At 44.0% G+C, this 60,948-nt stretch overlaps 2 protein-coding genes across 2 annotated transcripts; one reads left to right on the forward strand and one right to left on the reverse strand.

Annotated features, from left to right (window-relative positions):
* Positions 1-4,333: 4,333 nt before the first annotated feature.
* On the forward strand, positions 4,334-29,279 carry RCC2 (regulator of chromosome condensation 2). Its single transcript, XM_058161523.1, has 13 exons — positions 4,334-4,596; positions 11,560-11,908; positions 13,088-13,181; positions 17,843-17,986; positions 18,108-18,239; positions 19,218-19,306; positions 20,166-20,280; positions 20,516-20,682; positions 21,584-21,764; positions 22,696-22,801; positions 23,666-23,738; positions 25,923-26,000; positions 27,162-29,279. Exons 2-13 carry the CDS (start codon positions 11,579-11,581, stop codon positions 27,264-27,266), a joined length of 1,614 nt encoding a protein of 537 aa, XP_058017506.1. The 5' UTR covers positions 4,334-4,596; positions 11,560-11,578; the 3' UTR covers positions 27,267-29,279.
* A 1,761-nt stretch (positions 29,280-31,040) lies between these two features.
* On the reverse strand, positions 31,041-59,776 carry LOC131187221 (protein-arginine deiminase type-3-like). The gene is made up of 19 exons (XM_058161461.1): positions 59,685-59,776; positions 57,291-57,483; positions 55,677-55,749; positions 55,333-55,394; positions 53,433-53,550; positions 52,958-53,083; positions 50,417-50,595; positions 50,257-50,270; positions 49,514-49,678; positions 49,278-49,389; positions 45,019-45,126; positions 43,503-43,657; positions 42,163-42,165; positions 40,955-41,131; positions 38,006-38,355; positions 36,764-36,849; positions 34,738-35,058; positions 33,087-33,195; positions 31,041-32,912 (listed from the first exon to the last, which is right to left on the reverse strand). The coding sequence occupies exons 1-19, from the start codon at positions 59,774-59,776 to the stop codon at positions 32,653-32,655; spliced, it is 2,703 nt and encodes a 900-aa protein (XP_058017444.1). The 3' UTR covers positions 31,041-32,652.
* Positions 59,777-60,948: the final 1,172 nt, after the last annotated feature.

Genomic DNA, 60,948 nt, shown 5'->3' on the forward strand with positions numbered 1-60,948 from the left:
GGGTTCCAGACAGGTGAACTGTATTCAAGAATAGGTCTAGCCAATGTTTTGTGTTACAATATTTTGTATTACAGTCATGGCCAAAATTGTGGAAACCTTTTGGGGAAAGTATATTTTTGAGGTTTGATGGCTAATAACACCACTTTTTTTGTGGGGGGGGAGTTTAAAGATAATCCACTTCCACTGCTGGAATGGCTTGGGAATAGCCCAGACCTTCACCCAATTGGAAATCTATGGAGCCGACTCAAGAAACTGGTTAGTAAAACTGATTGGCATGTTTGCCAAAAATAAATTTCCAGCACAGTGTCCAAGGAAAACTCAGTCCTGTGACTGAGTGGGTGTGGCCAACCCTCCCCCCCGTGGCGGCTGGCGGCAAAGAGAGGGGAACGCAAGCCAGAGCTGAGCTGTCGCCGCTGGACTCACCGGCACTGTGTTCCGATGCACCGGCTGCATGGAACACACATTGTTGCCTGCTGCCGCTGCGCCCGAGGGATTTCCCAATGGAGCAGCAGAGCAGACAACGGTATGCGCAGCTGGCGAATGGAACAGGCCGGCAGTGGCAGAAGCAGCGGGCAAGCGAGTGGGGTGGGCAAGGCCAACCAAGGGTGGTTTTTACCAGTTCGGCGCAATTTACCGGTTTAAAAATCGCCGCTACCGGTATATGCGATCCGGTCCGAACGGGTTGAATTTCACCCCTGGTTCTACTGTACTCAGGATGAAGGATGGTTCCATTTTAAGGCCAAAGAGGCTGTCTTGATTCTAAATTTAAGTCGCTCTCATAAAGCAACGGTGGAGGAACCGATGACGTCATGATTTTCTTCTGAATCAAGAACTTCTCCTTCCAGACTTCCTCAGTTCGAAATAGAGCCGCTCTGAAGAAACACGAGGAAGTCTCTTTATCTTGCCAAAAAAAAAAAAAAAATTGTAAAGAGTTTTCAAGGATTTGTTTTCTGTTTTTTTTTTTCTCACACGGCATTCCTGAAAGGTATTTGGGGGTTGGCAAATTTGCTCAACCCGACGTCCCTCTTGCTAGTTTTGGTGCAGGATGGGAGTTGCAGTCCAACCAATTTGGGGATGATTAAGGGTGGGATAGACAAGACTCTAGGGACGCGGTGGCTCAAGGGGCTAGGACGTTGAGCTTGTCGATCAAAATGTCGGCAGCTCAGCGGTTCGAATCCCTCGTGCTGCCGCGTAATGGGGTGAGCTCCCGTTATTTGTCCCAGCTTCTGCCAACCTAGCAGTTTCTAAAGCATGTAAAAAATGCAAGTAGAAAAAATAAGGACCACCTTTGGTGGGAAGGGAACAGTGTTCCATGCGCCTTTGGCGTTGAGTCATGCCGGCCACATGACCACGGAGACGTCTTCGGACAGCGCTGGCTCTTCGGCTTTGAAACGGAGATGAGCACTGCCCCCTAGAGTCGGGAACGACTAGCATGTATGTGCAAGGGGAACCTTTACCTTTACCTTAGACAAGACTCAGGAATGCCCCATTCCAGCCACGTGGCTGGAATTCACACGAACGAGAGCAAAAAAGCAAACGATGACTGGTTTGTAGCCTGGAAATTCCCCCTTGAACGAATTTTAGGGCTCTATGCAAAAAAAGCAAAGCCAGGGGTGCGAAACATCTGTTTTTTGCAAAATACTTATCATTTCCGGCCTGCAAAAGGGGATTTCGGTGAAAAAAACCTTCCCCAAAAAGTTAAATCAACTCAGCACGTCTCGTCTTCTGCCAGCCTGAAATGATGAAATCCTTCCGTTAATGTTTTCAGGATCTTTCATAGAAATATGTCACGCTATTAATAATATTTGGGGAGGGAGGAGTCAAATCTGGTTTCACTTACAGGAAGACCAAGGGCCCGGGTGCCCTCTGCTGGTGGTTGGGAGGCGGTGCAGAAAGGTTCTCCAAGACCAAGAGTCGGCAACCTGCGGCTCTGGAGCCGCATGTGGCTCCTTCATCCCTCTGCTGCGGCTCCCTGTCACTCACCTTTCTGCACCGCTCCCCAACCAGCCTAGCCTGAGGGAGAGGAGGGGGATGGGATAGGAGAGGCTTCTGTGGGCCTAGCCCAGGGGTCGGCAACCTTAAACACTCAAAGAGCCATTTGGACCCGTTTCCCACAGAAAAGAAAACACCGGGAGCCACAAAATCCTTTTGACGTCTAAAACTCCCCCCAGGACTTCGTCAACTTCCAGACCTCCAAACCTTCTGTCGGGAGCTTAAAACACATTTATTCATCTGCGCAGGACTGGATTAGATTTTAAATTTATATTGGTTTTAAATGGGTTTTATTATTTATATTGTTTTTTAATAATTCGGCCTTGTAGAATAAGTTTTTTTAATTGTTATTTTAGTCTGTATTTATATGTGCTTTTTACTTGCCTGTGAACCGCGCTGAGTCCCTTGGGAGATAGGGCGGTATATAAATGTGATTAATAAATAAATAAATAAATAAAATGAAGATAACACTGCATATAGCGGGGTTTTTTTTACCTTTATGCTATGTATAATAAAAAAACTATAATGTTTGCGTTTATGAAATCAATGAACTGCTACAGAGAAAACAAATTTTTATTTCTGCAGGCAACAAAAACATTTTGAACTCTGGAAAAAAAGATGGGTCAGAAAGCTCAATCAATCACATGCCAGCGGAATTAAATCAATCACATGGCAGAGGAATTAAAGGAATTACACTGGCTGCCAGTAGCCTTCCGGGTGCAATTCAAGGTTTTGGTCACCATCTTTAAAGCGCTCCATGGCTTAGGACCGGGATATCTACGAGACCGCCTTCTGCCGCCGATTGCCTCCCAACGACCTGTGCGCTCCCACAGAGCGGGCCTCCTCAGGGTGCCGTCGACCAAGCAATGTAGGTTGGCGACCCCCAGGGGGAGGGCCTTCTCTGTGGCGGCACCGGCCCTTTGGAATGAGCTGCCTCCGGGGTTGCGCCAACTCCCCGACCTCCGGACTTCAAACGTGAACTGAAGACTTTATTATTTCATTGTGCAGGACTAGCCTAAGTATAAAATATTTTAGCTAAATTTTAATGGGCTTTTAATCGGTTTTTACCGTTTTAGTGATTTGGCTGTTATAATATTTTGTTTTAATTGGGTTTTAAATTGGTATTTATTATATTATTGTATTTTAATATGCCTGTGAACCGCCCTGAGTCCTACGGGAGATGGTGCGGTATAAAAGTATGATAAATAAATAAATAAATAAATAAATAAATAAATAAATAAATAAATAAGAGCCGCATACGGCTCCAGAGCCACAGGTTGCCGACTCCTGTCCTAGCCCGGTGATGGCGAACCTACGCGTGCCAGAAGTGGCATGCAGAACAATCTTTCCGGGCATGCGAGCTGTCGCCCAACTCATCTGCAGCTGTCGATGCGTGCCCTCCCCAGCTAGTGTTCGGGCCTCCAGTGTGCATGTGTGCAATTCAGGGGATCAAGCTGGTCTTTAGAGCTCTCCTGTGCATGCATGTGTATTTGTGCATGCGCGCGAGAGTACTGGTGTTACGGCCAAAATTGAGCCCAACCTTTCTGTCACTAAGTGAGACGTTTTTTTTTTTGCCCAATTTTACAACCTTTCTTGAAGAGTTGTTAAGCAAATCAGAGCGGCTGATAAGTTAGTCACCCGGTTGTTAAGTGAATCTGGCTTCCCTTTTGCTTGTCAGGTCGCAAAAGGGGAATCACGTGACCTTGGGATACAGCGACCGTCGTAACTACGAACCAGTGGCCAAGCGGCTGAATTTTTGATCACCTGACCGAGGTGCAAAGGTCGTAACTGTGAAAAACGGTCATAAGTCCCATTTTTCAGTGCTGTTGTTACATTGAATGGTCACTAAATGAACTATTATAAGGCGAGGACGACCTGTTCCCAAGAGTTATATTTTCATTCTACCTCTTAAGTATCTGACGCTATTTTTTAAATCTAACCCGCAAACAGTCCTCGACTTACAACAGTTCATTTAGTGACGGTTCGAAGTTACAGCAGCACGGGAAAAAAGTGACTTATGATCGTTTTTCACACTTACGTCCCGTTGCAGCCTTTAGCCACAGAAAATTCGGGCTCCACTGCGGCCGTAAATTGAGGACCGCCTGCCTACAGAAGGCCAAGCTCAGGACAAGGTGGAGAAATCTGTAAAAATCAGACCAGACTTGATCTGGCGATTATTAAATGCCAGTTTCCCCCCCACGAAAAAGCCAAATTCCACTTCATGCCTGCAGCAAAAAAAAAAAAAAAAAAGGACTCGAGACACACCCAAGAGGCGTCTTTTAAGCAATTAAAGGCAAGTCGAGGCAGCTTCGGTACAACACAAAAATGGATCGTTAATTCTGAACCGAGGTGAAGGAGCACCCGAGGGATTTATACACGACGGAGGCCGAATGCTTATTTGCACATTCTAGCGAACTCACCCGTCTCCTCTTCCCGGCGTCCCTCCTGCAACCGGTTTTAACCGGTTTCTGTGGGAATGCTCACTTAGCACCTGTCTGCGTGGGCCTGACGAAACCTCGATCTCGGGGCCGGGAAGAAATCGACGGACATCCGTCCAGCGGGTTTGTGGCCAGCGGTTGCAGCTCCTGTGATGGAAGAAGAGGGGTAGGATTGAAACTTGACCATATCCCCAATGATTTACTCAATTCAACAGGGTGGGGGAACCTTCCCCGAAAAGAATTCTGCAAAATCCCTGAAGTTTGCAAATTTTCTTTCGCCCTGGACAAAGTTTCTAAGCTTTACCTGTTCCGTCTCCTCTCCTTCCCCCTTTCCCTTTGCGGTGCCCACCGCCAAAAAAGTGTGCACTTTGTCTTTTAATGCTGGGAAAAACAGCCCCCCTCCGACCTGACACACACACACACATGAATTCTGTGTGATCCAGAAGCTGGCTTCATTCCTCTGATAAAAGAACGCTTGTTTTTCCTTTCACTGATTGCAAATAGCCAGTTTTTTAGAATAGAACGGAACAGAATAGAAATAAGAAGAAATAAGAAATAGGAATAGAATAGAGAATAGAACAGAACAGAACAGAACAGAACAGAATAGAAATAAGAAATAGGAATAGAATAGAATAGAATAGAATAGAATAGAATAGAATAGAATAGAATAGAATAGAATTAAGAAATAGGAATAGAATAGAGAATAGTATAGAATAGAACAGAACAGAATAGAAATAAGAAATAGGAATAGAATAGAATAGAATAGAATAGAATAGAATAGAATAGAATAGAATAGAATAGAATAGAATAGAATAGAATAGAATAGAATAGGAATAAGGAATAAGGAATAGGATAGGATAGGATAGGATAGGATAGGATAGGATAAGATAGGATAGGATAGGATTAAGAAACAGGAATAGAATAGAGAATAGAGCAGAACAGAGCAGAATAGAACAGAAATAAGGAATAGGAATAGAATAGAGAATAGAATAGAATTAAGAAATAGGAATAGAATAGAGAATAGAATAGAACAGAACAGAAATAAGAAATAGGAATAGAATAGAATAGAATAGAAATAAGAAATAAGAAATAGGAATGGAATGGAATGGAATGGAATAGAATAGAATAGAATAGAAATAAGGAATAGGAATAGAATAGAGAATAGAATAGAATTAAGAAATAGGAATAGAATAGAGAATAGAATAGAACAGAACAGAAATAAGAAATAGGAATAGAATAGAATAGAATAGAAATAAGAAATAAGAAATAGGAATGGAATGGAATGGAATGGAATAGAATAGAATAGAATAGAAATAAGGAATAGGAATAGGAATAGGATAGGATAGGATAGGATAGGATAGGATAGGATAGGATAGGATTAAGAAACAGGAATAGAATAGATAATAGAATAGAACAGAACAGAATAGAAATAAGAAATAGAAATAGAAATAGAATTGAATAGAATAGAATAGAAATAAGAAATAAGAAATAAGAAATAGGAATGGAATGGAATAGAATAGAATAGAATAGAATAGAATAGAATAGAATAGAATAGAATAGAATAGAATTAAGAAGAAATAAGAAATAGGAATAGAATAGAAATAAGAAATAAGAAATAAGAAATAAGAATAGAGTAGAGTAGAGTAGAGTAGAATAGAATAGAATAGAATAGAATAGAATAGAATAGAATAGAATAGAATAGAATAGAATAGAATAGAATAGAAATAAGAAATAGGAATGGAATGGAATGGAATGGAATGGAATAGGATAGGATAGGATAGGATAGAATTTTTTATTGCAAATAATTATTTGCAAATGAAATGCCATCAATTTGGCCTATATATATATATATATAAATATAAATAAATATTTTTCTCCTTTGCCGGGGTCATCCTGTCCTTCAGGGGGTGCTGTGCGGAGGCGAGCGGGGCCCTTCCGAGACCCACTCCAGCCCCGGATTTCTCTCCTTGCCTGCCCGTCCATGTGTTTTCTGTTTTGCACAGGCGGCGCCTATTTATATTCTTTAAGTCTTATCTGGTGGGTGGGCTCTGCCAAAGACCTGGTTGGTCCCCCCCCCCTTTTCACAGGAAGTCGTGCAAAACATTTTTTTTTAAAAAAAAAAGGTTTCAAAGCTTTGCTCCCCTCCCCTCCAATCCCCTCCCCTCCCCTCCCCATAAGCATCTCTGGGGCTCGACTTTTGCATTTTACAACCCAGCTTTTTTTTTTTTTTTTTTTTGCAATTCGATATCCAGGCTGGCTGCAAAATTGGCAAGAAGGTGAAAGTTTGGCGACGTGGGTTGTTTTTTTTTTTTCTTTTTTCTTTCTTTCTTTTTTCTTTTTTGCAAGAGTGAAGGAAGGAGGGAGGGAGGGGGGCAGAGAGAGAGAAAAAGACTAAAGAGGGGAGGGTGAATTTTTTTTTTAAAATAAAAAAAGGGGGGGCGAAGGAAGGCGGATCCACGTGGTTTAATCGGAGACAGACAGAGGTCCCATTGTTCAAAATCAATAAAAAAAAAAAAGAGGCAGACAGAGGAAACGGGTGTGTGAGAGTGAAGGGACGCTGCAAGGAGGGGGGGGGTCTCCTCCTAATTCTCAACTTGCCTTTTGAGGACTGTAATTTTGCAAAGAAGCCACTTTTTCTTTCTTTCTTTCTCTTTTTTTCTTCTTCCAGAAAGGGGTGGCCAAATAAAGAAGCCCCCCCCCCTTCATAGAAGACGTCTCCAAACCTTGCAAAGTTTGTTTCCATTTTCTTCTTCTTCTTTCTCTCCTCTTCGGGTGTTTTTTTTATTATTATTATTATTATTTTTTTGCAAAAGCAGAAAAAAAGAAGAAGGCAGGTGCAAGGCGGGTTTTTTTCTCCCCTTTTTTTTTTTAAGGCCAGGAAGGCTTGTGTGTGTGTGTGTTTTTTGTTGTTGTTGTTTCTTTTTGGGGGTTGAGAGTGGGGGAAAACAGCCGGAGGAAGAGTAGGAGGAGGTTATATTTGAGAGTCTCGGGGCAAAGGCCCAGCCCGACAACAAAACAAAACCAAAAAGAAAGTCAAAGAAGAAAAGAAGAGGTGGGTTTGAAAAGGAGAAGGAGGGGGGGGGAGAGGAAGAAAGAATGAAAAAAAAAGAGGAAAGAAAGAGAGGGGGGGCAGATAAGAAGGGGAGGGGCGTCTGGTTTGGAGTGGGGGGAGAATTGCTTTTGCATTTGGTGGGGGGGGGGGAAAGTCCCCACCGGGAGGATAACAAAACAAAAAAAAGAAGAAGAAAAAGGTGGGTGGTCGCGTTTTGTGCAAAATTTACCTGCAATTCCTGCTTTTATTTAATTTTTGCAAAGAAGCCACTTTTCTTTCTTTCTTTCTCTTTTTCTTCTTCCAGAAAGGTGGCCAAATAAAGAAGCCCCCCTTCATAGAAGACGTCTCCAAACCTTGCAAAGTTTGTTTCCATTTTCTTCTTCTTCTTTCTCTCCTCTTCGGGTGTTTTTTTATTATTATTATTATTTTTGCAAAAGCAGAAAAAGAAGAAGGCAGGTGCAAGGCGGGTTTTTTCTCCTTTTTTTTAAGGCCAGGAAGGCTTGTGTGTGTGTGTTTTTGTTGTTGTTTCTTTTTGGGGGTTGAGAGTGGGGGAAAACAGCCGGAGGAAGAGTAGGAGGAGGTTATATTTGAGAGTCTCAGGGCAAAGGCCCAGCCCGACAACAAAACAAAACCAAAAGAAAGTCAAAGAAGAAAAGAAGAGGTGGGTTTGAAAAGGAGAAGGAGGGGGAGAGGAAGAAAGAATGAAAAAAAAAGAGGAAAGAAAGAGAGGGGGGGCAGATAAGAAGGGGAGGGGCGTCTGGTTTGGAGTGGGGGGAGAATTGCTTTTGCATTTGGTGGGGGGGGGGGAAAGTCCCCACCGGGAGGATAACAAAACAAAAAAAAGAAGAAGAAGAAAAAAAGGTGGGTGGTCGCGTTTTGTGCAAAATTTACCTGCAATTCCTGCTTTTATTTAATTTTTGCAAAGAGGCCTCCCCATTTGGGGAAGCGACGGTGGGAGGGGGAAACGTTTTAAAAACGCCCCCCCCACCTCCCCAAAATGCGAGTTGGGGCGGCGGAAAGTCTTCTTGCACGCGGGGCTTCCCTTGCAAAAAAAAAAAAAAAAAGCGGGGAGGGGGATTTTGATTGATTGATTGAATGATTGTTTTTGCTGGGGAATCTTGCATTGTTCGAGGTTTGGAGAAAGCGGGGGCGTTGCATTCACACCAAGACGCGTGTCCGGGCCAGGGGGTTGTCGGGATGGGGTGGGGGCAATGCATGGCGAGGCGATTCGGTTCCCCGCGTCTTTGTTCGGCGGCTGGCTTGGTTGAGGTGGGGGGGGGGGGAGAGGGAAGGAAAGAAAGAGGAGGAGTGGGGGGGGGGTCCGGTGCCTAAATCCGCCTTTATTTTTTATTTTTATTTTTTAAAAAAAACTTAAAACAAACCCCCCCAAAAAACTCGCCGTGGCTTCTGCGGGTCCTTCCCCGGCCGAAAAAGTTTGCAATTTTGATTTTTAAGTTTTGCAACAAAAATAAATAAATTCCCTGCCTGTGCATGGAGGGGATGAAGGCAGGAGGGGCAAGTAATTGGGTGGGTGGGGGTTTTTGGGGGAAGAGAAAACTTAGGGAAAGGCAGCAGAAGGGTTTGGAGGGGAGGGGGCTTCAGGGCATAGAGAGAGAGAGAGAGAAAGGAGGAGACCCCCCCTCTTGAGAAAACTGGGGCTGCCTCCAAATCCTCCCTATGTTAAAATGAAAAGGGGGGGTTGGTTTCCTTGGAGAGGGGCAAGGAGAGGAGGGGGTCTCTGGAGGGGTCTATTAGGGTCTCTGGAGGATGAGGGGGTGGGGAGCGGAGGTCTTCCCCCCCCCCAATATCTGCAAACTGCACCCCATTTCCAAGTTTGGAAAGCAACCAGCCGAAGTTTGGCAGTGAATTTTTTAAGGGTCCTCTTTTAAAGTGGGGCAGGGGCTTCCTTTAGGGTCCTCTTGTTTTTAAACCCCCTCCACCCCAAAAAATAGAGAAATCTCCCTCTTTTTTGGCCTGGGTTGCAAAGGGGGATACGCTAGGAGCGGCCTCACCTGGTGGTCTCCTTTCCTCTGGGGCGAGGGAGGGGCTTTGTGGCCCACCACACACACACACACACACACACACACAGCCTAAACTTGGCTAAACCTCCAAGCTAAACCTGGCTTGGAGAAAAATAGACCTGGGGAAGGGTGGGGGGGATCTCAGTTTGTATTATTAAGATTGCTTTCTCCTAAAGATGGGTTTTTTTTTGGGGGGGGGTTAGACTTGCAGGAATATTGTTGCCATAAAAATGCAAATTTTCTGAATTAAATTCCTCATTTTGGTCCATGTTCCTGCCCCCTCTTCCCCCCCCCTTTTTTTTTGTTAATCCATGGGGTTTCTCTCCAGCCCCCCCCCAAAAAAACTGGGTTTCCAACTCTGTGGAGTTCCTTTATGGAGGTCCCTTTAAAAACTAACCACGATTAGTTTATTCCTGTTGACTTTCTCCCAACAGCCTTCCTCAGACCCTCTCTTTTTTTGGGGGGGGGCTTCCCTTCCTTGGGGAGGGGGGGGAACATGACAGTTTAGGGGGGTCAAGCCCACCCAGCTCCTGGCTGAATTGGGTAACTTGAGTTTATCTCTTGGTTCAGCAGAAAGCCAGGATTTTAACCATAGCTAGTTGGGACTTTGGTTGGAAAGTTTCTTCAGCCCAAACCAGCCAGGTTTCTAATCCTGGCTAGTTTCTAGTGTGGTTTCCTTGGAGCAGGAAGAAAAATTGGGGGGGGGTCAGGGTTCCCCCCCCCCGGACCCCCAATTGAGCATTTTGGGCTTGTGAGGCATGCTCAGCCCTCCCCCCCCCCCAAACTAATCTTGGTTTCTACTCATTCTCTCTTGGGCTGCATCTTGGCTTGTTGGGGGGGGGCTGAAGGTGCCTACTTGGGGGGGGCAGCTTTGGGCCTTGTCTGAGGAGGGGCTGAAGACAAGCCTTTGCTCCCCAACTTTAGGGGTTTGGGGAGGGTCTTCCAGAGCCTCAGAAACTTGGAAGGAAGAGCGTGGGAATTTTTTATTTTTTTTAAAAAAAAATCCTTTTTATCTTGTATTTCTTTTTCTTTCCCCCTCTCATCTTCCCCTTTTTTTTCCACTTATTTCTTCTTCCATCCCTGCAAGGGGGGGGGGGAGTCATTTTTAAATATCTTTTTTTTTTTTTCCTGTCAGCTCTGCGAACTTCCTCATTTTTAAAGGGAAATGAGCAATTTATGAGGGGGGGAAAAAGGATCAAATATTGTTTTCTTCCCTTTAGTCTTTACAGCTTGGGTCGCTTCTGCCTTTATATTAGATTTTATTGTCTTTTTATTTTGGGATCGTCGCCCCGCCAGGTAGAGGGGGGAGAAAAAAATCCCCTCATTTGTCAGCTGTAAATTCATTTTTATTTTTTATTTTTTTAGCTGTGGGGAAAGGAGGAACATATCTGAGATGGGGCAAGTTTCGTTTCTACTTTAATTTTCAGCTGGTGTTGTGTTTTTGTGTGTGTAGAAGTGTTTCCATGTTAGGATGAATGAATGCAGGTTTTTTTCAAAACTTAAGCCACTTCAGGATGCGGGGACTTCAACTCCCAGAGTTCCTCAGCCAACATGGCTGACTAGGGAATCTTGGGAGTTGAAGTCCCTACCTGTTAAAAGTGGCCAGGCTTGAAAAATCACAGGTTAATTAGATTAATGCTACTGCTCCTCTGCTCCGCTCCTTAGGAGCCAAATCCCGCTGAATCTAATAGGTTTTTGTGATTTTAGGCACACGCATCCAGGTATTTTCCCACGAAACGCAAGATTGCGCCCTTAAGCAAACTCCCCTGTGTGGAATAATAAAATACCTCTCTCTCCCACACCCGTACGCATCCTTGTAAAAAGCTGTGTAAATGCGAAACCCGCAGCCTTGCAGCAGATACGAGCTTGTGGGAAGACGCAATGATTGTCATCTGTCTTATTTTGAGAAACTTCGGGTGGATTTTCCTCGCCGTTCCTCTGCATTCCTCTTGGTTTTTTCGCACCTTTAGGCGGCTGTTTTTCTGTGTTCTTTCCTTATTAATCTTAATTTCTCTTTCTAATCTTAATTTCTCTCTCTTTTTTTTTTTCTTTGCAGAAGATAGGAGGTTACGAAAATGCCCCGGCGGAAGGCAGATGCAGCCAGTTCAGGGAACGGCACGGGGGCAGCGCGCAAACGAGCAAGCACCGTCCGGGGGGCCCCGCTGGCCGCCAAGAAGAAGAACCGGAGCGGTGGGGGCAGCAGCAGCAGCAGCAGCAGCAACAACGGGGGCGGGGGCAGCAGCGGAGAGGAGCAGGACGGGTTGGTGTTGCCCCTACTCTCGGCCCCCGGAGGAAGCAAGAAGGCGCCCCGAACCGGAGGGCGAGAGCAACAGAACCCCCCCGGCTTGCAGTCACCCCAGGCCGCCGTGGTGGTCAACGAGCCAGAACACACCAAAGAGCGCATTGTAAGGGGAGATCAGTCTTACCTATCTGGGAAATGGGTCTAGGGTTGTGAGTCCGTAATGGGGGATGAACGCAGACTCCGTTTACGGGCTAGACTGGAGGGGTCTTCCAGATGGGGAGGGTCGCCCATCTCTCCTCCTTCCTGCCATGGTGATGCCCTTCTATGCTGGCGGCGTCCCCCCCCCCTTCATTTTTCTGCCTGCAGTTTCTTTTTCAGAGCGCTAAGAAAAGGTAAACTAATTTCATTCGTTCGTTAAAAAAGACCCAAACTCACGAAAGCAAGTTCTTCCACCCTATTGTTCGTCGAGACGTGCACAGAAAAAAATTAAAAGTTCTCCAGAGCCCAGTACAGATTGAAATGCAAGACTAGATAGCTAGCATTTTGTTGGCCAGTTTTAGCTTTCGCTGCAAGCCTTAGCTTTTTTTATTTAATGCAAGAACGCCGCAGTCATTTAATTTTTATCCACAATGCAAATGCATTCAATTCATAAGATTTGGGAACCTCTGTGAACACAGAAATTTTGCACCAGTGTCTTGCCCCCCTCCCTTCCAATTTCTGTGATTCAATAGCAAGTTTTCCACGAGTTAAAAACTCAAAAAATAGCTATCCATGGTTTCCTCTTTTATTATTACTTGGAAACCACTTCTGGGCTTTGTGCTTGAGGTGGGGGGGAAAAAATGAAACTTTGATTTTGGATTTTACCAATTGGATAGATTTGTTGTTATAGAAATGGCTAGTTTCTATTATGAAAAAGTAAAAAGTTGATAGATTTTAATGCCTTATTTTACTACTACAAAAGGAGTCAGAAATCAGTGCCTTTTTTTATCTTTTTCCCTTGTTTTCCCCCATATCCTTTTTAACTTTCCTAATTTCCCTAATATTTGCTTTTGCATTCTTTTTGTATGTCATATTGTAAATTAATAAAACGAGGGGAAAAAACATTTTTGGGAAAAAATAGCTATCTGTTTTTCCTTAAATAAATGCAGGATTCTCTTTATTTTTGTCGTAAGCTAAAAAAATGCATCTTTTCTTTTCTTTTAGGGATGGTTAAAACCCTCGCCGTTTTCCGATAGGGGTTTCAATGTTTTAGCTGTCCGCTTTAATTCTTGATTCTTCTGGCTCCCAGGACTTGACACAGCTCACATTTAAAATCAAAACTTCTGTTTTCCTTCCTTTTCAGAAACTGGAAGGTTCGAAGTGTGCGGGACAGCTTTTGATATTTGGAGCCACCAACTGGGACTTGATAGGCCGGAAGGAAGTCCCAAAACAGCAAGGTAAGTAAAGCTTTAATCATTTCTGGATTAAGTGAACTGAGGATGTGATCTTCCCGCGTGGAAACATACAGTGGTGGAGTTCAATTTTTTTTTTTTTACTAATGGTTCTGTGGGCGTGGCAGAGGAAGGATACTGCAAAATGTCCATTCCCACCCCATTCCAGGGGGAGGATACTGCAAAATGTCCATTCCCTCCTCACTTCTGGGGGAAGGATACTGCAAAACCTCCCATTCCCACCCCACTTGGGGGCCAGCCAGACGTGGTATTTGCCGGTTCTCCGAACTACTCAAAATTTCCGCTACCAGTTCGTCGGAACCTGCTGAATAGCACCCCTGAATCACAATTGAAGAAGGCCACTGTTCCAGCCAGCTGTGGCTGCGGGCGATTGCTCTTATTTCTAAGAGAACATCTGTGACTGAATTCAGACAAGGGCAGCTGTTGTTGGTTTTTTTAGGCTGGGTTTGTTTAATGGGTTCCATTAAGACTTTTATTCCAGAATAAATATAAAGCACCCCTTTTTGGTAAGCTATGGGTGAGCTTGATGATGCTTTTTTCCCCTGGAGCACTGCCTTCTTAAATAAACACACGGCAAGAATGCAAAGGGAGCCACCCAGAAGAGAGACTAAAAATAAGATTAAATTAAAATCATTTTGGCCAGCTTAAATAGTGGAGATCTTGGGAAACCAAAAACAGCAGTTCCTAGTTCAGAATACCCGTATTTTTCGGACTATTAGACGCACCATGTTTTCAAAGAGAAAAACAAAGGAAAAAAATAGTTTTTGCCCTCCCTGGCCCCCAGGAGCACTCTGCAGGCCTCCCAAACCCTCTGCGAGGTCCCGTTTTTAGCAAAAATGGGATGTACAGTGGGTTTGGGAGGCTTGCAGCTCCTGGGGGCTGGGGAGGGTAAAAATGGGATGCACACAGGGTTTGGGAGGCCTGCAAAGTGTTCCTGGGAGCTGGGGAGGGTAAAAATGGGATGCACACAGGGTTTGGGAGGCCTGCAAAGTGCTCCTGGGGGCTGGGGAGGGCAAAAACGGGATGTACACAGGGTTTGGGAGGCCTGAAGAGTGCTGGGGGCTGGGGAGGGCAAAAACGGGATGTACACAGGGTTTGGGAGGCCTGAAGAGTGCTGGGGGCTGAGGAGGGCAAAAACGGGGCACACAGAGGGTTTGGGAGGCCTGCAGAGTGCTCCTGGGGGGGTTGGTAGGGCAAAAATGGCTGTATTCAGTGTATAAGACGCACCAACGTTTTCACCCTCTTTTAGGGTAGGGAAGTGTATCTTACACTCTGAAAAGGTAAATTGTTAGTTTTCTGCACCGATTGAGCGAAAGGAGATGTAGAATTGTGGGGTTTATAATTCTTGGTTAGTGGCTGGATCCGAGGGAGGTGGGAGGTTTAGAAATAAGGAGTCTTCCTTATTATTTAATTCTAAAGTAAGTTTGTCCATTTCTGCACATTCGAAAATTTTCCGGATTATTGCACAGAACTCACTGTAATTTTCAATAAGACGACCTATTTTATTTCTTGGCATGTTCTAATTTCAATAGAATAGAATTAGAATAAGAGTTAGAATCAGAGTTAGAATAAGAACAGAATAATGAATTTTTTTATCGGGCAAGTGCAATCGGGGACACAAGGAATTTCTCTCATATACAGAAGCTCACAGTATACATATAAATAACATTCATAGTTAACAATCATTAATTACAAACAATTGATAAATGATAAGAAACCAAGAGGAGAGGTTAAAAGGAAAGATGAGAAATGAGAGATTGCTGTGGAAATTCAGCGTTCAGTAGAGATGGCACGGGGAAAAACTATGTCTGGTTGTTTTGGCATGCAATGCCGTATAGCCGTGATGGCAAACCTATGGCATGCATTCCGGAAGTGGCACACAGAGCCATCTCTCCAGGCGCACCAGCCATCGCCTGTTGCTCTTGCGGGTTACGGCGCGTGCATGCACACTGATCAACTGGTCTTCGTGGGAGCACCAGAAACTGGAACAGCAGCTCCCTGGCGTTCATCTGTGTGCCGGGAAGCTGAGCTTCCGGTTTCCGGCATGCACATGCGCAGTGGCCAGCTGGTCTTCGTGCGTGCAGGCATGACAGAAACCGGAAGCTCAGCTCCCTGCCGCACGCATGCGCTTTGGGGAACTGCTCTTCCAGTTTCCGGCACCCCCTCTCGTGCGTGCGTTCCCCCGTTTCGGCACTCAGTGCCAGAAAGGTTTGCCAACATTGCCCTATAGCATCGTCTTAAGGGGAGGAGTTGAAACCAGTTTATGTCCAGGATGGGAGGGGTCCGGTGGTGAAATCTGAACCGGTTTACTACCGGTTTGTTGGCTGCGGTGCCAAACGCGCGCTGCGCATCACACACCAAATGCGAGGTGCGTGCGCACGCATGCAGTGTACACCAAAAGGAGCCATGGGATAAGTAGAATAGCGCGTGGGGGTGTGTGATCAGCTGTGGCGCAAGATTTGCCCGAATAGGTTGTAAAAAGTGCTTTTAAAAGTTTTTTTAAAAAGGCTCTGATGATCACGCGGCACAGCTGTGATTGTTGGAGCCTCTTTTTTTTTTTTTTTTTTTAAAGTATTTGCTTAAAATGCTTAAAAAATAGGGGAAAAAAGAGTTCTGACAATCATGTGTTGCTCACCTGATCGTTGGAACATATTTTTTTTACATTTTTTACTACATTTTTTACTCGGCGAACGAGACCGAACCAAGTGCATTTTACTACATTTTTTACTCGGCGAACGAGACCGAACCGGGTGCATTTCACCCTTGGAGGGGTATGTAGATATTATCTCAGTCCTCTTTCTGACCCGTGCAGTATACAGGTCCTCAATGGAAGGCAGGCTGGTTGCCATAGCTTTTTTTTCTGCAGTCCTAACTAACTGTTGAAGTCTGTACCCCGCCCTGTCTAGTTGCTGTGCCAAACAGGACAGTTACTGAGGTACAAATACCGTTATGGGGTTCAGCAGCTCAAGGCTCAGTTTCTAAAATCTCTTTTAGAGTCAAAGGCTCCAAGAACGTCTCCACAAGTCGCTGCTCGCATCCCACAACTTTTCTTATCTCAGGGTTGACGTCGCAGTCTCCAAACCAGACTGAGTCCCTTTTGTTTTGCTGTCTGGCTTAGAAAGACATCTGAGCTCAGCTTGTAATCTTCAGCAAGAGAGACCAGCCGGAGGGGGGGCAGAGCAGGGGTGAAATGCTCCCGGTTTGGACCGGATCGCCCGATTCGGTAGCGATCTTGGCTGGTGGTTCGGAGAACCGGTAGCAATCACAGTGTGAGGCTCCATCCACCGGCTTGGCTGTTGTTACTGCCTGGTTAAAAGTAAAAATGTGTTTTGTACCCTCTGCGCATGTGCAGAAAGGTTTTGCGCATGCACAGAGCATGTGCGCGGGCATGTGACCCAAGCAAGCACACGCACAGGGCGCGTTCACTTCTGAACCAGTAAGGAAATTAAGAGTCTGGCTGGTGCAGGGCAAAGAGGCAGAATAGACGGGCATGTAAAATGCATGAGCCAACTTTAAGGCTTCCAGCATCTGGTATTTTCTTGCTGAGAACCCAGGAAAGTTCATTTCTGGGACCTGGGAAAAAACACAAACTCCGCAGAACTCTGTAATGCGGATGGTGGAAGTTTTAGTCCAAAGCAGGCAGATATTTTTCTACTTTACGAATTTTGCATGTTTGCTTTTTATTGGTTTGTTTCTAATTTTTCCCCTGCTAATTTTTCCCAAGCCACAAAAAGAGAATCTAATTGGCTGACGTTTTGAGTCTTCTTTAAAATAAATTTAAATATAAAGAAGAACGTAAGTCTGAATTATGAACAGCCACCCAGAAAGCACTTTCAGCAACCTCCCAGCAGTCCAGTCTTTCAAAAAAATGCTGCAGGCCACAAAGTGGGGTTCATGCACCAGTTTCCTGATGTTGTTTTATTTTACTTTTTAAAAAAATTTTCCTTTATTTTCCTTATTTTCTGTGTTTGGCAGCAATTCTCTGGGATCGTACAACCCATTCATCTGTGCAAAAAACAAATTGTGGTTAAAACATTCCAGCTTAACAAGTTGCATGAAAGCATCCCAGATTATTTAAAAGGCTGGATTTTTATTTTTATTTTTTTTAAAAAATAATATATTCATATATTGGGGCAGGGGCTGGTACAATTTATCTTGCTTTTCTGATAAACAGTTCAGGCTGTCTGCGCGGTTGTATGTTTTAATCGTTTATATAGATTTTTGGTTGTATAGGCTGCTCGGAGTCCATTAGAATTGGGTGCCTGTACTTGGCTCAGTAGCTAAGATGCTAAGTTTGTCGATCGAAAGATCGGCAGTTCAGCGGTTCGAATCCCTAGTCCGCATAAAGGGGTGAACTCCCGTTACTTGTCCCAGCTTCTGCCAACCTAGCAGTTTGAAAGCACGTAAAAACAAAATGCCAGTAGAAAAATAGGGACCACCTTTGGTGGTAAGGGAACAGCGTTCCATGCGCCTTTGCCGTTGAGTCATGCCGGCCACATGACCACAGAGACATCTTCGGACAGCGCTGGCTCTTCGGCTTTGAAACGGAGATGAGCACTGCCCCCTAGAGTCGGGAATGACTAGCATGTATGCGAGGGGAACCTTTACCTTTACCAAAGTTGAATTAACAATAATAATCTTCGCAGCTGCTTATCGCAACCTTGGCCAGAACCTGTGGGGGCCGCACAGGTACGGATGTCTCTCGGGAATCCAAGTCCGGACGGTAATTTCGGGCCCATGTGCCGCTCATAGCCTCTTCATCACCGTGGAAGGGAAGCTGTGGAGCTGGGGTGAGTTTCTATTGCTTCGCTTTTGTGTGTCTTCGTCGGCGTTGGGTTTATCAAGATCTCAATGGAAAAATGCACTGAGCGCACACACAGAGAGGGTGTTTTTCCCTGTGTCTCTCCCCAGGACGCAACGACAAAGGACAGCTGGGCCACGGAGATACCAAGCGGGTCGACGCCCCTAAGCCTATAGAGGTCCTCAGCAGTGAGACGGTTGTATCAGCCGCTTGTGGCCGCAACCACACACTGGCTCTCACAGGTATTGCAGCCTTGAGTTGTATTTCTTTCTTTCCTTCCACTATTTTAGAATAGTGTTTTTTTAACCGTGGTCGCTTTTAAGAAGTGTCGATTTCAACTCCCAGAATTCCCCAACTAGCTATGAATTCTGGGAGTTGAAGTTCAGACATGTTTGGTTTTTTGTTTTGTTTTTTGGTGGAAATCAGAATTTACTTCCAGTTGCCAGCAAAAATAGCCCTATGGCAAGAATGGGTTTGCTTAACAGCTGCCACAGAATGTTGTGGTCCGCCAGCAGCCTGCGGAGCTGGCAACGGAGTCAGACAGCGATGAGGCCGAGGTGAGGCCAGGGCCATCGGGAAGTGAGGTGTGGGCTCCAGAGACTGAGAGTAGTGAGGCAGAGGAACAGGAGGAGCCTGTTCCTAATGCACGCATGAGAAGAGCTGCCAGAAGGCAGAGCAGCTCAAGCAGAGAGGACGACTCGGGAGTAGGGCCAAGAGATGATTGGCCCCTCCCATAAGGCTTTAAAGACCAGCAACGGCATTTGAGTTTTGCCGGAAAACAATGTTGGTACCTGCGTCGTCTGCTTCATATACGTCTTTCTTTTTGTGGCTTGTGGACGTTTGCCAGGAAGGGCCTTTGGCAGTTTGCCTAATTGGACCAAGATTTGTGAGATAACTCAGGAATTTGTGTTGGGAGGCATTTGTTTTACTTTGAGTTGAACGATGCTTGGAATGAAGTAAATCCCAGCTGTTTGAATAAAGTTTGTTTTTTCACAGACTGAGTTTATCACTACCTACTTGGGCCTGGGTCCCAACACAGAAGTCATAAAAATCGGGCAGGATTACGTGGTGACTTGCTTAGTGACTTTCAAGACTTACTACCAAATTGTGGTTGCAAGTTGAGCCGTACCTGTATTAAGCTGCATTCGAGCTTTGTGTTGGCTGGTTTTGTGACCGAGTGAGATAAGAAGGGTCTTTTTTTTTAAATCGTTTCCTTCTAGATAACGGATCTGTTTTTGCTTTCGGAGAGAACAAGATGGGGCAACTTGGATTGGGGAACCAGACGGACGCCGTTCCTAGTCCTACGCAGGTAAAAGAAGCAGTCTCTAAAATGCAACATCGGTTAAGATGTTCCTAATTCAGGTTTTTCTCCTGTTTCTCATTTCTCACTGCCTGAACTCTCTCAACTGGGGACATTCATGTTCCAGCTTCTCTCCCAAAAACTTTTAAGATCCAATTTTATAATGCCTTGGTAGGGGCACACTCGGAATACTGCATTCAATTTTGGTCACCATGATGTAAAAAAGATGTGGAGACTCTAAGAAAGAGTGCAGAGAAGAGCAAGAAAGATGATTAGGGGACTGGAGGCTAAAACATATGAAGAACAGTTGCAGGAACTGGGTATGTCCAGTTTAATGAAAGGAAGGACAAGAGGTGGCATGACAGCAGTCTTCCAATATCTCAGGGGTTGCCCCAAAGAAGAGGCAGTCAAACTATTCTCCAAGGCACCTGAAGGCAGGACAAGAAGCAATGGGTGGAAACTAATCAAGGAGAGAAGCATCTTAGAACTAAGGAGAAATTTCCTGACAGTTAGAACAATTAATCAGTGGAACAACATGCCTCCAGAAGTTATGAATGCTCCAACACTGGAAGTTTTTAAGAAGATGTTGGATAAAATATAATAAATATAATAATAAATAAAACCCTTTGTCTGAAGTGGTGTAGGGTTTCCTGCCTAAACAGGAGGTTGGACTAGAAGACCTCCAAGGTCCCTTCCAACTCTGTTACTCTATTCTATTCTAATTTGCCGGAGACGTGTATTAAAAAGCAAAACTTAGGCTTGTGCTAATAGCAGTCTGACGTGTCCTTGAACTCGTGGCGCTAGGAGAAATGTGGTTTTCAGTGTTTCCTTAAACCTTTTTTTTATTCACGTGTTTGTTTTCTTGTAGATCATGTACAACGGCCAGCCGATTACCAAGGTGGCTTGCGGGGCAGAGTTTAGCATGATTATGGATTGCAAAGGGAATCTTTACTCGTTCGGTTGTCCTGAGTATGGACAGCTAGGTAGGTTTCTCTACAGAAGGGGTCTCCAACCTTGGCAACTTTAAGACTTGTGGACTTCAACTCCCAGAATTCCTCAGCCAGCTTGCTGGCTGAGGAATTTTGGGAGTTGAAGTCCACAAGTCTTAAAGTTCCTAAGATTGGAGACCCTGCTCTAAATTCTTGGATGTCTTTGGGTGGTGGGGGGGAGAGAGTTTGAAGGACGCTCCTTAGATTCGAACTTTCTGCTCCACAACAGGGCACAACTCTGACGGGAAATTCATCGCCCGAGCCCAGAGGATAGAATACGACTGCGAGCTGGTTCCCCGTCGCGTAGCCATCTTTCTCGAGAAGACCAAAGATGGCCAGATCCTCCCGGTTCCAAATATCGTCGTGAGGGATGTGGCGTGCGGCGCGAATCACACGGTAAGAGATTTAGTTCCGTCTTGTGGTTTGTCTTCAGCGACAAACTTCGGCTGCAGAAAAAAAACAGGGGAGCCACAGAAGGTATTGAAAGTGGGTCGGCGTGCTAACTTTTATAAACAATTTCCTTGCTGTTAAAAGTGTCACAGCAGGTTGGAGTGGATGAGGAAGAAAACTAAAACGTTTCTCTGCTGTTCTCAATGCCAAAGAGGGGGAGGGAAACGCCTCGTTTAAATGTTGCTGGTTAATAGGATCTGGCTGGAATTGCAGTCTTGCCTCAAAAGGACTCTTAAAAATGAAGAATAGAGGCTAGAACTGTGATAGCGAACCTATGGCACTCATGCCACAGGTGGCACGTGTAGCCATATCGCATGCGCACGCCGGCTAACTGATTTTTGGGTCTTCTGGGCCCACCAGAAGTAGGGAAACAGGCTGTTTCCTGCCTCCGGAGGGCCTAGAGCCTTTCTAGGAGTCTGGGGAGGCTGAAAACAGCCTTCCCCACACACCCTGGAGGTCTTCCGGAGACCAAAAATGGCCCGTTTTACACACACACACACACACACACACACACACACACACACACACTGCTCCTAGCACACGATGGCAAAAAGATTAGCCATCACTGGGCTAGAAGGAACTGTTTTGAGGCCAAAATCTGGAACCTTTTCAGAAAGTTCAGAGTTGAAGAACATTTCAACTCAGCATCAATTTCTTCTTCTTTCTTTCTTTCTTCTCCTTCCTCCCCCTCCTCCTCTTCTTCTTCTTCCCCTCTTCCTCTTCCCCCCTCCTCAACCTCCACCACCTCCTCTTTCTCCTCCTTTCAACTCCTCCTCCTCCTCCTCTGTCACCTCGCCTCCTTCTCTTCAATCTAGATTTTAATTCCCAACCTCCTGCCATTCTCCAGCTCATCCTGGACTCGCAGAAACGTGTCTTCTCCTGGGGGTTTGGCGGTTACGGCCGATTAGGACACGCGGAGCAGCGGGACGAGATGGTGCCACGGTTAGTTAAACTTTTCGATTTCCCCGGCCGTGGGGCTGCACAGATCTACGCAGGATACACCTGCTCTTTTGCGGTCAGCGAAACGGGTAAGCTCGGTCCTGGAATCGTTCAAATTAAAAAAAAACATTATTTTTGAAAGCTCCTGCTGTCAATCTATATCACAAGAAAGTGTACATTTCTAGAGGGAGAGGGAGGACTGTGCTGCCTGTTTTGATATTACGGTTTCCAGTTAATGCAACTTAGTTCGCTCTCCTGCTAACGGAAGAAAATCAGAATGTCAACGTGTCTGCACATTGCACAGCGCCTGTCTGCTAATAGCCTCACAGAGAGCAGGCGTCCTTGTGAATGTTGTGGTCCGCCAGCAGCCTGCGGAGCTGGCAACGGAGTCAGATAGCGATGAGGCTGAGGAAGAACATGGGCCAGTCCTGGAGGCTGGGGAAGGCCTGGATGAGGGCTCTGCGTCAGAGGCAGAGATGGGGCCAGGGCTATCGGGGAATGATGTGCGGACTCAGGAGCCTCCAGAGGCTGACAGTAGTGAGGCAGAGGAACAGGAGGAGCCTGTTCCTAATGCACGCATGAGAAGAGCTGCCAGAAGGCAAGAGCAGCTCAAGCGAAGAGGACAACTCAGGAGTAGGGCCAGGAGATGATTGGCCCTCCCATAAGGATTAAAAGACCAGCAACGGCATTTGGGCTCTTCGCCGGAAAACAATGTTGATAGCTTTGTCTTGCTGCATTTATTTCTTGTCAGTGTCTTCTGCTTTTGAACTTTTGCCAAGAAAAGCCTTTGGCAGTTTGCTTAATTAGACCAAGGTTGGTGATAAGACGGAAGAATTGGGTTAGGAAGAATTTGCTTTGATTTAGTTTGGACTACGCTGAGAATGAGTTAATTCTCCGCTGTTCTAATAGTTTATTTGTTTTTAAACGGACTGAGTTTACTACTACCTACTTGGGCCTGGGTCACAACAGTGAACAATGTACAATAGCAACACAATTTTTCCTCCTTTGTGCCTGTTACAGGAGGCCTGTTTTTCTGGGGAGCGACGAATACTTCCCGAGAGTCAACGATGTACCCCAAAACTGTGCAGGATCTGTGCGGCTGGAAAATCCGTAGTTTGTCCTGTGGGTAAGGAAGCTATTTTATTCTCTTCTGCTTTCCTCCATTTTTCTCTGTAGTCCTGGAAGAAGGACTTGTGTACTGCAGGAGAATTCCTGTTCTGAACTAGGCTTCCTGAAACAGTAAAAAGCACACAATTAGTCCCAAAAAAACCTTTTTTTTTATTTCAATGGCTGTGAATTATGTTCATTCCCAGCCTGTGATGAGTCACAAATAGTTTGTAAAGAGTCCGACAGAAGTCTGCCACAGTCCTTCGGGATAAGGCTGATAAGCACCCACTTTTATCTCCCTTGATACGCTGCCAAAGACCTGATTGGCAATTAGCTTTGCAAGGCCACACGGAGCACAGAGTCAAAACGGAGCTTCAGAATTTAAACTGACCAGCACAAACAAAGTTGCTTCCTGCAAAGGCTCACATGCCTTTGCTCCTCCTTTATGCCTTATGGGGGGGGCCAATCATCTCCAAGTTTTACTCCTGAGTTGCCCCTTTTGTCTTAACTATTCTTGCCTTCTGGCAGTTCTGCTCATGCGCGCACTGGGAACAGGCTCCCCCTGTTCCTCTGCCTCGCTGACGTCAGACACTGGAGGTTCCAGAGTCAGCACATAACTCCCAGATGGCTTTGGCCCCATCTCTGCCTCCGACTCTGAGCCCTCGTCCAAGCCTTCCCCAGACTCCAGGACTGGCCCATGTTCCTCGCCAGACTCCTCACTGTCCAGCTCCGCAGGCTGCTGGCAGACCACAACAATTCCTGTGATCCAGCTGTTAGCTATGCTGGCTGGGGTTTTCTGGGTGCTTTTGTTTGGAGCACCTGTAGGCTGCCTTTTCTCCACTTTCTACATCTGCAGCTCTTCTACTTTCTGCTTCATTTTCAGGAAGAGCAGCATCATAGTAGCAGCGGATGAGAGCACCATCAGCTGGGGGCCGTCTCCTACCTTTGGAGAGCTGGTAAGGGGGTGGTTGTGGCTGATTTTATTTAATAAATTCATTTGCCGCCCATCTCACAGCAACAGTTTAGAACAGAGGTCTCCAACCTTGGTAACTAAGCCTGGTGGACTTCAACTCCCAGAATGCCCCAGCCAGCTTTGCTTAGAAGGTTGCTTGATAATTTTGCTGGAGAGGGGGCCCGGCTTAGAACCCAGCAAACAGTTTTTTTCTTTTATTTTCTCTTATGAAGTTACCAGTTTCCCCACTTAGAAAGCGTGGAGACCAGATTGGAAAATGGGGAGACTAGATGGAAAATTCCAGGGAACATAGATTCTTTGACGGGGGGGGGGGGGGGGGTTGGTTTGCTAAGTGCAAAGGCTGTTCCAAATTACAGACAGTCGTCAACTTTACGACCACAATGGAGCCCAGAGGTTACCATATTTTTCAAAGTATAAGACGCACCGGAGTATGAGGCGCACCTTAGTTTTTGGGGAGGGAAATAAGAAAAAAGCTGATTGGCAGGTGGATTGGCCTCCCGGAAGACCCCCAATCAGCTGTTGCCAGAGATGAATTTTAGCAACAGGTTCCTTGGTTGTGAGCTCTGTGCCTTGCTATTTTTTATTATTTTTTTTTTGCTTTTTTTTCTGCCTCTGAAAGCCTCTGAAACAGCTTCAGAAAAAAAGCTTCTGAAGCTCTGTTTGGGGGCTTCTTTTCTGAAGCTCTGTTTGGAGGCTTCTTTTCTGAAGCTCTGTTTGGGGGCTTTTTTTCTGAAGCTTTGTTTGGAGGCCTCTTTTCTGAAGCTCTGTTTGGGGGCTTTTTTTTCTGAAGCTTTGTTTGAGGGCTTCTTTTCTGAAGCTCTGTTTGGAGGCCTCTTTTCTGAAGCTCTGTTTGGAGGCCTCTTTTCTGAAGCGCTGTTTGGGGGCTTTTTTTCTGAAGCTCTGTTTGGGGGCTTCTTTTCTTAAGCTCTGTTTGGGGGCTTCTTTTCTGAAGCTCTGCTTGGGGGCTTCTTTTCTTAAGCTCTGCTTGGGGACTTTTTTTCTGAAGCTCTGCTTGGGGGCTTCTTTTCTGAAGCTCTGTTTGGGGGCTTCTTTTCTGAAGCTCTGCTTGGGGACTTCTTTTCTGAAGCTCTGTTTGGGGGCTTCTTTTCGGAAGCTCTGTTTGGGGGCTTCTTTTCGGAAGCTCTGTTTGGGGGCTTCTTTTCTGAGGCTCTGTTTGGGGGGCTTTTTTTCTGAGGCTCCGTTTCTGATGCTTTTTTCAGCCTCTGAAACCTCAGTTTGAAAAGCTGGGCAGGAGTATAAGACGCACCCAGATTTTCACCCTCTTTTTTGGGGGGGGGGGGAAAGGTGCGTTTTATACTCCGAAAAATACGGCATGTGGCTAAGTGAGACGTTTTACGACTTTTCTTGCCACGTTTGTTAAGTGAATCGCTGCCAGTTGTTAAGTGAATAACACGGCCGTTAAGTGAATCTGGCTTCCCTCTTCTCTTCGCTTGTCAGAAGGTAGCAAAAGGGGATTACGGGACCCTGGGAGGCTGCACATGTCATAAATACGAGTCACTTGTCAAGCACCCGAATGCAAATCGCGTGACCATGGGGTCATATACAAACATGTATACACACACCTACATACACTGTATATGCTCTCAGTCTACGTAAGGAGAATAAAATACATTCATCAAGAATAAAAAGGTACAATACTTAGGGATAGTCAAAGTTACTAATAAGCTATCAAATCGTACTAGGAAACATAAAAACAATAGAAATTGAAAGATACAAGAAACATGATTATAGTAATAGGTGGAAAGAGACAGACAGTAATAAGGAAGAGAAGAAGAATAGTAATGCAGTCAGTAAATTATTTGAGAGTGTTGAGGGAATTATTTGTTTAGCAGAGTGATGGCGTTTGGGGGAAAAACTACCCTTGTGTCTAGTTGTTCAGATGTGCAATGCTCTATAGCGTCGTTTTGAGGGTAGGAGTTGAAACCGTTTATGTCCAGGATGCGAGTGATCTGCAAATATTTTCCCAGCCCTCTTTTTGACTCATGCAAGATACAGATCCTCCATGGAAGGCGGATTGGTGGCCATTGTTTTTTCTGCAGTTCTAATTATCTATTGAAGTCTGTGTTTGTCTTGTTGGGTTGCGCATGCACACACAGACACAGCCTGAGCCTGCTGGGTTCCTTTTCTTGTTTTTTTTTATTTTCAGGGTTATGGAGATCACAAGCCGAAGTCATCAACTGCAGCTCAGGAGGTGAAAACGCTGGACGGGATTTACACGGAACAGGTAAACCGGCAGCTTACACAGAAATTAGGGTGTTTGTGGATGGAATGAAGGAAGGGAGGGAGGGGAAAGAAAGAGGAAGGGAAGGGAGGAAGGGGGAAGGAAAGAATGGGTGGGGAGGGGAGGGATGGGTGAATAGATGATAGATATAGACACAGAGAGGATAAGTGTGTGTGTGTGTGTGTATGTATAGAGACAAATTGATAGGGGTGTGCGTGTGTGTGTGTGTGGAAAGGGGAGAAGGGAATAGGAGGTTTTGGCAGGAAGAGGAAGAGACAGGGAGCGTGAGATGAGGAAGGAGAGTTTTCGGGGGGTGGGGGGAATGCCAGAAGAGAAGGATAGGAAGGGATGCCTGGGGAAAGAGGCCTGAGAGGAAAGGAAAAGAGGCTTAAGGGGGAAATGGAGAAAGAGGAAACAGAGAAGGGGAGGGGAGAGGAGAGGCTTCCGTGGGGCAAGCCTGAGGGAGAGAAAGAGGGTGGGATAAGAGAGGCTTCTGTGGGGCTAGCCTGAGGGAGAGGAGAGGAGAGGCTTCTGTGGGGCAAGCCTGAGGGAGAGAAGGGGGATGGGATAGCCTGAGGGAGAGAAGGGGAGATGACAGGAAATGCTTCTGTGGGGCAAGCCTGAGGAATCCAGGAAGGTGCAGAGGCAGTGGAAGAAGAGTCCAGCAGGCAATTCAGGAGGGAGGGAGAGAGAGAGAGAGAGAAAGAGGGAGAGAGAAAGAAGAAAGAAAAAGAAGGAAAGGAAAGGAAAGGAAAGAGATAGGGTAGGTAAATACAAAAAGAGAGTTAGAGATGGATAGGGAGGGAGAGGGAGAGGGGGGAGAAATGAAACCTTATATGTTAACATTGCATAGACGAGATCAAACAGTTCTTGTGAACTAAGGCTAAACCTGTGTGTTGGTTTATTTAATAAGCATATCTCAATCTCCTCACAAGTTGAGTGTATTCAAACTCTAAAGAGCAGGGATATTGGTGAAGAACACGCAAAACCCTCAGCCTCTGCCTTTGGGGAGCTGCCTCCTAACACAGGCAAGCGCCTTCGTTTAACGTCCAAACGTGATCATTGCGCGAAGCTGTCGCGCGGATCGTTTATGTGGCGTAGCTCACCCCCGCGAAGGGAGGTAGGGTTTGTCGATCCAAGCGGCAATCGCGTCTCTTTTTACAGGTAGCCATGGGCTACGCGCACTCCTTGGCCATTGCCCGCGACGAGAGCGAAGCCGAAAAGGAGAAAATCAAGAAATTGCCAGAATACAACCCACGTACCCTCTGACCCGGGCACGGGACTCTTCCCTGAACCAGGCGAGCTGCCAAATCCACCACGTTGGCGGTTGGCGAAGAGACTGCGGGGGGGCCCCCCCTCCGTGTGTTTTGTTAGACTTCTGAGATTTCGGTTTTTATACGCCATTTGAAGTTTTTAACTATCTGTTGCTAGGACTCTTCCGTGCCCTGCTCCCTCCACCGCATCCTCTTCCCCCCAAGGTGGCTTGTTTGTATTTTGTATTTCTTATTTTTTTTTTCCACTTTTTTTTTTTATTTTTTTATGGTGGTGGCGGTGGAGGTTAAATTGAAGAAGTCCATTCATCCCTTTTCGGTTACCATAATCCGATGGAAACTTCAGGAGCATTTTGCCCGTTTGTTCTTCCCCTCTTAAACCTATTTGGGACCAGTAAGCCAGCATTGAAAGTTCGTTTTTTTTTTCCTACTGCAAAGAGTGGCCTATGCTTTGTGTTTTGTCCCCGAAGAAAACGCTATAGATATATATATTTTTTAATTTCTGTGCCTTTTTTGTAATCTCCTTTGATATGATTGGGCACCAGGCCTCTTGAATTCAAGAGTTCCCACTGATTTAACGTTGGAGGGCGATTGTGCCGCCGTGTTTCTGTGTTGCCACGGGGGCTGATTGGCATTGTGTTCCTTTGCGATGCGCAGCGTTGCTTTCTCACAACCTGGTGTGGTTGGGCATCTGGGGAAAGGGGGGGGGAGTTGTAGGACATTTTCCTTGAAAGTCACAGTTGTCCTGAGATTAGGAAGGACCATTGCTTGACCACAGGAGGGTGCTTCAAATCTGGTTTAAGAACAAATAAAATGAACTTGTCGCCTTTGAAACATAGCCGAAGGGAAATTTCCTTTTCTTGGCTAAATTGTGATCCTGGTACTTAAGCTGGAAAAAAAAAACCCTTCTCTTATTTATCTTTTTCTCTTTATTGGTTGGCATCCACTTTGCTAGAAAGTGTAAGTTTTGAGTTCCTCTTTCATAAGAGGAATTTCTTTTAGATCACTGAATGACAGCTGACAGGTGGGTTCTCAGACTTGATGCCTCAGGCCTCCTAAAACTTAAGAATATTTTGAGTCTGGGGAACGGCATTCCTGCAGACCCCGCTTCTCCTGAAACCCTAAAAGGGAACCACTGTATGAGAAAACTACATCAGGTTTCCCAGAAAAACAGGAAATGCATTTCCAGCCTTGGGGGAATTTTAATTCGCAGCTGCTTTGGTCGACCATTGGGTGTTTGTGGGATGGAAATTTTGTGCCTTGAAAGCTACACACTGCGTTGTTTTTTTTCCGGTTGGTTTATTAACGAGGGACAGGGCACTTTCACCATTGTTGGCGTCCCTCAAGGGTAGTTTTAGCCACCTTTTAACCTGCTGACTTTTGAGTTAGAACAATCAACCAGAGGGGGGGGGAAAAATTAACGGAAACCCATCCCTGATGGGGAAGGTTAGTTGGAAGGCAGAACCTGCTGGCTTGATGCTAAATTTGCAGATGAGAAAAATCGGGATGTTGACTCTTCTTTGCACAGGTCTGTTTCAAAACGTTTTCTCCTCCTTTTCTCTCCCTGTTTTGGTACGTTCAGCCACGTTCGATGCCCCCTTTACTCGTTTTATTCGTTTTACCCGATGTCCCTCTTCTTCGTTGGCTAAGTCATTCGAACCCATTATGAGGGACGGACAGACGTTTTCCCCTTTCCACCATCATTGTAAGGTAACGGGGTGGTTAATTTATTTGCCATGGGAGAGAAAGAAGAAAAAGAGGTACCGGTACTTCCATTTTCACCAAAGAAACGGCTGTTTTTGTGCTGAGTTTTTTTTTTAAAAAAATTGCTTTGGAACTGGTTGGCCTAAAAGGTTTTGTGTTTAAAACTGCTGACTTTTTTTCCTTCACCAAGAAGAAGGGCTCAGTGGGAGGAGAACCAATTAAAGTTAAATGAGATGGGAAAAAGATTTTATCCTAGTCTTGTCATCCTCTTTTGTTTTCCCCTTCACTTTTTTTTTTATATATTTCTCAAATGTTTAAATAAATGATGGGTTTGTTTAGACTTTGCAGTCTTATCTTTCTCATCCTTTCTGTACAGCAGAGGTGATCCTGCATTTATATCGGGGCCTGTTGCCTAGCCAAATATTTTTAGAACAAATCTGCCATGTAAATTGTTAACTCCTTAGCTGGTTGAAAACAGGCCATGAAATTATCTGGAAAAGCTAGGTGTCAACTCTAGGTTTCAGATCATGGGGTCCAGTTCACTGCCAAGTTCTGGAGAGAGTTTTAAGTCACCTTTTCATCTGTGTACTAATGGGGCGGCGGAACGGGTAGGTATGTAAGACACCTGTTCTTCAAAATCATAAATTACATAAGTAACTTTAACAATAAAATTGTGGTCGGATATAAAACTGACAAGATGTTCCTGGAGGCATTTTAGGAAAATGAGGGTTGAGAAAAACTTAATCCCACCAAAAGGGATGGAGAATCTTGTATTAGAACAGAAATGGCCGAGGAGCAGGATGTGGAAACGCAAGACTTTTGAGTTGTGGAGTTGTTATTTATTTATTTATTTATTTATTTTTCGTATTTTTATACTGCCCTTCTCTGAAGACTCAGGGCGGTGTACAGCAAAAATAAAACATAAATATCGAAAAATTTAAAATACAATAAACAATTAAGAATCTGATTCAATAAGCTGAAGGATTAAAAATTTCTAGGTAAAATTAATAAAATAGAATTCCCTTAAAACCCCATTAAAACACTCAATTAAAAACTGTATCGTTAGGCCAGCCCTGCTTGGTGAAAAAAGAAGGTTTTGAGCTCGCGCTTAAAGGTCCGAAGATCAGGGAGAAGACGTAACCCCACAGGTAGTTCTTTCCACAGGGCCGGAGCTCCCACAGAGAACGCTCTCCCCCTGGGGGTAGCCAGCCGACATTGTCTGGCTGACGGCACCCTGAGGAGGCCCTCTCTGTGAGAGCGCACAGGTCGATGGGAGGTTTCTGGCAGCAGTAGGCGGTCCCGTAAATAATGTTGTTTTTTACTTGTTCTTTTGTTGGAAGAGACAAGCCATAATCCCAGTCAAATTGTAAACCCCCAAAGGAGGAGATTGAAGGAAGCCTGCCATTATAAGATCCCACTTTTTGGAGAATGTGCTACTGCTTGCTTGGCAGCCCCTGGGCAATTTTACTGAGATACTTTTGAGTTGGGTTAAACTCTGGAGAACATCTGATATTGTAGTGCTCGCCACATTGGTCATCTCTCTTAAGACATGGAAAGTAAGAGAGTAAGATCATCAGAAGAAACTAGTCAAGGAGGTTAGACGGAGATGTTGGAGATGGTTGAAGTCAACAGAGAAGGGTCAGTGAAAAGGACCTGTTGTGCCTTGCTCGCCCCCCTCTCCGCAGCCGGGCCCCTCTCATCTCCTGCTATCTCAGCCAGAGACTGATAGTGCAGAAGAATGTCCTGGCATGCCTTCAGCCCCCAGCCCTGTCACCATGCCCGGACAAACCGAGCAAACAAACCTCCCCCCCGATAGCATGTGCACCTGAAGCCAGCCACAAGCTGGAATTGCCGGCAGCTGGGGACGAAACGATGCAGTGGATAGATCCACGCTTCCGGAGAATGGAGAGGTGACGTCAGCAAAAGGAAGGGAGGGGCAGGCCTGGATAAGTGCTGAGTCATGGAGCCACACCCCATGGCCTATATAAAGGATCTGCTTTCTGGCATTCTTTGAGTCGGGCAAAGTCTAATTTGGATTGCTGAAGTCACATCCTGGTCTCCTGCCTGCCCTGAGAACTCGGACAGAACTTTGGCAAAGCTGCAGAGGCTTTGCGGCCACGCTTGATACGGACTTCCCCGACCCGGCCGTCAGAGGAGGAGTGGGACACGACAGGACCCATCGCAGGTCTTGTACTTTAGGGAGCAGAAGTCCAAAATTCTTTGCAGGGTCTCCATATTTTCCATGTAGGTGTACTGACACTAATAGCACCTTCCTCTGATTTTTTTAAAAATTCTAGTTATGTACAGGTAGCCCTCAATTTACAACTACAATTGAGCCCAGATTTACTGTTGCTAAGCGAGACCTCTGTTAAGCGAGTTTTGGCCCATTTTACGACTTTTCTCGCCACCTTCGCTAAGTGAATCCCTGCAGTCGTTCAATTAGTCACACGGTTGTTAAGTGAATCCAGATTCCCCATCGGCTTTGCTTGTCATGAGGTCTCAAAAGGGGATCACATGACCCCGTGGGACACTGCGACTCTCATAAATATGAACCAGTTGCCAATCCTCTGAATTTAGATCACATGATCAAGGGAATGCTGCAAAGGTCATAATTCTGAAAAACAGTCACGTCGCTTTTTTCATGCTGCTGTAACACTGAACAGTCACTAAGCCAACTGTTGTAAATCGAGGACTACCTCGCCTCTCATTCTGCCTTTATGACCATATAACGGTTGCATTGATTTAAAAAATGGCACAGAATGCTTAAAAGTTCTTCACGATTTATTCAAACAATTGGTAGATCTGTGAGAAAAGCCTCTGCGATTTTTTTTTAATATTAAAATAATTCGGCAGTATGCATTCCATTTAAAAATTAACAGCCAAAGAAATACGGACTTCACAATCATTGCACCGTCATAATGCCTCTTTGCAAATCAAGTGGTTTGAAATGATAGAAATTAGCATGAAACTAAAATATGGATTAATTACTCATCATCGCTAGTTTGATCTGTACACTTGGAAGGGCTGGCGGTCCTTGCAACGCATCTGGGGCCAGCCACTAAGTACTTTTAGGTCAAAAATTATTTTTCTTCAACTCCTTCATCCCAGGTTCACAAGACCTTGGACCAATTTTTTTTTGGGGAAATGTTCTATATCTATGGAATGTCTACTTTTAAAGAGTGTTTTGGCGATTCGTTATTTGTGACAATCCGACTTGGCTTGTCTAGGCTGTAGTGACTAAACCTGAGCTGACAAGGTTTGGTGAGGTGAGAGAAATAGCATTCTTTGAAGGACCCATGAACCTACTAGGGTTATGAAATGTCTCGTTGGACCTCTATAACTTGGTTTAGAATTATCATACGTGGAAAAGGAGAAGGATTAGGACATCCTGCCTGAATTTAGCTGCTCTCTGTTCTTCAGGGTGATTGGGGAAACACAACTTGACAGCATTTCGGCAGGTCTCGTACATTTAAAGATGAGAAAAGCCACCTTAGATACTGGAGAAAATCTAAATCACAAGAGAAGTTCGCAAGCACCTTCATATAACGGCCAAAAAAAAGAGGAATCGCCCAGGAATTCTTGGAAAAGTTACTGAATTTCCCGAGGAAGTGCAGGAGAAGACGCACAAGGTCTGTCTCATCATCTTCATTGGGTGGAAAACAGAAGGTTTGATGAGGCCCTCAAGGCCTCATGTTCCACCACTTGAAGGAAAAGGGCTTCCGGCGGACATTCGTGCCACAGTGAACATCGCCATGCCAGAAGTAGTAAGTTCCGTAGTCATCAATGAAATTGCAGGACAACCCTAAGGGCTCCAGGAGACGTCGGACCTCTTTCTCCAAGCAGCATTGGCCGTCGATGATGGGCCCAAACGGCTTTGGGATGCCAAGGTGTTTCCCCAGAACAATCATGTTCACCTGCAGGAGGGAGAAAACCAAGTAGTCTAATAGATTAGATTGCAATCAACTTCCATGCTTTTGTACCCTAGTGAAATTCTATGGCAGAGACCGGTAAGTTTTAACGGTCCACTTCTCCATCTACTTTTAAAGTCAAGGGGGTTAAGTTCTTAACGAGGGACAACTAATGAAGTCTTGATTTCCCATCTGTATCCCAGCACCTTCAGTCGGATTGTGTGGCTTCATGTTAGAGCTGTTCAGAAGGATGCTGTAGAAGTGAACAGAATACACAGCTCTGAATTCACCAAATATTTTTAGCCAAAGAAACATCTTAGGGCAGGGGTCCCCAACCCCTGGGCCAAAGCTGAGTCCCAGGATTGGGCAACGCAAGTGGCTGGCTGGAGCACACGTGCAGGTATGCGCACAACTCGCACGAGTGATGGGCCAGGGACCACTTGCATGCGTGCCACATTGCCACTTATGCAAGTTGAGCTGCATATATGTGTGTGCGCCAGCCCACCCCTTGCTCAAAGGTTGTGTGCGTGCTGGCTCGCCACTCAATGCAGCCAAGTTCTCCTCCCCCACAGCTGGACCAGCAAGCCACAAAGGATTGGAACCACTGTCTTGAAAGTTTCTTGTGATGTGTGAATCCAACCAACGCATCAAAAGTGTGTGTTGCGTTTCCTGTCATCCCACACCACCCTTGCCAGGGTTGGCAACCAGAAGGTCAAATCTGGCTCCCGGTGATATGCCCTCTGCTTCTCCAAAGGACAACCGAAGTTGGATTAAGCTGAACCTTTGACTGGCAGCGCCTGCTGGGTCACTTCTTGGCTGGTGTCAGCCTCCGCTTTAATTTAGTGTATTTCTCCTACTAGATTATCTGACTATTTTATTACCTTGTTAAAAGTTTGCTCTACTGATTGTCTTACATGCTTTATGGAGAAGGGGGGGAGGTTTTCACTGTTCCCAGCGTCGGCTGACATTGTATGTGGGGGAGAGGGGAAAAGCCATTTTCAAAACTAGAGGTTTGAATTGTGTTGGCGCGTGAATGTAACGGCAGCTGCTGATTCCACATTCCATTCAGAAGATTGACAGAGGGAGAATATCGGAAGTGAAACTACACTTGGCTGAGGAGAAAGAAGACATTGGACTATTACTGTATGACCTCTAGTAGGGGGAGGGTTCAGGAGAGAATATGACTCTGGGGTTTTGATTTACTTCCAGTTCCAGCTTTGATTCCACCGCATCCAGACTTGTATGATATAAATTACCAAATTCTTCAACATGAAGTTGGGTTTTTATTTTCTCAAACACTGATCTGGGGCAGGCTGACAGCTGGTTCTTCTCAAACCACATTTGGGGCTGGTGTTCTGTCCCCCCCCCCCAACCACAACCAAGAAGACACGCGAGCTGACTATATCTGCCAGCAATTTATTCCTACGACAGAGATCAGTTCTGGCAATGAACCTGCAATTGCCTGCCAAGTTCTCTTATCTCCTGAGAAGCCAGCGTAACTGCAGAGTTCAGAAATAAACAGAAATCCAGAAGCCAAATTCTTAGACTCGAAATATTGCAGCCAAAGTTTCCAAGAGTCAGTTTTTGTCCGCCACAAGAAGCTATAGAGCAGCTCCTCCTGCTTTTATACCCTGTGGGGTGTGCCTCCGTGACTCAGCACTCTCTAGGCCTGCCCCACCCCTTCTTTTGTTGTTCCCGCCTCTCCTTTCTGCGATGCCTGGGATTTAACCAGGACTGATTGTCAGCAGCTGGGTCTTGAGGCGTTGCCTGGGCGGGGGAAGGTGTGGGAGAAAGAGCCCTCATCATCTCCTCCACCTAGCCTGCCTCTGGAACCTGGAGCGGAGCCAGAGAGGAAGGTCCTGCAGAGGGAAGCCCTGTCGGCTCTTCCCCCTCACTCCCTGAGTCACTCTGCCAGGAGGCCAGGCTCGGGAGCCGAAGACACAACAGCTGGAGTCTTACCATGTCTGGGAAATAAGCCCCAGCGGGAACCTTGAGCACTTCAGAAACGGGAACCTTAGGAAATGAGGAAGAAGACTGAAAAAGCTGAGGTATCTCAATAATGTCTTCCTCTGCCAGGCCCAGCTCCTCTTTAAGGGTTTTTCTGTTCCAATCAATACACTTCTGAAAAGGGAAGAAAGTGGAGCTTGAGTGAAAAGAGAGGAGTTGGGAGAGGCCACACTTAATATTTCAGTGCCCACAAAGAGAGTTCAATGAAGCCGTAACTTCAGGGCAGGCAGTCCTCAACTTAGGACCACGATAGAGCCCAGTGAGAAATTTGTGAAGTGAACTTCGCTCCATTTTAAGATTTTCTTGCTGGGTTTGTTAAGTGATCACTGCGGTTGTTAAAATAAGTAACACGGTGGTTGAACGAATCTGGCTTCCCCATTGACTTTGCTTATCAGGAGATCGCAAAAGGGGATCGTGTGACCCCCCTGGGGCACTGCAACAGTCAGGAGTCAGTTGTCAAGCATTGGAACATAAATCCCTTGACCGTGGGGATGCCACAACGGTCCTAGGTGTGAAAAATGATCCCTAAGTCACTTAGAGTAGAGTAGAATAGAATAGAATAGAATAGAATAGAATAGAATAGAATAGAATAGAATAGGGAGTGAAATGGAATGGAATGGAAAGGAATAGAATAGAATAGAATAGAATAGAATAGAATAGAATAGAATAGAATAGAATAGAGAGTGGAATGGAACAGAATAAGAATAGAATAGAAGAGGAGAGGAATGGAACAGAACAGAATAGAATAGAATAGAATAGAATAGAATAGAATAGAATAGAATAGAATAGAGAGTGGAATGGAATAGAATAGAATAGAATATGCGGAATGGGATAGGATAGGGTAGGATAGAATAGAATAGAATAGAGAGTGGAGTGGAATGGAATGGAATAGAATAGAATAGAATATGCGGAATGGGATAGGATAGGGTAGGATAGAATAGAATAGAATAGAGAGTGGAATGGAATGGAATAGAATAAGAATAGGAGAGGAGAGGAATGGAACAGAACAGAGTAGAATAGAATAGAATAGAATAGAATAGAATAGAATAGAATAGAGAGTGGAATGGAATAGAATACAATAGAATATGCGGAATGGGATAGGGTAGGGTAGGATAGAATAGAATAGAATAGAATAGAATAGAGAGTGGAATGGAACAACAAAATAGAGTAGAATAGAATAGAATAGAATAGAATAGAATAGAATAGAATAGAATAGAATTTTTTATTGGCCAAGTGTGATTGGACACACAAGGAATTTGTTTTGGTGCATATGCTCTCAGTGTACAGAAAAGGAAAGGAAAGGGAAAAAAAACCTTCATCAAAGGTACAACATTTACAATACAAATGATGGTCATAGGTTGCAATTTAACCCTTAGTGAACCTAAGTGAATCTTAGTGCTCCATCCAGCTGGTTTTTGCGGGCGCCGGAATACCAGAAAACAGTCCGAAAAATGGCCTAAAAACATTTTTGGGCTGTTTTCTGGGCTGTTTGGGGGACCTTTTTGGGCCGATTTTGGGGAAATTTTCAGGCCATTTTTGGCTTGAAAAACAGCCTGAAAATGGCGCAAAAAAACAGCCTGAAAATGACCTGAAAAACAGACAAAACTGGCCAAAAAACCCAGCATGTGTGCACTCGCCGCGCATGTCCACATGTTCCGTTTTGAGCAGTCGATGCCAAAAAGGTTCCCCATTGTTGCCCTAGAAGTTTTAGAATTTAATTGGAAAGGTGGGTCCGTCTTCATATATTGTATAATCCTTGCTCTAATGTTTTACTGACTAGTTAAGGCCATCAGCATCTGAACTGAAAGACAGTGAATAATCCCTCAGTCCTCATTGTTGGATCACTCGGTCTCCAGATTTAATAGCAGGCTCTTACTTGGCACTTATCATTGTACTGCCGTAACAATCTGTCAGCAATAATTTCTGATATGGAACGATCTTTCTGATCCTGGAGTTCCGGTCCTGTTCAGAAAAAAGGAAAACAGTTTTGGTTTTTGGCATGCATGTGCCTTTTAATTATGCCACCAGACTTGAAATCCTGGGTTTAGAAAATTTAGAACGCCGCCGCCTTCGGCATGACCTGAGTATAACTCATAGAATCATCTGCTACAACGTCCTTCCTGTTGAAGACTACTTCAGCTTCAACCGCAGCAATACTCGAGCACACAATAGATTTAAACTTAATGTGAACCACTCCAATCTTGATTGCAGAAAATATGACTTCAGTAACAGAGTTGTTAATGCCTGGAATGCACTACCAGACTGTGGTCTCTTCCCAAAATCCCCAAAGTGTCGTGTCCCCCTCCCCCTCTGACAACCAGGTCTAGGAAGTCCGTATCAAGCGTGGCCACGAAGCCTCTGCAGCTTTGCCAAATTCCTTTCAGATTTCTCAGGGCAGGCAGGAATCCAAGTTGTGACTTCAGCAAACTAAAGGAGACTTTGCTTGACTCAAAGTTGCTTGACTCAAGCTGATCCTTTATATAGGCTGTGGGGTGTGGCTCCATGACTCAGCACTTATCCAGGCCTGCCCCTCCCTTCCTTCTGCTGACGTCGCCTCTCAGATCTCCGGAAGCGGGGATCCGTCCACTGTGAGTTCCCTTCCTCTGGATCTGCTGCCAGTAATTCTAGCACGTGACTGGCTCCCTGCTCACACGCTGTAGGAGTGAGGTTTGTTTGTTCATTCCTGACATTCTGTCCGGGCATGGTGCCAGTGCTGGGGGCTGGAGCCATGCCAGGCCGTTCCTCTTCATTATCAGACTCTGAATCTGATAGCAGGCCCGGGAGGAGGAGGGAGGGGCCCAGCTGAGGAGAGGAGGGAGGACGAGGCACAACACAAAGCTTTAACCAAAAACTATCTACTATTGACCTCACCCCATTCCTAAGAGGTCTGTAAGGGGCGTGCATAAGAGCACCAGCGTGCCTACCGCTCCTGTCCAAATGTTCCCTTTGATTATATCAAATTCATATAGTTATTTCATGCTTATGCTTACATATACTGTTGTGTTTGACAAATAACAAATAAATAAATAACAAATAAATAAATAATCCCCAGTTAGAAGTCCAGTGCTTGGTGAGAAGGACTATTGTTAACTATTCTATAATAGAGAAAGCTGTTTACTGTAACAGTTTAGAGTCCTTGCTTGTTCCCAGTGGGTAGAAAGACGATGTTGGAAGGGAGAAACACAATCCGTTTTAACGCAACCCAGCCCAAAAGTTGACCTCATCCTTTTCAGAAAATGAAACATCCTTTGGAAAAATTGGGCTTCCCAGTTATCTTTTCTTTCAGTTCTGATCTCCTGCAGAGGACACGATGAATCACCTTCCGGCATTCTGGCTTTCCCGTGGCCTTCTTTTTCCTTCTCTTCCAGCAGTTTGAAGCAGGCTCTCGGGCTGGCCAGCAGCAGGCGGAAACCCTGGAACAAAGGAGTAAGAAATAAGGCAGAGAAGAAGAGAGAAAAGACTAGCAGCCTAAAAATAAAAATTTAGCAGCTTAGGAGAAGTTTCTTGCAGGGCAGCAGCCCTGGACACTTTGACTGCCATATTCTATTCTATTCTATCCCACATGTGCAGAGAAGGGTGGTAACAAACCTTGACTTTGTTTCCGATTGGTCTAAAACTTGGCAACTTCAAATATCAACCAGCAAATGTTCAGTCTTACATATTGGTAAAAAGAACCCTAATATCAAGTACAAGCTTGATGGACATTACCTTACTAACGACCCCCTCCCTGTCAAAGACCTTGGAGTTCTCATATCAAATGACTTTAATGCCAAAGCCCACTGCAACTACATAGCAAAAAAAGCTCTAAGAGTTGTAAACTTAATTTTACGTAGCTTCTTTTCCAAAAACTCTACACTACTAACCAGAGCATACAAAACATTTGCCAGACCTATTCTTGAATACAGCTCGACTGTTTGGAACCCATACCACATCTCTGACATTAATACTATTGAACGCATCCAGAAATATTTTACTAGAAGAGTTCTTCGCTCCTCCGAAAACAACAAAATACCTTATACCACCAGGCTTGAAATCCTGGGTTTAGAAAACTTAGAACTCCGCCGACTCCGACATGATCTGTGTTTAACGCACAGAATCATCTATTGTAATGTCCTTCCTGTAAAAGACTACTTCAGCTTCAATCGCAACAATACAAGAGCAAACAATAGATTCAAACTTAATGTCAACCGCTTCAAACTTGATTGCAGAAAATATGACTTTTGTAACAGAGTTGTTAACGCTTGGAACTCACTACCTGACTCCATAGTCTCTACTCAAAACCCCAAAATCTTCAACCAAAAACTGTCTACTGTTGACCTCACCCCATTCCTAAGAGGACTATAAGGGGTGTGCATAAGAGCACAAAAGTGCCTACCGTTCCTGTCCTATTGTTCTCTTCATTATAGTATTATATGCATACTTATACTTTTACTTATATATACTTTTTTCTCTCATGATGGGTTATTGTTTATGTTGATGATTGTATATACTGTTGTGACAAAATAAAATAAAAAAGTTATTTCAGCTTTTTCTCACGTCAAGGATTTTAGGGAAGAGGTATTCTGTGGTAGAGCCCTGCTGTTTGATCAGTTCCAGTTCTTGGTCTCTGCAAACCCTAGAGGTTAACAGCTGGATCAAAGGTCTACCTTGCAAACTCAACTTTCCATTCTTCTGAGGTCAGCAAAAATGGGGGACTCTGGTTTTTGGGGGAAAGATGCTGACTGTAAACTGCTTAGAGAGGGCTGCAAAGCACTGTGAAGTGGTACCCTATTTCCCCCAAAATAAGACATCCCTTGATAATAAGCCCAGTTTTCGTGGTTCAAAAAAAATATAAGACAGGGTCTTATTTTCAGGGAAACGCGGTATTTTGAAAAAGCACCTTTGGGACAACCATGACCTGGATGAATAAGGACCTCCATATTTATTTATTTATTTATTATATTTGTATACCGCCCTTCTCCCAAAGGACTCAGGCCGGTTGACAGCCAATAAAACCAGAATACATATAATACAGATTAAAAACAGTATAAAAAAACTAATTCGATAAATGGCCTAAAATTTTTTAAATACAAGTAAAACCCCAGTTAAAAACCCCAATTTAAAAACCCCGATTTAAAACTATGTTCAAGCTAGTCCTGCACGTCGAAATAACAGCATTTTCAGCTCGTGGCGGAAGGTCCGGAGGTCGGGGAGTTGACGGAGCCCCGGAGGCAGCTTGTTCCAGAGGGCAGGAGCCCCCACAGAGAAGGCCCTCCCCCTGGAGGTCGCCAGCCAACATTGTTTGGCTGATGGTATCCGGAGGAGGCCCTCTCTGTGAGAGCGCACTGGTCGGTGGGAGGCTACCAGTGGCAGTAGGCGGTCCCGTAAGTATCCCGGTCCTAAGCCATGGAGCGCTTTAAAGGTGATAACAAGCACCTTGAATTGGACCCGGAAGACCACTGGGAGCCAGTGCAGACTGGGCAGGAGAGGTGTCACTTGGGAGCCACGAGGTGCTCCCTCTATCACCCACGCAGCCGCATTCTGGACCAGTTGATATATATATATATCAGTGATATATCAGTGTGGGTTGATTTATAGACCTTATAGGCCTCCAGGCTCTTTAAGAATGGCAAGCTGACATTTGGTTAGGCCAATTTCTTTGAGGGGATAAGAAGGACGGGGGGCAGTGGCCTCCAAGCTTTTGGGCACCAGGGCCCGGTTCCATGGAGAGAAGGATTTCTGTGGACCAGAGGGGGCGTGGTTTGTGTGCTGCCTCCATCCCACGGATGGGACTTCCCTTGTTTGCGCGGCCCGGTTTCTGACATGCCGTGGCCCGGTGCTAGTTCAAGAACTAAGGGTTGGGGACCCAGGAATAGGGTCTCCCATAAAGAAAATGTCTCTTGGTGGTGAATTCTGTAAATACAACCATATTTCATCAAAGGGTCTTGCAGGACACTTTATAGAAGACTTAGAAGCTGCATCGCTGGGTGGAAATGCAGAATGTCAAACAATTCTGCTTGCAGCTGTTGACCAGCCTTCAAAGTTGCCTTGACATGTTCACTAATTATGCAAATCGGTCACTTAATGCTCTTTCAAGTTTGAAAGAAGAGTACGGATCCATACCTTCTGGTCTGGGGCAGGTACGAAGCTGAGGAATTCATCTACGTGTCCCACAACGAGCCAATCCGTGTAGAGTTCAATGGGAGATTGTACAACTTGGCCGTAGAGGAAGTCCTTGACCAGTTTGGACATTGGGGCATTGTTCCTAAAAAAAAAAAAAAAACCCGCAAAAGGTAGATCTAAATTCTCATGGTGTGTGCTAAACCATGATTTGTTAATGCACCAAAATTGATCGATTCACGCCACCCTAAGTCATAACAGTATACATTAAAAGATAAGCCACAGTGATAAATGAGACAGGGCAGCTTTTGATTAAGGTTGGCATCCAAACAAATGACACTTTCCCTTTTATTCAATCCCTCTTCGTCCAATCCATGGGCCTCTGTGGCTCAGACTGCTAATGCAGTCTGTTATTAACAGCAGCTGCCTGCAATTACTGCAGGTTCTAGTCCCACCAGGCCCAAGGTTGACTCAGCCTTCCATCCTTTATAAGGTAGGTAAAATGAGGACCCAGATTGTTGGGGGCAATAAGTTGACTTTGTATATAAATATACAAATAGAATGAAGACTATTGCTAACATAGTGTAAGCCGCCCTGAGTCTTCGGAGAAGTGCGAGATATAAATGCAAATTTAAAAAAAAAATTACCTTTGAAAAATACAATATTTTTTAAAATCTCCATAGCCTTGTTTAAAATCTTCCCTCAGCTTACTTTCTGGAAGCTTTTTCTCGAGTTGGTTCCTGAGTTTTGCTAGAATAATCTAGTCTTGCTAGAATAATCAAACTTTTCATGCACATCCCTACTGATGTTCGCAGTGAAGATTGAACGTCATTAACTTCTTCTTTTTTTTTTTGTAAATTTTTTTTTATTTTTTAACACACATACCAACATACAAAAAAAAATTTCTGAACAAAATATTGGCCAGGTTTCATATTTATACAACTTTTAGTTCTCTTCCAACACAATTTATATGCATTTTGTCTTTTCTCTCTCATTTTTGTTTTCTTTCTTTTATTTACGGGTTATTTACGGGACCACCTACTGCTACCGAATACCTCTCACCGACCCGTGCGCTCTCACCGAGAGGGGCTCCTCAGGGTGCCGTCAGCTAGGCAGTGTCGTCTGGCGACACCCAGGGGAAGGGCCTTCTCTGTGGGGGCTCCCACCCTCTGGAACGAACTCCCTCCAGGACTTCGTCAACTTCCGGACCTCCGAACCTTCCGTCGCGAGCTTAAAACACACTTATTCATCTGCGCGGGACTGGATTAGATTTTAAATTTTTGGTTTTAAATTTTTGGTTTTAAATGGGTTTTATTATTTATATGGTTTTAACAATTCGGCTACGGAATAAGTTTTTTACTTGTTATTTTAGTTTGTATTTATATGTATTTTTAAGTGCCTGTGAACCGCCCTGAGTCCCTGGGGAGATAGGGCGGTATATAAATGTGAAAAATAATAATAATAATAATAATAATAATAATTTATATTGTATATCTAATCTTATCCTTCGCCCTGAATTCTAATCGTTTAGCAACTTCCCTCTTTCCTCCCCCCCTTACTCCCTCTAAATTAAACCCTTTATTTCCCCATTGATATTTATAAAATTTTATATATACTACTTATCAAACATTAGAGTCATTCATATATTTGCAGTTCAAAACAGTTCAAAACAGTTCAGGCTAAGTTAATATTTAGTTTTAATTGGGTTTTAAATGCTTATTTATTATATTGTTTTAATATGCCTGTGAACCGCCCTGAGTCCTACGGGAGATGGTGCGGTATATAAGTTTGATAATAAATAAAAATAAATATAATATTGACCATAAACAAAAAAGAAAAGAAAAAGAACTCAGTTAATCTTCATAATATCACTTCTGATGCTTTGAATGAATTCCATAATCACAATTAAAGACTTTTCATATTTTCAAATTCCTCTATTAACATTTAAACCATTGAATATATTATCAAGTATTTTTTATGCTTCCAAATTCTATTATTAATATCTAAGCCATTTAATATATTGTCAGCTATTTTTTTTAATTTTCTTCCTTTCTCTTTTTCTCCTTTTTTCCTTCTCTCTCTTAAAATCCTTTACTCTCTTTGCTTGTCCTGTATTTCCATCCACTCTCCTCTTCCCCCTTTCCCTCGTTCTTATATTCTCACGCATCCACAATTCTGTGTGGATGTTAGGGCAAACTTCCCCAGAAGCTCCATATGGGAAGAGAAACCCCTAGAGCAAGGGTGTCAAACTCAAGGCCCGGGTGGTCGGATCCAGCCCACGGGGTGTTTAGATCTGGTCCGCGGAGCCACCCTAAAAACAGCAAAAGATGCCCCTGACACAAGTGATGTCAAGCTGGCCGTGTCCCCCTGGCCATGCCCACCCACCTCCCCAAGGTCAAACAACCTGGATGCGGCCCTCAATGAAATGGAGTTTGACCACCTCTGCCTTAAAGACACTTCTGAGTTTAAACCACAGGTACGTGGGAATGTTCTTCTGGTGTCTTGTCATCACTTACCTAGGAAGAGCAGCACCTATTAGGATACGCCCAAGGGGATATTCCTTGCCTTTGACGTTCACCGGAGGGCTGACTTCAAGATTTCCAAATGCATCCAGGCTAGACTGAGACGGCTCGGCAGACTGTTCCCGCTTTACATACCCAAAATCTGGACCCTTGGAGGGAAAACGAACAGTTGCGTCAAATCAGACACACCTTATTCAATCCTCTTTTTATCCATGCTGTATTTTGTGAGATGGATAAAACTTCCTCCACTCCTTCTGAGCTATCGATCTCATCTTTGATGAAGAGAACATCTTTTATGTACACTGAGAGCATATGCACCAAGACAAATTCCTTGTGTGTCCAATCACACTTGGCCAATAAAAAATTCTATTCTATTCTATTCTATCAGTAAGATCACAACAAAATACCTTATGCCACCAGACTTGAAATCCTGGGTTTAGAAAATTTAGAACTCCACCGCCTTCGACATGACCTGAGCTTAACTCATAGAATCATCTGCTACAACGTCCTTTCTGTTGAAGACTACTTCAGCTTCAATCGCAACGATACACGAGCACACAACAATACACGAGCACACAATAGAGCACACAATACACGAGCACACAATAGGTAGAACCGCCAATCTTGATTGCAGAAAATATGACTTCATAAACAGAGTTGTTAATGCCTGGAATGCACTACCTGACTCTGTGGTCTCTTCTCAAAATCCCCAAAGCTTTAACCAAAAACTATCTTATTTATTTATTTATTTATTTATTTATTTATTTATTTATTTATTTATTATTCATACTTTTATACCGCCCTATCTCCCTAGGGACTCAGGGCGGTGTACAGCCATATAAAAAACATATATATATATACAAAGTAAAAACATTAATTTAAAAAATTTATTACATAGGCCGAATATTTAAAATAGAGATATAAATAATAAAACCCGATTTAAAACCAAATTTAAACATTTAAAATTTAAAAAATCTAGTCCAGTCCTGCGCAGATAAATAGATGTGTCTTAAGCTCGCGGTGGAAGGTTCGAAGGTCAGGAAGTTGATGAAGTCCTGGGGGAAGCTCGTTCCAGAGGGTGGGAGCCCCCACAGAAAAGGCCCTTCCCCTGGGCGTCTACTATCCCCTGGGCGTCTACCCCCTGGGCATCTACTTCCCCTGGGCGTCTACTATCTACTATTGACCTCCTCACCCCATTCCTAAGAGGTCTGTAAGGGGCGTGCATAAGAGCACCAGCGTGCCTCCCTTTCCTGTCCTAATGTTCCCTTTGATTGTATCCAATTCGTATGGTTATTTCATGCTTATACTTATATATATACTTATATATCATATAGTTATTTCATGCTTATGCTTATATACAATGTTATGACAAATAAAATAAATAAATAAATAAAATCATGAAATTCGATGAATAAGTGTTGAGGATAAAATGCAGAACTGTGATTTTTTTTCCCCCAACAGCCAAGATCAAAGCGCAGGAGTGGGGTGGGGGGAGTTGGAACCCACTTACCAAAACCTCCTTAAAGGGAAAGTAATTCAGCCCTTTGTTCCTTGGGGAGTCAAAGACAACCGGAAATGTTTTGTGGGGAGCCTGGATGTAGCCAAACTCCATCTCATCCTAAATGGACAGAAGAGTTGGAACAAAATTAAAAAGGTGTCGCCTCTTTACGGTGTGGAACCGCTTATAGAAACTGAGGTTTGGATTTCAGTCTGATGAGACACAAGGCAAAGTAATCCAGATTTGTCTACAAGTTACTTTTAAAAAAATAAAAAATAGTCGAGACATAGTTTTGACAGATCCTGGGTGCTCTCTAAGCTTGCTTGTTTTCCTGCAGACGTTTCAATACCAAACTAAGTAGCATCATCAGTGGTAATAGGGAGTCCTGTTTGCTGTCCATTTATATTCATTTATAAAGGTTTTGGTGACCACCTTTAAAGCGCTCCATGGCATTGGGCCGGGTTATTTACGGGACCGCCTACTGCTACCGAATACCTCTCACCGACCCGTGCGCTCTCACAGAGAGGGACTCCTCAGGGTGCCGTCAGCGAGACAGTGCCGTCTGGCGACGCCCAGGGGAAGGGCCTTCTCTGTGGGGGCTCCCGCCCTCTGGAACGAACTCCCCCCAGGACTTCGTCAACTTCCGGACCTTCGGACCTTCCGCCGCGGGCTTAAAACATACTTATTTAATTGTGCAGGACTGAGCTAGATTTTAAATTTATGGGTTTTAATTGGGTTTTGTTTTTATATTTTAATTAACGGGCTTATAGAATAAGTTTTTTAATTGTTTTTATATTGTATTTATGTGTTTTTTAAGTGCCTGTGAACCGCCCTGAGTCCTTCGGGAGATAGGGCGGTATATAAATATGATAAATAAATAAATAAATAAATAAATAAAATAAATTCTGGTGACCTGCCAGACTGTGTAGGTGGGGGCAGTCTTAAATTCTTTGGTTGGACTGTTCACTCGTGGCTCTTTGGCAGTTTTTTTTTTTAAAGAAGTTTTTATTTTATTTTTAACAAACAAACATACATAAAATCTTCATCAATCCAAATACATCGCGTCGATGGGTCGATCCCCAATCCTGTGTGCCCATATACATTCCAATTAATTTATCTAAACTTACATTTTATCAGTACGATATGTATCTCCACTATAATCAAATAATTTCTAGTTAATTATAACGTTTCAATTTCTCCCTTAAAATCAACTTTCCAAATTAATATTACGCATCTTCAAGCCCGTTCCCTAAAAACAATTATATAGTTTAAACATTTCCCTGTATTCTAACCTTTCTTAATTCCTTTTAACATAATTCCCCTTCTAACCATTGATAAAAGAGATCCCATATCTTACAGAATTGTTTATCCTCTTGTTCTCTACTTTCTAAAGTCAATTTGCTCATTTCTGCGCACTCCATCGTCTTCCTAATAATTTCATCCTGCGATGGTAATTTTTCATTTTTCCAATTTTTAGCAAATACGAACCTTGCTGCTGTCAAAACATTTAGAATCAAGTATCTCAATTCCTTACTATATGTTTCGGCTATGATTGCCAATAAAAAAACTTCTGGTTTAAGATCAATATATTTCTTTATCATCTTTTCCAACCATGTGTGGATTTTAGACCAATATCTTTTAGCCTCTACACATGTCCACCATATATGGTAATATGAACCAGAAATCTAATGACACTTCCAACATTTTCCAGATTTGTTCTTAAACATTTAGGTTGTCCTTTGAAGATCATTTGGCGACCGTCTCCAGGAGAGCTTTTTATCAGGTTCGCCTGATCCGCCAGTTGCGTCCCTTCCTGGACCGGGATGCCCTATGCACGGTCACTCATGCTCTCGTTACCTCTCGCCTGGACTACTGCAACGCTCTCTACATGGGGCTCCCCTTGAAGAGCACCCGGAGACTTCAACTAGTCCAGAATGCGGCTGCGCGGGTTATGGAGGGAGCGGTTCGGAGCTCCCATGTAACACCTATCCTGCGCAGACTGCACTGGCTACCTGTTGTTTTCCGGGTGCGCTTCAAGGTATTGGTTACCACCTTTAAAGCGCTCCATGGCTTAGGACCGGGCTACCTACGGGACCGTCTACTGCCGGCCTCTATCTCCCAGCGTCTGGTGCGTTCCCACAGAGAGGGACTCCTCAGGGTGCCATCAGCCAAACAGTGTCGACTGGTGGCCCCCAGGGGGAGGGCCTTCTCTGTGGGGGCTCCTACCCTGTGGAACGAGCTTCCCCTTGGACTTCGACAACTACCTGACCTTAGGACCTTTCGCCGCAAACTTAAAACCTATTTATTTCATATGGCTGGACTGGCCTGATCTTAATTTTAAATTTTAATTGAATTGTTGAATGGGTTTTAAATTTTGTAATTTTATGGGGTTTAATGTCATTTTAAATTTTTTGGCAAAATTTGAATCAGTTTTTTAAGGGTTGTTTTAATTATTGAGTATGTTTGTTTGTATTTTATTTGCCTGTTCACCGCCCTGACGCCATCTATAAAGCATCTTATACAAATTCTCTTTGTATGCGGTAGCCATTGTCATTTTATAGTTTTGAGTCCAAAGTTTTTGCCATACCTCTAAATCAATCCCATGTCCAAAATTTTTCCCCCAGGCAATCATCATCTCTTTAACTTGTTCTTCTTCTAATTTAAATTCTAGTAGATATCGATATAATTTCCTAATTAAGTTGTCATCAATACCTGTCAATATTTTATCTAAATTAGTCATATTGTGGTAAAATCCCTCTGTTTTTGAATCTTTATCATGTCTGGAGCGTATTTGCTCTTTGGCAGTTTCTTGATTGGGGCATTGCTTACCAATCATCAAGTAAGCAATATCTCAATTAAGGAACTGCCAAAGAGCCATCAGTAAACAGCCTAACCAAAGAATCTCAAAGAGTGCCCCCACCCATACAAACAGCCAAGACACCAGAATATAAAATGACTGCAAACAGCACTCTTTACTGGCACTGATGATGTTACCTAGTTGGGTCATGAAACGTCTGTAAGAAAACAAGCAAGCTCAGAGAGCACCAAGGACCCCCTAGTCCTCCTCTCCTCTCTGCATACTCCCTTCTAGCACTGATGAAGCTAATTGATGTTCATCCGTCGTGTTCGAAGAGGACCGTGGCATCTAACAGGTTGTGGGCTGTCCACAGTGTGTCCACAGCTGGCTGGTGAGGCCTATACGGGCACGAAATGTTCTGCCACATGTCGGGCAGACGTGTGGGCACCTGTTGTGGCTCCGGCCCCCAGGCCAAGCCTCCTGGAGCTGGATGACTTGGAGAATGAGGAGGAGGAGCTGGCAAGGCCTCCTTCCCCCCCTGGATCTTCCTCCTCCCTGGCACCATCCCAGATTCCAGCTGCAGGCCAGGAGGAGGAGGAGGAGCTGACAAGGCCTCTTTCCCCCGACCCCTCCTCCTCCCTGGCAAAGCCCCAAGAACCAGCTGCTGAGGATCAATCTTGGCTAGATGCGAAACAGCAACGCTGAGAGAAGCATGCGCAGCAGAGGAAGGGGTGGGGCAGGCCCAGGGAGTGCTGAGTCATGGAGTCACATCCCACAGGGGATAAAAGCAGGGAGAGTGCTCCATGTCAGACAAAGTTGTGGACTATTGGCTCTTTGATTGCTTTGGACTGAAGGCTGGGATTACTTGTGAATACTTTAGATCATCCTGCAGACTCCTGGTTGCCCTGGTAATGATCTGTCGGCACTCTGCTAAATGATAAGGACTTGGCTGGCACGTGAAGGAACGTTGCCAGAACTTTTGTTGCCAGAAGGAACCCAGCCAAGTGTAAATAAATTGCTGGCAGACCGCCTCGGCTGGTGTATTGTTTTGAGAAGGAAGGGAGGGGACAGAACAGCACCATTGTTGCAGGATATACAGCTCTGGCTTTGCAGAGTGCTTGCTTCTCTTGTGCTATGGTTGCTCTTCTGTTTTCAAATGTCTGGCAGCCTTGGTAGATCAACCAAGCTCAGAGAGCACCAAGGAGCCCTCGTGTCAACCCTGAGCTACAAATATTCTTTATAGACATACAGCAACAGAGAGAAAATACTGGAAACCGTGAATATGGATAAGAATTTCAGTTGAACCTTTGGTGCATAACTCACCAATGGATGCACTACGAGATGCCATGTAGCATTGATTAAAATCACCTCCAATTGTTTCTGGAGATGTACAGGATAAGAACTACCCCAGTTTCTTCTCCAGTAGCATCAGGATCTTGTTTGTCCCAAATGGCCTCTCTCATCTGTGACCTACCTGGATCCATCTGTCGCCGCGATTTTGCTCTTTCGGGCAGATAATAAATTTGCATCCAGCTTTTGTAGCAAGCTTCCTTATATGTTCCACAAAATCCTTATTGTCACCAACACTGTACATTCAGAAGAATAGATGGAGATGTTAGAAGACAGAAACAGAGGAGAGAGAAGGGCTCGGGTGTTGACGGTGGTTGTATGGGAAACTTCACACATGTAAGCTGGTCCATGACTCCTTACCTGCAGACGTAAACAGCAACTGGCTGCAAGGTGTTTGGGGTCATAATCCATGGAGCAACCCGAAAGACCAAAGTATCCATGAAAATGGAAGTTTCTGGAACCCCCTGAAGCAGGAAATACAGGAGATGAGGACCAAGAAATATGATGAATTCCAGAACGATGCCTCTAAACATTTAAAAGTTACAAGATTTAAGAGTAAAGAGCTAGGCTTGAAGTAAAAAAACAAAAAGAGAGTTACACCTTCTCTTTAATTCAGGAAAGGAAGAGGGTAAGGAAGAAGCTCAAGATAATATGCTGATCAGTGATGGGTTTCAAAAATTTTTACTACCAGTTCTGTGGGTGTGGCTTGGTGGGTGTGGCATGACGTGGCTTGGTGGGCGTGGCAGGGGAAGGATACTGTAAAATCTCCATTCTCATCCCACTCCAGGGGAAGGATACTGTAAAATCTCCATTCTCTCCCCAATCCAAGGGAAGATTACTTCAAAATCCCCATTTCCTCCCGATCAGCTGGGACTCGGGAGGCAGAGAATAGATGGGGGTCAGGTCCAATCAGAATTTTTACTACCGGTTCTCCAAACTATTCAAAATTTCTGCTACGGGTTCTCCAGAACTGGTCAGAACCTGCTGAAACCCACCTCTGGTGCTGATCCTGTTTACTAAAGGAAATTTAAATTTAAGTTTTCAAGATTCTGATCATCATACTTTCTACAGTAATAAAATAGAATTCCTGTTTCCCGACTTGCCTTCCCTTGACTAGCTGATAAGTGAAGAAGTAGGGAAGAAGGTCCGAGAGAGAGGTCCCATGATGAAGATTGGAAAAGCATTCCAGATGCTTTCTCCGTTCCCCTGTCAAAGGTGTTTCCTTCTCCCTCTTCCCCAGGTTCTCTTTGATGTTCTCCATACCTCCCTGGTGGGCTCCAGGAGTGAAGCGTGGAAAGTGACAAGCCCTGAGAAGTCAATGTCTGGAAATTTCAGCCCTTCCACGTAAAAAACGCTCTCCCGTTGACCAGGGTTCCATTTCACACGGTAGGAGATCTTTCCGGATCCTAGAACGTGTTTGTAATATCTCTTCTCCTTCTTCTCTGTGAATCAAAACCCAATCTCATTTTATTCATTTCTTTGTTTCTTGAAAGCAAACGTACATACCTTCATCCAGATCTGGTAGTTTGTTGTGGCCGACCGGCGGCCAGCAGAGCTGGACAGTGTGGAGGTTGGGGAGGAACATGGGCCAATCCTGGGGGGTGAGAAAAACCCAGACAAGCGCTCTGTGTCGGAGGCAGAGAGGGAGCTAGACAGTGGTGAGGCAGAGGAACAGCTGGAGCCTGTTCCCAGTATGTGCATGCGCAGAGCTGCTAGAAGACAAGAACAACTAAGAAAGCAGGGTCGACTTGGGAGTAAAGCCACATCTTGGAAGTGATTGGCCCCTCCCATAGGAAACAAAAGAGGAGCAAACAGAGAGGGGGCTTTTACAGAAAACAATTCGTACAAAAGTTCTTTATAAGTAATCATTTCCTGTTTCTGTTCTATATTTATATTCTCTATTGCATGTCTGGGGCTCGCCCATATAGGAATCTTATAGTCTAGTTTATAAGAATATTTTTTCCAGACCTGCAAAAGAACACTTCTCAACACATGGTTCTTAAAAGCCCTATCCACTTTTTTTTCATAAAATAAATATGCATGCCATCCATATAACAAGTCATAACCTTCTATATTCAAAATTCTTTCCTCCGTTAAATTAAACCAGTCACTTATTACTGAAAGGGCTACTGCTTCATAATATAGTTTAAAATTAGGCATTTTTAGGCCACCTCTTTCCTGTGAGTCCTGAATTATTTTCATTTTAACCCTCACCTTTTTACCTTGCCATATAAATTTATTAATCCAATCTGCCAATCCTCCAAATTTTTATCTTTCTTAATTATTGGTATCATCTGGAACAGAAACAAAAATCTAGGTAACACATTCATTTTGATAGTTGCAATCCTCCCCAATAGCGATAGCTGCAATGTTTTCCAGATACTCATGTCATTCTGAACTTTTTGCCATAGCAAGTCATAATTATTCTTATAAAGTTTCTTGTTCGATGTTTAATTGCTTCCACTAAACCCCTAAGTATTTAACCTTTTTTACCACCTCAAATCCTGTTATTTCCTCTGGTTTTTGTTTCTGTTGTTTAGACATATTTTTGATTATCACTTTTGTTTTATTCTGATTTATTTTAAATCCTGATACCTTTCCATATTTATCAATTGTTTCCAACAAAGATCTACTTGAATTTATAGGATTTGTTAAAGTAACCACCAAGTCGTCTGCAAAAGCTCTAACTTTGTACTCATATTATCTAATTTTAATTCCCTCTATTTCGTTAACTCTCGTATTTTATCCAATAATGGTTCCAGAGTCAAAACAAACAATAGTGGTGATAAAGGACATCCCTGTCTCGTTCCTTTCGCAATCTTAATAACTTCTGTTAGACTACCATTTATTATAATCTGAGCTGTTTGCTCTCCATAAATCGCTTTAATTATTCTAACAAAGCAATCTCCAAATTGCATTTTCTCTATTAATTTAAATAAAAAATCCCAATGCAATCGATCAAAGGCCTTCTCCGCATCCAAAAAAAATAAGTGCTGCTGAAGTATTCTTCTTTTCCAAATATTCCAATATATTAATAATCTGTCTAACATTATTCCTCATCTGCCTCCTTCTTATAAAACCAGATTGATCAGTATGAATTCTTTGTTGTAAAACTAACATTAATCTATCTGCTATTATTTTAACAAAAGTCTTATAATCATTATTTAAAAGTGAGATCGGCCTGTAATTACTGGGTTTAGAGCAATCTTGCTCCTCTTTTGGTATCAGTGAAATAAAAGATGTTTTCCATGACGGGGGTATTCCCCCTCCTAGTTGTATCTGATTAAATAATTCTTTAAGTGGGCCTAGTATTTCATCCTGTAATTTTTTATAATAACTTGCTGTAAGACCATCTGTACCAGGGGTTTTCCCCATTTTTAATTGTTTAATTGCTTCCACTATTTCTCCAGTAGCTATCGGCCGATTCAGCTCCTCCCTTTGTTCTAATGTTAGAGTATTAACCTTATAATCTTTCAAATAATCATAAATGTCCCTATTCGGTATTTTATCTTTTGCATATAGAGTAGTGTAAAATTCTGAGAAGGCCTTTTTAATTTTATCCTGTTGATGTATCTCTTTACCTTTATGGACCTCCTCTTTGGTGCAGGAGAAGGAACATAAGTATCGGCTTGATCCTCTCGAAAATGCTCCCTTGTTTTCTTTAGTTGAGGAGCATGAAAAGGAAGACTGAACACCATAGTTACTTAAAAGAATCTGGAATAAGCGTTCTCCTTTGGGTCTTGGTTTCATCCGCCTTCAGCCTCAGTCCTGAAGCCCAATGGCCTGCTGGCCTTCAACACTTACCTTGAGCGTAGAAGACCCCCACTTTGTCACCATCAGCTTTCGAGATGTGGAGAGTCAGCTGGTAGTTTGCAAAAACTTCATTAGGCCCCTGAGTTGTCAGGATCATACGGGACATGTCCTGGAGGTCTAAAAGGAGAACAATTCAATTCCAATTGAGCCAGAAACATTTGACTTCCAGCTTCACGCTTTCATTAACCACAATCTGGCTTTAGTTCGGTTGATGCGCTCAACTATTCACAATTGTCTGGTCACGGGACAGGGGCTTGACCATTTACGATAACTTTGGGCCACAAAGCACCCATTCTGTGACCAGCATAAATGCAACCAGTCATAAGCTGAGGTCTACCCGTACTTCAGCACCGTGTCCTTCTTTTTACAACACTGCTTCTACAGATTGTGGGTGTTGAAGTCCACACCTCTTCAAGCTTCGGAGGATGAGGAAAAACTGCCCTTAAGAATGGGCGCAGATGCCTACCTTGCTTGGATGTCAATTTGATGTCCTTGTTGTCTTCCGCTTTGGCTGTAGGATTGTCTCGATCGCAGTTCACCAAGAGAATGGCACCTTTTCCATCCGGCCCCCACGTCCACTGGTCCTGCAGGGATGGGAAGCCACGTCAGGGTGAACATCAGGAAAGGTGGAGTCCCACTTCGGTTCTGCCTCCCGCCAGCCAGGATCTGTTCCTCCTCCTCCTCTTTGAGGAGGCTATGAAAAATGGCCACTTTCTTCTCCAGAAGCTGCCGGAAGAGCAATCTGGGGTCTCGGGAGCCCTTGTGAGAAGCAGAACCTGCTTCCCAAGTGCTTCCCAGCGACAATTTTATTTATTAAGTATTTATTCATTACATTTAGATGATTGTATTTAGCCGAGGGAGTTCATTACAGCACCACCCCAGTCAGGTGTGTCCCAGATGTGTTACCAAATCCCATCCTCCCCTGCCAGCAGGAGAAATGGCCCACAAAGCCATCAGCTCCCCAACCTCTCCACATTATGTTACAAATATTTTTTTTCTTTTTTTTAATTTTCAAAAAACCTTTATTAACGTTTAAAATATTAAAATAAAAATAAAAATACATCTATGACAAAAAGACATCTATAATAATTATACAATTTAACGTCAATCTGACAGTACACAATTCTTAACTTTGTTCATATATTCCCAAATATTTCTACCAGACTCTGTGGTCTCTTCCCAAAATCCCCAAAGCTTTAACCAAAAACTATCTACTATTGACCTCACCCCATTCCTAAGAGGTCTGTAAGGGGCGTGCATAAGAGCACCAGCATGCCTACCGTTCCTGTCCTAATGTTCCCTTTGATCGTATACAATTTCATATAGTTATTACATATATATGCTTATATATCGTATAGTTATTTCATGCTTATGCTTAGATATAATGTTGTGACAAATAAAATAAATAAAATAAAATAAATAAATACTTAATCAAACATATGTAAACACAATTTATATCTTATTTTGTTCTATACATTTCCTATTTTTAATTTCTACCCATTGATACCAATTTTCCCAAGTTGAGTAGTATTCCGAGTCTTCCTTATTATTTATTACTCAGTCTGTTGGTATAGTGGACATTTTCCGGGCTTGTGCGAGTATGATTCCTGCTGCTGTAATAATATGAATAATCAGATATTTAATCCTTCTGGGATATTTTCCTTTAATGATTCCCAGAAGAAACAATTCAGGTTTCAATTCTGTTTGACAACGTGTGATATCTTTTTGCCATTTTTGTATTTTAGTCCACTATTTTTTGACTTCTGGGCAAAGCCACCATACATGGAAGTAGGTCCCCTGTTCCATTTCCAGCAATTAGGGGCCTCTGGTGGCTCAACAGACTAATGCAGTCTGTTATTAACACAGCTGCTTGCAATTACTGCAAGTTAAAGTCCCACCAGGCCCAAGGTTGACTCAGCCTTCCATCCTTTATAAGGTAGGTAAAATGAGGATCCAGATTGTTGGGGGCAATAAAAGTTGACTTTGTATATAATATACAAATGGATGAAGACTATTGCTTAACACAATGTAAGCCACCCTGAGTCTTCGGAGAAGGGCGGAATATAAATTCAAATTAAAAAAAAATTAGGTTTTAGGTTGGGGTACATTTTTGCAAGTGTTGTTGGGGCAAGATGCTACCAATAGAACATTTTATACTGATTTTCTTTATGTGCAGCGGATTTTGTTAATGTATAATTTTTCTCCCAAATCTTCTAACTCAAATGTTGTGTCCAATATTTTTAGGCCCTGCTATCATTGGTCCCTTTACGATTTCTTCATCCAAATCAAAATGTAATAAATAATACGTTACAAATATTTTCATTCCTGTCATTCTACGCCAACCAAAAATTGTAATTTAATTTAACCTTTTGATCCCCTCCTCTGGTCACTGTTCCCGAACGGTTTATATCAGCATCCAAAGACATTTCTGCAGCAGGAAAACGAAAGGGAGAGGGAGGTTTTTAAACAAAGAAACGTCATTATTCCCATCCAAAGCCTCTGCTTGCATCCCAGTCTGGTTTTTTTTTGAGAGAAAAGTGTACTTCAGGCCATGTTGGTTTAGTTGTCTGCCTTTTCTTTTTCCCTGTTCAATCTCAGTCTGATCAGGGCAGGGTTCACCGATCCAGATGTATTGAATTACAGCCCTCTCCCCCTCCCACACAATTCACCCTTTGGGCCGTGCCACGCCTCCGCATCCCTGCCAGCTTACCTATGCAGGTAATATGCAGAATCGCTTTGGCGATGGGGACTTTGCCGTTACCTTCATAGTACGAAACTCTGATCTGCAATATACCATCAAACAGTAAATTTAAGTCAAAGGATATTGGGGATGGCACCCCTTCAAAACCTCCCTCTCCAACACACCTCTGTTTTCAATTTACAGAGTTTACAGAGTCAGCCCCTTGCCCCCCAACAATCTGGGTCCTGATTTTACCCACCTCAAAAGGATGGAAGGCTGAGTCAACCTGCAGTCGGTCGGGATCGAACTGCTGGCAATCGGCGGTCAGCAAAATTAGCCTGCAATACTTCACTCTAACCATACACCACCACAGCTCTAAAAAACCTTACCGTCAGAGGTGGGTTTCAGCAGGTTCTGGAGAACCGGTAGTGGAAATTTTGAGTAGTTTGGAGAACCGGTAAATACCACCTCTGACTGGCCCCACCCCCATCTATTCTCTGCCAACCGAGTCCCAGCTGATCGGGACGAAATGGGGATTTTGCAGTAACCTTTCCCTGCCACGCCCACCAAGCCATGCCGTGCCCACAGAACCTGTAGTAAAAAATTTTGAATCCCACCGCAGCTTACCCTGCATTTTTATCTCGAGCTTTTAAAACAATTCTTCCCTTGTATCTTGACAAGGCTTCTCTGAAGGACATCCTACCAAATGAATTCAATGGGGTTTTTTTGTCTCCCTAGCTCAGCGGTTCTCAACCTGTGGGTCGGGACCCCATTGGGGGTCGAATGACGATTTTCCAGGGGTCGCCTAAGACCATCGGAAATATGGGAAGTATATTTGCGAGTCGAAGAATCACACTCTAATGGTTGACTCCATAAACCAGCTGCAGGCTCTTCAAATCGCTAGCCGAATTCGGCTTCAGGCGCGATGAATTAAAAAAGAGAGAAATCTTTGCTCTGATGTCTCCCTCTCAAGCCAGCTGCAATCACTCCCAATCGCTAGCCTAATCTGGCTTCAGGCGCCATAAACTTAATAGGGGAGGAGTCTCCGCTTTAATGCCTCCGTCCTCAAGGCAATCGCAAGCAGTTCAGATCGCTAGCCAATACGGCTTCAGGCGCGATAAATTCAAAAAAACAGCTTGCCGCTTTTTTCCCCCTTCTGAGGGGCGCTGAGATTGGTGCCTAATCACCGCGATGATTACGATTTATAACATTAGCAAAAGTACAGTTCCTTAGGCCTATGAATGAAAATAATTTTACGGTTGGGGTCGCCACATCGTGGGGAATTGCATTAAAGGGGTTGCAGCACTATAAAGGTTGAGAACCACTGCCCTAGCTAGAATTCTCCACTGATATCGTCAATATCTGAACCAGATAAACCAGGCTTATATTGTGGAGCTTATGCTGATGAATAACAGAATTGGAAGGGAGCTTTGAGATCTTCTAGTCCAACCGGCCAATCCCCTTGTTCAAGACCCTACAACATTTCAGACAAATGGTTGTCCAATCGCTTATTAAAAACCTCCAGTCTTGGAGCATCCCAGAACTTCCGCAGTCAAGTCATTCCGTTGCTTTATTTATGATGAGTTTGTTCAGGAAACCCATCGGTAGGTCTAAAAGGAGGCCTCCAAATCCCAGGATCCTCACCTTTTCGTCATCGACCTGCTCGCTTGGGGCATCCAGGGTGGCACTGAACTTGACGGTCTGGTCCAGCGGCCATTTTGAGTCATGCCAGTAGACCTTCGATTTTGTCGGTTTTGTCGTGTGACCTTCGGTTTTGTAGATGTTCAGGCCGTGGGTGGCCCAGATCTCGAAGCAGGTCGCAGCCCTCGGGGCTGCCCTAAAAGAAAGACGCTGTTCATTGCAAAACTGTTCACCATGTAAATAAAATAAAATAAAAGAGATTTAAGACACACAGTTTCTTCCCTGCCTCCTTTTAATGCCTTCTGCCCTTAGAATAGTTCTGTTGGTTGAATTGCCAAACTTCCACATAAATACGGGTGAGAGCTGACGCTTAATGTCAAAGTTTCTTTTCGACTGAAGGAATCAGCCCTCTAAAATATCACAGCAAATTCTTTTTATTTTTTATTTTATTTTATTTTATTTTTATTTTGTCACAACAATATATGTAGGTATCATACAAAAGATTATATAGTATATAAACACATATATGAGTAAATATTAGGAGGTATAAGTATATATATATATAGGAAGAAGAAAAGAAAAACAATAGGACAGGAATGGTAGGCACGTTTGTGCGCTTATGCACGCCCCTTATGGTCCTCTTAGGAATGGGGTGAGGACAATAGTAGAAAGTTTTTGGATAAAGCTTTTAGGATTATGGGAAGAGACCACAGAGTCAGGTAAAGTATTCCAAGCACTGATGATTCTGTTACAGAAATCATATTTTCTGCAATCTAGATTAAAGCGGTTGACATTAAGTTTAAATCTATTAGTTGCTCTAGTATTATTGCAATTAAAGCTGAAGTAGTCTTTAACAGGAAGGACATTACAATAGATGATTCTGTGAGTTAAGCTTAGGTCATGTCGAAGGCGACGGAGTTCCAAGTTTTCTAAGCCTAGGATTTCAAGTCTGGTGGGATAGTGTATTTTATTGTTTTCAGAGGAATGGAGAACTCTTCTTGTAAAATATTTCTGGACTTTATTTCTGGATTCTATCTTTGGCTAATTGCAGTCTGGCAAAAACTGGGACACTACCCCTTATTTATTTATTTATTTATTTATTTATTTATTATTAAATTTCTATACCACACCATCTCCCGAAGGACTCAGGGCGGTTTCCAGCCATATTAAAATACACAATACCAATACCAATACAATAAATAACAATATTTAAAACAATTAAAACCAAATATTTAATGGCCAAATCACTAAAACGGCCAAAGACCGATTGAAAACCCATTTAGAATTTCACTAAAATATTTCTTAGGCTAGTCCCGCTCAGTGGAATAATAAGGTCTTCAGTTCACGTTTGAAGGCCCGGAGGTTGGGAAGTTGTCGTAACCCCGCAGGTAGCTCGTTCCATAGGGTCGGTGCTGCCACAGAGAAGGCCCTCCCCCTGGGGGCCGCCAACCTACATTGTTTGATCGACGGCACCCTGAGGAGGCCCGCTCTGTGGGAGTGCACAGGTCGTTGGGAGGCAATCGGCGGCAGAAGGCGGTCTCTTATATATCCCGGTCCTAAGCCATGGAGCGCTTTAAAGATGGTAACCAGCACCTTGAAATGCACCCGGAAGGCTACCGGCAGCCAGTGCAGGCCGCGCAGGATAGGTGTTATATGGGAGCAACGCGGTGCCCCCTCTATCACCCGCGTGGCCGCATTCTGGACTAGCTGGAGCCTCCTGGTGCTCTTCAAGGGGAGCCCCATGTAGAGAGCATTGCAATAGTCCAGGCGGGAAGTGACGAGGGCATGAGTGACCGTGCGTAAGGAGTCCCGGTCAAGGAAGGGGCGCAACTGGCGAATCAGGTGAACCTGATTGAATTTGGCAATGAATGAATTTGGCAGTGGAGAATTGACTTCCAAAATGCTGTTTTGGCCACTTCTGGCACCCTGAAGCAGTGAAAACAGAATTGAAAGTGTGTTTCCAAACTACCTTCCCCCAAGCTAATCTCACCTGGGTAAAATCCACCAACAATCCCAATCAGCAATTCTTTTCAACTGGGAATACTTCCTGATGTCTATGGAGATTCTTAATCATCCAGGTCTATGGTTGGTTATCCCGAAGATGTTTTTTTTCCCCAAAAGGCAAGTGAACTTTCTCGCTGTCATCTTCGAAAACGCTTCGCTCTTAGAAGCTTCTTGGATGAGAAGCGGAATGTTTTCCAAGAAAATAAGAAAGACCAATTGCCTTTTGGGGGGAAAAAAAACACCTTAGGGACCAATTCTTCTTGATGTGAAGATGCTGTGATGGGGAAGTGTTGAGCATCGGTGCAGGAAGACCAGTAGATCTTTTTAAGTTCTCCTTTTCTTCTGTAAATCAGAAAAAAAAACATTGTGTAATAGAAATGCCCAGGTGCTTACTCAAGGATGTCCAGGTAGAGTTCGGTGCCCAGAATATGGACAGCGCTGGTAACTTTCTCTGTTGAAAGCTGGACGTATCTCTGGTCAGTCATGCTGGGGGATATTTTTTTTTTCCTCTCGTCTACCCTGGCTCTGGAATAAACATCCCTGAGCTGGAGGGAGAGATTTAAAGGGGGAAAGGATGGGGTGGGTACCTGCTCAGCCCCTCTCCACCTTGCCATCCGATAGGCTGGTGCACACTCTAATCCCGCCTTCTGGGCTGGCATGATTGATTTGGGAGCTGACAGCCCATGTTCTCACCCAAAGAGAATTATCAGCTTCCCACCCCGAGGAAGGAGGAGGAGGAAGTAGCCAGAAGGCGTGAAGACTTCCTAGAAAGTAACTGAACTCCAGACTTGAGACAGGTTTATTTATTTATTTGTTTAGATTTGATTTTTATAGCCGCCCATCCCGGCAAACGACACTGGGAGGCTCACAATTCAGAAACATAAAGATTAAAATTAAAATCTTTAAAACATTTTAAACAATAAAGACAGTCAAAGCCAATAAGACACCCCCCAAAAAAACACACCCCAAAACGTTAAAAGCTTATGAAATGCCAGGAAGACAGACGTCATAGGGGAAAAGGCATACAGTACACAGTTCTGCAAGTTTTGTGGGCCAGATTGTGCTTTTATCAGAGGCGCCAAATGTTCCCTTCCTTGGACAATTATAGAATAGAATAGAATAGAATTTTATTGGCCAAGTGTGATTGGACACACAAGGAATTTGTCTTGGTGCAGAGGCTCTCAGTGTACATAAAAGAAACACGGGACTATATAGCATACATGAATAGTAAGATGTATAGTAATCCTTGACTTACAACAGTTCATTTAATGACTGTTGCAAGTTACACCCGCGACCATTCTTCACCCACAGGACCATTGCAGTATCAATCGGCGCTTTGGTCAAGTAATCAAAATTCAAATTGTTCGCAACAGGCTCGCATTTATGACGGTCGCAGTCTCCCGGAGTCACGCGATTCCCTTTTGCGACCGCAAAATTCAATAGGGCAATCCAGCTTCACTGGACCACTGTGTGGCTAACTTAACAACTGAGGTGATTCGCTTAGCAACTCTGGCAAGGGCCTCTGGTGGCTCATCAGGCTAATGCAGCCTGTTATTAACAGCAACTGCTTGCAATTACTGCAGGTTCAAGTCCCACCAGGCCCAAGGTTGACTCAGCCTTCCATCCTTTATAAGGTAGGTAAAATGAGGACCCAGAT

This window comes from Ahaetulla prasina, chromosome 18 (assembly GCF_028640845.1).
Source record: "Ahaetulla prasina isolate Xishuangbanna chromosome 18, ASM2864084v1, whole genome shotgun sequence".
Classification (NCBI taxonomy): Eukaryota; Metazoa; Chordata; class Lepidosauria; order Squamata; family Colubridae; genus Ahaetulla; species Ahaetulla prasina.

What these genes read in the sequence shown, in the direction of transcription:
- RCC2 (XM_058161523.1), top strand. Translation starts at nt 11,579, where the DNA reads ATGCCCCGGCGGAAGGCAGATGCAGCCAGTTCAGGGAACGGCACGGGG. An exon ending in CCGTTCCTAGTCCTACGCAG is followed by an intron (nt 19,307 to 20,165) that starts GTAAAAGAAGCA and finishes GTTTTCTTGTAG; the next exon opens with ATCATGTACAACGGCCAGCC. An exon ending in CTCCTACCTTTGGAGAGCTG is followed by an intron (nt 23,739 to 25,922) that starts GTAAGGGGGTGG and finishes TTTTATTTTCAG; the next exon opens with GGTTATGGAGATCACAAGCC.
- LOC131187221 (XM_058161461.1), bottom strand. Translation starts at nt 59,776, where the DNA reads ATGACTGACCAGAGATACGTCCAGCTTTCAACAGAGAAAGTTACCAGC. An exon ending in CTCTACCTGGACATCCTTGA is followed by an intron (nt 57,484 to 59,684) that starts GTAAGCACCTGG and finishes TCTTTCTTTTAG; the next exon opens with GGCAGCCCCGAGGGCTGCGA. An exon ending in TTCCCTTTAAGGAGGTTTTG is followed by an intron (nt 43,658 to 45,018) that starts GTAAGTGGGTTC and finishes TTTCCCTCCAAG; the next exon opens with GGTCCAGATTTTGGGTATGT.